The sequence below is a fragment of the Empidonax traillii genome, unplaced genomic scaffold (genome assembly GCF_003031625.1).
Source record: "Empidonax traillii isolate 1590-97213 ecotype Southwest subspecies unplaced genomic scaffold, ASM303162v1 scaffold207:size1520225, whole genome shotgun sequence".
In the NCBI taxonomy this organism is placed as follows: domain Eukaryota; kingdom Metazoa; phylum Chordata; class Aves; order Passeriformes; family Tyrannidae; genus Empidonax; species Empidonax traillii.
The window spans coordinates 15,241-78,495 of record NW_020955400.1 but is presented as its reverse complement, the minus strand read 5'-3'; the positions used below and the strand labels follow the sequence as shown (position 1 = coordinate 78,495).

Sequence of the window (63,255 nt, the reverse complement as noted above, 5' to 3'; positions counted from 1 at the left end):
TTCTGTGAAGTCACTTTTCCACACCTCGGACAGGATGCTGGCTGCCTTCATGCCCATAGATAAACCAGGTCAGTTGTCCTGATTAGCGAGATGATGAAATTCAGGGTGTCCTTCAGAAAAGGACTAGGGAGTATTGTGAACATCAGCTGTGCCAAAAGCCTAAGCAAAGCTGCCCAGCCTGGCTCAGGTCTCATAGGGTTGAGTGTGCCTTGCGAGGAAGATACCACTACTCAACATTTGTGTTACTCGAGAAATTTGACATTTTATATACGCAAAACAAAAATTAAAAAAGCAGATTTATATTTCAAGCACTTTACATTTTTATGATCCCTTCCACTCATAAAAATTGTTAGCAGTTGCAATTATAGTGTGCTTTTTGTATCTGTGACAGCAATACTATGTGAAGTCCCAAAAGAAAAATGAAAACTCTACGGAATTGTACTGGCTTACTATTGCTAAGTAGGCCCAGTCTGCCCATGCCAGTTTCTATGGTTAACATTTTTCAAATAAACATTTAAATTGTTTATTAAACTGTGTTCACTTGTGCATCTGTAGTTACAAAGAACAGCACTTTGCCAAACATGTTAGCTACAGGGTACTATTTGTTTTTTAGCTTTTCACTGTTCTTACTTACAAAAATTGTCCGAAGAATGACTAGGAACATAACTACCTGGCACTAGACTGAGCACAGTTACCATCTGAGTGATCAGAATTACCCATGTGCAGCTGATTTTCCTCCTCCTCCCACCTTAAGGAAACATTATCACAAGTTTAATGAGATCCAAGTTATTGAGATGTTGGTCCGTACAGCTGGTCTGTGACAGGAACAACTCCCATTGTCTCGCTCAGTTGACAGCACTGCATTGACAGAGGGAACATTTCTAACACTGACTTGCCTTGCAAAAATCCAAACCAAGACTCACCACCCAGCAGTGCAGTGTGGTACATGTCAGCCCAAGGTAACAGGGACACTGCTCAAACTTCCCCTTGCTTTTTAATTTTATTTTTTGTTCTAGCACCCTTAGGGTGGCAAGGGAGTTGAACAGGAAACTGCTAAAATTAACACAGGAATGGTACCTGCACAGACAAGAGCAGTTCTTCAAACAGTTGTAGACAGACTTCTCTGCATGTGGAAATTCACGTTCTTTACACTTCATGAACATAGCTCTGGTTCCTGCATTAGCATGGTTCAAGTAGAAGTGATGTACAAAGGCTGAAGTTAGCTTCTTCAGGGGAAAAAAAGTAGGATGGAAAGAAACACAATAGTTCTTCCTTAGTGCACAAGCACAGTATTAATTACACTGCAGATGTGCTCTTTGCGTCCCTCCTTATGAAACTGTAAACCAAGCACCTGCACAGCAACAAGGGGATTTAGCTCTTCTAAACAGCTGCAACAAATGAGTGGTTAAGCCTGAAAAAGTGTTGGTACTGCTTCACAGCTTGGCTGATTTCCATGAGCTCAGTAATCCTCTTCTGTATGGTGTTTACAAAGCATGAGGAAAGAAGTACTACCACCAGGTAATGAAATTCTAAAAATAGTGTAAATCTTAACACAGTAACTGCCAGATAACAATGCTGCTGTAAGGAGCTGGAGTTACTGAGTCTTAAATAAAGTTAAAGAACTTGTGTTTCTGCTTTAGCATGCACATGGATTTCCCCAGTCACGAGTCTTGCACCTTTCAGAGGAGTGCTACTTTTAGCTGGGACTAATCTGAACTATTTTGTGAATTGATTTAAAAACCACCTTGTGCAGGTAATGCCGTTGGGAAAGGGCAACTGTCCTGCATGCCAGTCAAGGTAAGTCTCATTTTCCCAGGACATGAACTGATAAGGATACATGTGTCCAGGAAAAGAAGGTGGGGGGGGCAGGATACTGAAAAAAACAAACAAAAAAAACCAAAACCAAAAAATTCCAACTGTCCAAAAAAAACCTTGGTAGGATGGCAGTAGGTTTTTAGGAACAACAACATCTCTTATCTCCTCACAACCTGTGTCTCTCACTGCAGCGATGTATCACCATATTGTGTGTTCCAAAACAAAATGAACTTCTGAGCTGCAAATTCAGCCTCTAGCATTTTTCTTCCCCTCTACCACATATTACAGAGGTGTTAATTTTGTTCATTCAGAGTGAACTGCGCTGGTTGAGAACTAAACTATTGCTTTTCAAGTGAGGTTTACAGTAGGAGTTCTCAAAATATATCACACTTTCAGTCTAAGCGGCCCCTTACTGGACTGCTTCCAAGGATCAAAGCTTGCCTCCTCTCCCTTCTTACCTGGGGGACAGATTGAGTATTTTGGTTTGCTTGCAATGAATTATGAGACGAAATCTCCTCCTGCAACACAGTTGACAGGTCCACTCTCATCCTAACATACAAACACATAAATATTAAGAGAATGCACTTCTTCAAAATACCACAGAGTTATAATTTTCTGAACTCCTGACACACAGGACTATCTGTTTGAAATGAAAGTAAATCAGTTTTCCACTTTGGAAATGGAAGTTTAAACGCACGCAGTTGTGTACTCACCTGAACTTCTTCATTTCTGCCAGGTTCCCTCAGAGATGCAGGAGCTCTCACAAGATCTCAGTGTTTTACTAGAGCATCCCATCACTGACACTGCTGGAAGTCCCTTTTCAGTGTGTCCAGATGTCACTCACAACGTAGTGATGAATTTTAAGTACATACAAGATGGTCATGATAATGGCATTTACACAACTCTCATCTTTGGATGCTCTTGCCTCCTACTCAGACTGCAGCTTTTCATTACCATTTGTCCTTCCTGTCTATCTTGCAGCATCTAAAGAGACACATAATCAGGAATTCCACAGCCAGTTTTGTATAGCATGTATCTACCAGCTGAAACAAGTCTGGACCTATTTGATTCATGAAAAAAGCATAAAGTTTATCTGTAAGCAGAACTACAGCTGCCTGCTCTGGAAGGAGCTAGCAGGAAGGAATGTTTCCAAAATAGTAGCAGATGGATATAAATTATAGGTGTTTTAGATACAATTACCACTGGAGAGAAAAATCTAAAATTATTACCTAGATGGTCACTGTAGGACCATTCTCAGAGAACTGCTTCTACATTCTACTTACCAAGTAATGAAAAAAGAGAATTCAGATTTTCTGTCAAGTCAGGGTTACCAATGGAGCCCAAATATAACACATGCTGCCTTATCAGAACAGCCTTACCAGGGTAAATGTGTAAGCCAGGACCCAACCTACCAGTCCAGAGTTCTGACCCTTATAGAACCATACAGTCAAGGAAGAAAAACATATTTCAGAATAATTGACAGAAAGATTTTGTTTTCTCTTAGACTTACAAGGAGACTCCACACGTGACTCAGCACCACTACTGGCCACACAGAGTTAGTTTACACTGGCGGGATGTATTTTAATATCATTTATCAGACACCATTAATCCACAGTGATCCTACCTCTTGCTTAAACTTCAGTTGATTCTATTAACTGTTACAGCACGAGGGTTGCTGTTCCACATCTCAACCTTTGCACAGGTTCCTTATTAATACCTTAGAAACAGTTTGAGGGTAGAATTCTCCAAGATCAGTTGGGAAAACTGTCTTTGTAACCATCTCGTTCTTCTTGTTTTCTAGTTCTAAGCATCCCTTACTCAGCAGGGCTAGTTTGGTGGTTGTTTTTTTTTTTTGGTGTTACAACAATTTTTCAAGAGTAAATACTCTGATATGAGAGTTCTAATAATAAATTCAAGTAATTTTAAAATCTTGAAAATCAAAGCAGGTACCATTGGCATTTGAGAAAAATGGGTGACTTTTGAGCTAGTTAAAAGAGAGCTAGACAGAGTTTGCATTTTAAAAAAATTTATTGAGACATCTGTTGCTCTTAAATTACAAAAGTTAAAAAGAGCACGCAGTGCACTGAAACACCACTGATTATATCTAAAGCTGCTTTAAGACATAAGGTGGCTTCTTCAAGAGAAGACAACTCAACATGATCCAAATTCAGCTATCCATTTCTCATATTTCTCAATGTCCGCAGCAGATACCGATTTAGAAACTTTCTTCAAAGCTATTTCAAAGTCTTCCATAGTTGTTGGCATGTGCATTTCATCTCGGGGAAGATTTCTTATTTCTTCGGGTGTCAAGCCTTCAATACGCCGCCTCATAGCCATCAGCGATGCATCTCTATTCAGGAGGGCAAGAAATAAAAAGAAATAAATGTTTACTCAAAGCAGGATGGCAAGTTCAGTTGTTTGAAAGGCTAAATGTACCATTCCAGTTAAGCTGTTGCATTCAAAATGATACAGTAAAGAACTGTAAATTTTTATATGAAGATCTCCAAATGCCATCCACATTTTTCAGACATGGATTTATCCTCACTGGATATTTGAATAGCTAGTACTCACTGGCTAGGCAAAACAGGTGAAGATTAACCCGTTTATCTAATGTCACTGCACGCCTGTGATGTAGCCGCCGTTTATTGTATTTTTAAACAGGAACAAGGTAAAAGTCTCAATTTCACTCCTCCTAGATATAGCAGGAGTAGCTGGAGCATTTCAAATGTTTCCTGGTTCGAACAGGAATCCCGCTTCAAAGACAGTGGACAGTATCTACCTCCATCCTGTACACTCACAGCAAATTGTTAAATGACAAAATCTCTTCCGTCTGTAGCTCCTCAAACTTCTGGCCTCAATGAGCATTAAGTGTCTTTACAAGCGTGTCATTTTCTTTCTGCATTAGGTTTGACTGCATTTAGACCTCCAGCAGTAAATCTAGGAGCAGCAGGTGGTGAGCTGGTGAGGTGACAGATAATGCCAGGAGACTAAAGTTCCTGCTAATTCATCATTTCATAGATTATAAGAAAACGCTGCTTATTTGTCTAGTAGTAAAAAGAAAGGAAGGGTAATCCCACTGATATCACAGCAGTGTCATATCACATTAGTAGGTGAGAATCCAAAGAGAAAAAACTTGAACATTGTGTTCTAGGAGGATTTAGAAAGACGGTTTCAGTGTATTCTGTTTCAGTACCAACCCCACTCCCTGAAGGAAATTATAACTGACAGACTTCATGAATATACTAAATAACTGTTAACTAATAAATTAAAATGCACAATACAGGAACTAGAATTTCAGAACAACCCCAAGAAGTTCCTTGTTGAACTCCACCTTAGCCAAATATCACCATGCTTTGCTGTTATAACATCATTTGTGAACTAAACGCCAGTATTACACAGTGGTGAGGGGGAGCATTCCATGCATCTAATTTGCTCCTATACAGCTGTTAAGAAACCAAAATCCAGCAAAAACAACCCAACCAACCAAACCAATAAGCCCACCACACCTCAACACACCCACACAACTGAAGTCCAGCTGCCAGCACTTCCTTTTGTAAAGTCATTTCATGGACAGTCATTCCAACATGAACTCTTGGTGGCTGGAGAAGCACCAAAGCTGTATTCAAGAAAACAAGCAGCCACCCACTGAAAGATGCAGCAGGGGCCAGTCTATTCAAAAGGCCTTTCAACATTCACAGCCTGCTCAAAACAAAGACTCAAAGTCAATTCATACTCAATCTAATATGCAATTTAGATGCATTCTGTATTCTCTGAATGTCATTATTTTAAAATAAAGTTCCTCCTTCATTTCCCATGGTTACATGCTGACTATTAGAAACTGTACTGTAACCTCTGACTGATTTTCACTCTGGCTCACCAAACTCTGAACTTCACCTCAATTTCTTTAAGATGGGAGAATAATTTCAGTAAACCTGGTCTTGGCCCACTTTTTCTTTGGTTTTGCTTGTGGCACTAGCAAGGACTGTCATAGTCTACAGGTTTGAACTTTACTATGCTTACATATTGTGAGTCTGAACTACACAAAATCACTTTTGAATCAGCCATGTCTTTCCGACTCAGTGTTAATGAAACAAGAGCTGTTTCTCCTGACACTATGAAAAAAGTGTAAATACAGAGGTTAATATGAGGACTTCCTAAGTAATTTCAAATCATGTGAATGCAAACCTTAGTTCATCTGGATTTCTGCTTGCTGCCATCTCAGTTATTACTTAGAAGACTGCCACAAACGAAAGACTCAGGTGTTTCTTTTTGCTTTTTTTTTTTCATCTGTTGGTTTGGTTTTGTTTTGTTTAATAGTATTTGTACAAAGGAACTTTAGGTAAAAAAGCCAGAAGTAACAGTGTGGGCATATATATACACATATGAAAAACATGAACAGTATTCTGACTTTTAAACAAGTGTATTGATGTTCAGTCTAAAATTAATCACAAACAACAAACACTAAACAGGCCGGAGGACACAAAGTACAGATAAAGTGCACAAAGCAGCAGACCAAATAAACTCTTTTATATGACGTGAACCTATTAGCACAAGCTCCTTTCAGAGCACAACCAACACCAAGACCGATCAAAATAATACCACAAATTCATCTCACAAACCTACGAATGAAACAAATCTGCACAACACAGATTCAGAGCAACTAACATACCATTCTTTTCCCAGACACCCCACAAGGTTTGTTCAGGAAGCCGTACTGAGGCTCCAAGTTCTTAGTTCAGCCTTAAGCGACCCTGCTGATAGAGCCTTTGGTGGCAGTTTTGCGTACAGGCTACTTGCATTCATCCCTGTGGCACAGCATATTGTCCTCTCAGCTCTGCTGACACAGGTTTGCAGAGCTTTATTAGGAATCTAGGCAAGAAACGGATCCGTGTTTGAGGAGGTAAAGAGAAGGTGTTTTTAATCCAGAACATCTCTCACCCTGTTCAAAGTACAGCCCCACAAGAGTTGGCTGGCACAACCAGGAGCTCAAGCCTTGCCCTGCCACACCGCAGTGCTACCTCTGAAGCCTGAAAGCATCATTACATAAGCGCTTATCAGATGACAACATCTTTAAAAGCATCTGTCCTTTCCTGGCAATTCTGTAATTTGCCACCGCTGCAACTGTGCCAGTGAAATACTTTTAACGTAAACCACATGACTGAAGATCAGTCCCCTCCTTTTCAATTTTTGAAAGAAAATATAGAGGAAGGGGGGTTAGAAGGTATTTTTAGTCAATTATTTCAGGAATCTAGGTTAGAGAACAGGTTCACAAATGATTGTATATCAACAGCATAGAGAAGGAGGAGAAATGGAGAAGGTAGAAGAAAAATTAAGTCGGCCTCATCACAATAGCCACTGTGCTGAGTACACAGCTCTTGTACCACCATATGACACCTTTCCTGTGTCGTGAAGGAAGAACGCTCCGTGTTGTTACTTAGGTACTCCGGCCACTGCCACTATCACCTCTCTACATATGCATTTCTGCAGAAGTGTAACCCCAGTGGAATGACTGCAACTCTACAAGTTAAAGTTTACCATCCTGTGGGTATTCCTCACGCAAGGAATTTAGTCTACATGAAAGAACGTGGAATTTTACCTAATTCATAGCTTATTTAAATTACTACGTTGCAACTGACTGCTCTTCAAATGAAAACTTAGGTAAATATTAACGCAGAATTTCACCTTTTAGCCATACGTAAAAGACAAGTTACGGTCCATTTTTATCCAGCAACTTCAATCACGTGACTTGGTGACCTTACAAACAGTTTTCTTGCAGTGTGTAGCGACAGTAACGCAAATGGTGCAATGTTAACTTACCTGCATACGTTGGTGATGTCTGCACCCGAATAACCTTCCATTTTCTCAGCTATGTTTGCAAGGTCAACATCGTCAGCCAGTTCCAGCTCTCGCAGATTTATTTTTAGGAGTTCCTCTCTACCTTTTGCTAATGAAAGAAAATTAACACTATACAATTTGCTTTCTGAAGATTTTTAATAAATTGAAGAGGGATAAGAGGGAAGAATGAGAAAAAGGGTAGTGTATTTGCTATGAAGGTAAATTTCATGTTTAGATTTCACCTGATCCTGAATCCATAGGTGAATTTGCTTACATGTATCAAATAGATTTTTAAACCAGGCAATCAAAAGTAAAGGAATATTGATAAAGTTTAGATTTTAGTCCTTTTAAGCACTCCTCTCTCCAACTCTTTATACCTGATGGTAAAGGAATGTAAATCCTCTTTTCTAGTCTCCGTCTTAGGGCTTCATCAATATCCCAAGGAAAATTAGTAGCAGCAAGTACCATGACCATCTTAGAAGGATCATCATTTTCAGTAGCCCCTCCGACACCTGCAGTGGAGAAAAGAGAAAGTAAAACATACATATGTTTTCTGAAATTTCATGTATAGAGAGAACGGTATTCACAGTTCTATAATATTAAAGCAGCTACTTTATTGCACAAGCATAATAGAATCACCAAGTGCAACAGAATTCACTTTTTCATCTCTATGACAGCCTGAGAACATAAATGGAAACTAGGAGCAGTGGAATAAGGCCACTGCTGAGATCATGAAGTTCCTCTCTCTCATGGCTAGAATGGTTTTACAGCAGAGTTGTGTGCATTTCTCCCATTAGGGCGCTTCAATTTTCACATCAACATCTTCTATCAGCATGTAAAGAAAAATGAAACAACTCTCCAAAACCATCACTACACCCCAAAACAGACACTCCCCCACAGTATTCACTAACAGCCACACAAGAGCAGCATTACTTCCTCACAAGGTTTCTTCAGTTCTGAATTCAGGCCAAAGGTTGCATATATACAGGTGGATTCTTACAAACTGCTGGAGTTAATGTTTAAATTGGGTGGACTGAATCACAGCTTCTCAGAGACAGGGAGAACATCCCACTTTCTAAACACTATGAATCTGCTGGAAGTTAATTTCATTAAACTTGCTACTCTCTGCATTTACTGTTTCTGTTTATAATTATAGGATTGGGACAGGGGATAGGCATTGTACCTAGTCTGCCAGAGAATCTGCAGATAAAACCCCATTTACGAATGCTCAACTAAAAGGATTCAAATAGTTGCTACTAATAAATTCAGATTATGTACATACTTGACACGAGAACAGCGTTACAGCTCTGCTGCTATTTAAAGTCCAACATAAAAGGGTATCTACATCAGAGACTGAGAAATAAATAGATGTTGTGATTCATGGAATTCTATCACAAACCATCCCACAGAGTAGCACTTTTCAGTTACTCCTTTCCTTCTCTCTGCTCACCAGAGTATAAAAAGGATACCTCTACAGAAACTTTGCACTGTATTACCAACTTTTAAAGTTCGTTGATTTGTGAAATATTAACCAAATAGCTGTAATAAACTTAGAGTTTTAAAATGAAAACTCTCTCAACCACTTCTATACAAAAGTCTTCATTTTTTAATTATATCTTTAAGAGAAAAGGAGATCCCAAAGAAGTTAAGTGTACTTGATTGCCTTTGAAGTTTAAACTGGAACAGGTGACAGTTCTTTTGAAACACTTTATACTTGGTTTTGGAGAAGTGAGTGATAAGCTAGGTAAAGACTGAGAGAAGCAGTTAATCCTTTTTTTTCTGCTGCTGTTTTGAAATCTTGTGTTTTTCACTGAGCCTTCATTATTCTGGGTCACTAATATAAGGTCATAGCTCAGAAGCTAAAAGACTGTTAAATAATGTTTCCTTCCACACCAACAGTTGGAGTAGCGCATTTGTAGAACTCTACCCCAAATCTATGTAAGGCTTTGACAAAACTGCTTCTGAAGAATGAAGTTTTGAATGTGGGGTTGGGTTTTTTTTTGGAAGCGGGGGGAAAAAGTCCCTCAAGTTTCCTCCAGTCCAGCATCTCCCAGTATTCAGGTTATTTACCATCCATTTGAACCAGCAGCTCTGCCTTCACACGTCTGCTGGCTTCATGCTCCTCTGAAGTTCCCCTTCGACTACAGATAGAGTCTATTTCATCAATAAATATAGTGGTGGGGGCATAAAATCGAGCCTAAAGAAAGCAAAGACAAAGCAGAAGCTGAAGCAGCAGTCTACTCTCATTTAACAGATGCATATTCAGAGCTGAGTAAAGTCATATTTACCCCATTCAATGAGTTCATAAGTATCAAACAATTCCTAATCTTCCCCCTCTTGGACCACTGCACACAGGTATAGAGCAGCTGTGCATTTGAGCAGAACAGCTTTTGGCAAAGTCCTGTAATTGTTAGGGCTACAAACAAACATTTAATGAGCTAAACACAGTTTTCTACATTACGAATAACATTTATAACTGTGAAATTCGTCTCAGAACGCTTGAATAAGATTTCAGTTTGAGCAAGAATGAATGTTATGCTGGGACACCACGACATGGAACCTGTCCAAGAACCAGGTCAACTGCAAAGTAACTCTGATCCTTTTGAAAACAAGGGAGGTCAAAGACAAGGATCCACAATAATAAAGGCTATTGTCCTAACAGCAGTTGAGATACTGTTCATTGTGTGTATGCATTTTTGATCAGTCATATTAAATGAGTTGATATCATGCCTGTCAAACTACTATGTAAAAAATCTTTTATTTCCTGACTTTTCTAACTACTATAATTGCAACTCTGCCATCCCCCTCAGTAGTGGGCACCCTAGCAAACACTGCATACAAACCTGGTAACACATAACAACAATAAAATTATTTTTGGAGCCAATTTCAATTCTTATGTGCTCTGAGGCCAACTACAGTTTGGAAGTCCACATATTCTAAGCACAAAAAAACCCAACCCCCCACCCATAACAACACACACAGCCTAAATAGGGTTCTGATGCAGAAAGCAATTAATTTCATCTTAGTTTTATATTCAAGCATGTTCTGTATCACTCATCAGCTTATAGCAAGCTCTCTCTAATGTAGCAAACAAACCCTGAAACTAAAAGACGATCTAACTGTTCAGTTTTTATAAAGATATTCAGGAATAATCTTGAAATGTAAATGGGCAAATCAGAAAGGCCTAAAGCATTTGAAAGCTTGGAGAGTTGTTTGTGCATGCTGAGTTTGAAACCCTGGCAAGGTTTCACTATTCTAGAAGAGATTCTACTTCATTATCTCACTGTTCATATTCAGAAACTTCAATCACCATTTCAAACAGCAGACGAACAAGCTTTTCAGATTCTCCTCTGTATTTTGAGGTAAGCGTGGAAGAAGAAACATTGAAAAAAGTAGTCTTGCATTCAGTGGCTACAGCTTTTGCTAGGAGGGTCTTTCCAGTACCAGGAGGACCAACCATCAGAACTCCCTATTAAAATAAAAAGAATCACTTTTAAGACAAGAATCAAAACACAGAAATTCACAGTTTATTTAGTAGTGCAATAATAAAATAATGGATGTAAACTTTCCCCTGAAAAGTTATTCAAAGGTAAATATTAATTACTCTTGCTTACCCACAACAATATAGCTGGAGACAGTACATGTATACATCTTTATTTTGTTGGTACTATTTACTATTAATTTTGTTGCTAAAGAGTGGAAAGAATTCATATAAACTGTAAAACACTTGAAATGTCTTGTTCTGTCAAGATCCAATCTCAGAATCCTAATTATGATCACAGAATCAGACTTTTTCATACCTTCCATGGTCTTCTAATTCCCTTAAAAAACTCTGGCATCCACATGGGTAAAACTACAGCTTCCTTAAGCAGCTTTTTGGCTTCTACTAAATCAGCAATGTCATCCCTGACAAGAAAGAGAAAGGTGTTCGACAGACTCAGACAGGATGCAAAGGAATCAGTCCACAGCTCAAAAAATTACGCCATCAAACTTATCGTTACGCGTTGGCTCTCCTATCAATCCAACTAATTTTCCTGAATTACATTCTAATGGCAAAAGCCTACAACAACTACAATGGCATCTGGCTAGTAGGTTCCAGCTAGATGCAAAAGAAAAAAAAAAAGGACATTAACTATTTCACTAGAGCACAGAATGATAAGATTAGAGCAAGTTTGTTAAACTTATGCTAGTTACAGACTATGTTTTCTTCTTTTGCTGAGAGGTTGGATGCCCCTGAAACTTAAATACCATCTTTCATTGTTACAAGAACAACTTGCTGAAGACCAGTAAATGGAGTAGAATTAAACAGAATTTTCAGAATTCTTTTTCAGAGTTACAAATGTACTAATTCTTAGGTACCTTATAGGATGGTCTTATTTTCTTGAGGGTAACTCTCAGGGCATTCCTCTTATCAGCATGTGCCCAAGTAATATTTTGGTTTCAAAGCTTATCTATATGGAGAATTAGTTTCAAATCTAAAGTAATAATTAAGGATTCCATATAAAAACTGAAACAGATATTTACATATTAAACTGAAATACCTGCCAGTTCCATGCACACCAAGTTTTTTGTGGGAGTGCTCAGTTTTTTTAAAGCCTACTTTATTTGACAGAAGATTTTTGCTCACTTAATCCTCACAAAACCACCTGAGCTTGAAAACATTTGGAACACAAAACAAACTTTGTATAAGGTTTAATATTTAACACATTTATGTAAAGGTACTGGCACAGGGTTATATTTTATACTGGCAGCCACATCACATCCAGCAACATTTCAAAGGGTTCCTATATTGACATAACTTCTTTGTTAATCAGTTTTCTGTCTTGATATGCCCCTGGGAAACAAAACAGTTTTTCAAATGAAGAGACACTGACAGACACTAGAAACTTTTACACTGCAAAAGAGTATCTCAAAAATTGATTTTAGGTCTCAGAAAAGTCTGACAAGCTTCGTATGGTCAGATTGGACAGGGCTTTACACAACCTGATCTAGGGAAAGATGTCCCTGCCCACGGCAGGGGATTGGGCTAGCTGATCTTGACAGGTCCTGTCCAACCCAAACTATTCTACAAATCTAGGCATGGAAAAAAGATGCTCTAAAATATTCAACTTCTTATGAAGTTTAGATTCTTGTTTAAAGCAGTAAGGAAAACCTGTAGGTACTTTTTATATGTAAGTATATGTTAAAATACTTAATTCTTGTCATACTGTATAAGAGGAAATAGAAACAACAATTCAGAAAGACTGGCAGCAGTACTCACACTTACCATCGGATGTTTGGGTTCTGAGAAATTATATCTCTTTCCAGAGCTTCTACTAAATCTTTGTCATATCCAGTACTATCAAATTTCTTTGGTTCAGATTCTGAAATCTCAGATGTGGATTTGTTCTACGTATAAAGGATACAACAACACAAATAACACAACAACGGTTACACTACTAATGGATTTTATAACAAGTCCACAACAGCATCATATTTCTTGAAGGTGGCAACATAAACCAGGATGAAAAATTATGAAAGCATTCGTATTACAGCTGCACTGCAAGATCGGTTTCACCCAGATTACTGTACTGCCCCAGTTCCATATCCTTCTCCCCAAAGCCAGCATATTGTACCCCTTTAGTACTTAATAAAACTGCATACAGCTAGCCCACTTAAGGAGTTTTTGCCTCTTTTCCCAGAAAAAACAAAAACTATCTGAGACAGTAGCTGGGTAGGGGGAAATTATGTGTAAGACTGGACCATAAAGTTACACTGACCTAGGTATCTCAAATCCTCAAGTGTCATATACGTGCCATATACATGGGACACAAAAAAATTAAGCATGATTTCCATGTAGAATGAGCAGAGGTGATCTGCAGGAAGACCACAGAAGTAATAAAATAACTAATTAACTGATACAGAAGCATGGACATGAACAGCAGAGAAGCAGCTCTGCAGTAGAGCCGAAGCAAAGAAGCTACACAGTTGAAAGGGCTCAAACAGCAGAGACCATGCAACTGAGAGGAAATAAAATGCACTAGACATACCCCATTTTTTTATACACTTAACAGCAAGCACTGGTGATGACACAACAACTGTAAAAAAGAAAAAAAGACCTATCCTGTCTCTCTGTGTGCATATCGTGAGTGAGAGAGGGTTACCACTCAAAGACAATCTAATTTAGCTCCTAATAAAAGTAGTAGCTTAATTAGCTAAACAGTTCCACCCTTGTAGATTATACTACCTCCACAGGCCATGACACCTTGCCACAACATAAGGTTGCTGAAGCTAATAAACTATTACATGGAGATTTCATTTCTTTTAACCCTGGAAAACTACAAATATAGTGTCTTCTGTATGATCTCTTACTCTGGTGACCAGCTAAATTTACGGAGACACAAAGCAAAAATTACAGCAGGAATAGATCATATTTTGCTTGTTTTAAATTGAAAAGAGTATGGAACTAACATCAGATCTCAACAACAACAAACAAAAACCCCCCACCAAAACAAAACAAAAAAAAAAGTAAAGTTCTCCTTTTAAGATTATATAAATCTTGAAGTGCTTTGGAAGAGGTGAGTAAATCTCAGTCTAAAATATACTAAAGTAATTAACCCCCAAGGACATCCCATTTAAGTGAGCTCCATCAGGCTCAGTTTCAGAAATTCAGCAGTATCATTTTAAACAACTATCTCCAAGTTGCAGTAAACAAGTCACAGAATGGGTAAGGATGGAAGGGACCACAGCGGGTCATCTGGTCCAACCTCCCTGCTCAAACAGGGTCATCCTAGAGCACGTGGCACAGGATTACATACAGACAGTTCTGGAATATCTCCTGTAAGGGAGACTCCACAACCTCTCTGGGCAACCTATTCCAGTGCTCAGTCACCTGCACAGCAAAGAATATCTTCCTCATATTCAGGTGGAACTTCCTGTGCATCCGTTTCTGCCTCTTGCCTCTTGTCCTAGCACTTGGCACCACCAAGAAGAGCCTGGCTCCACCCTCTTGACACCCTTCCTTCTGACACATTTACCAGATCACTTCTTCCAGAAGAGCATGTTTGTTTCTAATTCACCCATAACCAACATTATCCACAAAGCAGACACCTTACAAGGTGAGAGATTCAAATCAGCACACTGACTTGAACAAAAGAAATATTTTATAGGCATCTAATTCTATAATACACTCAATTCTAAGGAAGAAAGACTTTCTCAACTCTGTGAAATTATTTGCAAGCTTACCTTTTCCTCTTTTCCTTTATTTCGTTGATCCTTTTTTTCCCGGCTGCGGACTGCCTTCCCTTTATCACTGGGATTTCGAGAGGATGGACGGTGAGGGCCTCTGACAGCTGCACTGACACGATTATTGTGACCTCTGCAATCACTGCATGGAACAGACTGACGCTTTCTGGGTCCTGGCGAAGGTCTAATTAGTTGTAACATATGCAAAAAGCCTCAGTGTAAAGTCACTGGTGAGCACTACCATAACCAAATCAAGTAGTTACAAACTTAAAAGGCTTTTGCTCAAGGTCATGTCAGAAACAAGACAAACATTTCTAGATAGTCACTAAAAATCCATTTTCCCTTGGCGGCAGACTCAGCAGGGCTCATTTGCTTAAAACAAGCTCCTCACTTTGTATATTCTATCAGTAAAAGTAATTCTAGTATTATGGAGCTTCCTTTGAAAGAAAAAGCGTCTGTGTGAGGCCTCCAGCTGTTGGAAATGAAACTAATTTTAGAAGCACATGAACAAACCAATACTGAGACCATTATTACGGATTTCTTTTTTACAATTCAGTTTCTTTTCTATTCGTGTCGGTTACTCTCAGATACATTTTCCACATGCTTTCCTAAAATTCCAGCATTAATGAGCCATGAGTCAAGGTAAAAATATCAGAGATATTTCCAGAGAACAGTAGATGTAAGACTGTATTTGGAAAGCATTAACTGAAAGTAGATGATGTGATTTGACACATCATTTAAGATGCATCAAGGATCCAGCACCTTCCCAGGACTTGTCTTTAACTGTTTCACAGCAGTGAGTTTGTCAGAACAGCACATCTCTCTTCAGGATAAAATGCATATTGAACTACACGAATATGCTGATGCCGTATTAAGAGTATTTTCATTCTCCAAATGGAGTATCTGCCAACTACAGTTATATTTATATACACCTAGCCACCTCTGAATTTCATTCCAAAGCTCAAAATAAAGGAACAGTGCAATTCCACATCTAATTTCCACTTAAATTTGTGAGTTCTGATATCTCAGTATGGGAATTTACTGCAGTTATTCCAACACAATATGCCCCAAGTTTTCACTGTGGCTTTTTCATATTGCCACAATTCAGTACTTCAGCAGCTGGCAAGATAAATGGAATAGAAACAGTTCTGTCAAGACTTTCCCATTTTAGTTACATGAGTTTGTGAAGTTTCAAAACACTAGGAAAGTTCTACCTCCTAGACTCTATCCTTCCAGAATGTTTGAATGAAATTGGCTAGGAGTGTTCCAAAGTTATTAAATGAGATACACAGAAATAGTGAGATCACACAAGACCCATTTCTTTCAGAAGGTGTAAATTATTAAAAAAAATAAAAATTTAAGATGTACCCACAAAGACCAAAGCTATCAGTCTGTGAGAATAGGATTTTAAGTCCAAAGCCTCAAAGAACAATTTGACCATACAGCTACAATAAACTAATAGTCACTTTCTGTCAAAATGCACAGTCCTGTGTCTGCTTTGCATGTACACCTGGTCCCTCCTTCATGCTACCACTGGCATGTGTTAGAACCTTCAGTTAAACAGTTCAGAAAGCTAATCTCATAGAAAAAGAAAAAAGCTAAACAAAAAAAACTAGACACAAAACAATGTCTGTAGCATCCTTAACCAGCTAATCAAAGACAACAAAGACAACAAAGTGAAAAAAACCTTCAACTCAGGCAACTGTGTATTGGGGTGTGAGGGAAGAAGCTTGACGTTAGTCATGACATGGAAAACAAAACCCTCAGACCATTCTGGATTAGGCTGCCTCAAAATGGCATCTCCTTCACTACAAACAGTGGCAAGCTGCAAGCGTCACACATCTAAGTTCTAGGACAAAAATTACACTGCAACAGGCTGAAGTCAAAGCACACTTTGTCCTGATAAATATTAATTTAGGCCTTCAGGTTTCCTCTTACCTACGTTCAGCAGGTACTGGCAAAGACCAGACTTCTGCATCATGAGCTGGTAATTCTTGTTGTGAGGCTTTCAATGGAGTATTGTCTAGTTTAAAGCTCTCTAGTGTTTTCATTATATCTTTCACATGCTTAGCTTCCACACTTATTTCCTGCCAAACCTGATTAAGAAAAAAAAAAAAAAAAAAAAAGAAGTAGATTAGGCACATTGGAAATAAGTTTGTAACTGTTCTCTTTTCAAGCTCATGTAACGCCTGGATAGATTCTACAGGGTTTAATGAGCTACCTAATTCTACTTCAATAAACAAGAATTATGCACATTACATACTGAGGAGGTTTTTCTGCCTTCTTCAGCACATTTAAAGAATAAACAAATAGATCTTGGATTTAACATCAAAAGAGACTTTTTACAAATTTTTAATATTAAACAAGTGTGACAGAACCTAATACATTAAATAGCAATCAAAAGTATCAACTCATTAGACTGAATATCAATGAAAAAAAATGATCGTTTGTGTTAAGGACAAATTACCATGACAGCCACAACTCATTTTCTATTAAGGACCTTAGTCATACTAAAATATTGAGGGAAACAAGACCTAAATGATACCAGACTACAAAACTTCAGCATAACAGGGGCACTCATCAGAAAGAAGCTGACAAGTCAGAGTGGACTGGTTCCCCAGGGCTGTGTTCCATCGACTTTTTTGTCACTGACAGAGAAAGAAGTCATAAAGATGACTTAACTAAGTCCATATATTAAAAAAGAAGCCTACATTTAACAGCACTAATTTATCAGACAATGGTTTTAAGTATTTTTATACTTTTGTTTACAATAAGAGTGGCTATTTTTGCTACTTTAATACTTATCCCACAAAATGTCCCAGAAAAGTAATATTTACCTGTTGCCATTTCTGCTGCAGATAGGTGTCTCTCACAGAGTACAGGTACTTATTCATTTGGTCAAGAACTCCCTGGTAGTAGACCATTGCAGAGTCATAATTTCCCAGTAAGGCATATTCACGGGCCAACTTTACATTCTCAATGATCATAACAAGGCTCATGTTCAACATGAAGCTGAAAAAAAATTAGAGGTATTAAGGAAACAAAAAAAATCCCAGTAGCAGAACAAGTTTTTGCAACTATTTTCGTACGCCCATTACCTCATCTAGCGTATCAAAATATGGAAGCTAGAAAAGTATTCGTTAGGGGGGAAAAAGCCCTAAAATTAATGTCATCCATATAAAACAGTAATTGTTGCTCTGTTACTAGAAATTAAACTCTTCACATCACAGCATTGTTTCTTGACATGGGGATTCTGTTGAAAAGCCCATAGAAGATATGCAGATTTAAATGCAACTGTTGCAAGCCACAACTGCATACTTCCCTTTTCATTCTACTGTAAGATAAACTAGTATTTTACTGTGTTCTTGTGTGGTTTAAAAAAAAGCCCCAACAAACAATAAATAAATCAAAGCCCTTTTTCCAGACGCATTAAATTTTGTTAGCTTTTTTTGCCTTAACATTCCATGCATGTAAGTTTTAACAGTCTTATTTTGCCTTTTGGCAAACACTATTCTTCCATTAGTATGATTTTACAAATCTTGAATTTTATTTATTGTTTGTTGGAAACAAATATACACCTTCTATGCCCAGCTTGCACATTGCTATCACCCACATTTTCACACTTAAAAAGGAACACTTGAAACACATTGAGGCTGCTGAATTAGCACTGAAAGGTAAGGAAATCTATGAATAAACGTGTAGTGTGTGACCACCCACTTTATTTAACATATTGTTCAAACCATACCACGTTTCCCCACCAGCAGTGGTAGTTCGTGGGCTTTTGGAGCAAACATCAATGACTGTGACCACTTCCACTTTGCAGCACCAGCAGAATCTGTACTTTTAGATTAGAATAGCGCAGAAGTATTATTTATACAAAGACAGTAGTAAGTAGAAGCAGTAGACTTACTCTTTGCAGTTGCCACTGTCCATAGAGCAGTTGTCCCACGTTCCTACCAGTTTCTTATACATCCCATCCCCTTCTTCTCTACGATACTTTCACTGTCTATGCTTTTCTTGTCTCCTGCACACCAAGATTTTCCCCACTCGCCTTCTACTTCCTTATCCAAGCAGAGAAAACATTAAAATAAGCAATTAAACACGCCTGCAAGAGAGTCACCTTGCTCTCATTTTGGTACCTGTACCCAGTGCCAGTAAGAAGCAATTGCAGACAAGCAATTACAGCTAAGCCCTGGGATGAAGCATACTTGATACAGATCAACTATTTAAAGAATGTAAGAGGTACTCATGCGCAATAAACAGACTTAAGACTGAACACATTGCAAAGACGAGGTCAGGGTCGAATTTGGCCACATCAGAGGTTTCAGAAGCCACACTTTGCACACACCTGCCAACCTACTGCTAAAATGTTAGCTCTCCATTGTAAAGTGGGGCTGCAAAGTACAAATCAAACATTTTAAGATTTGCACTCCTTTTTCTGTTCCCTTCCCAAGCAGCTTCACACACAGACACACAGCTGAAGCATTCCTCAGCCAACATCCTTTTCTTTTTTGCTTCCTTCCTCACCTTCCCTTGGAGCAGATAGCTGCTATGAACATTTTCAGTCCAAAACAGCAAAACTCTGGCAGCAAGGGATCTGAAGACAGGCCTCCAACAGCCCACACCCATCCACAAGGAAGGGACCCGAGGGGCTGAGCTTGGAAACCTCCTATCATAGAACCTACACTATGTAATCTCACTCTGTCCAGAGACTTGCTGAGCTGGCCATGTCTACAAGCTGATACAGTTAATGTGACCAGCAACTACAAAGGCTAACATATCCCAGGCTAATTAGGCCTTAGAGATACAGTTTGACTTGAGAGCTCTGTTGGTTTTAACCTTAGGAGAAGGAGCCTGAAGATGTGTGTCAACTGCTGTATGGATCATCACACACATATTACCACAGTTTTCCCTGCTGTATTTAGGAGCAAGCTTTTCCACTCCTGCTCATCCTACCAGATACACCTGTTTGCCTGTCCTAAGAATTCAAACCCATGACTAACACTACTGAAATCACAAGTTGAGCAAGATGCTAATAAACATTTTAAAAATCAAGTAATAGCAAGTTACTATAACCAAACTAGACTTTTAAAAGCCAAGAGAGGTCATAGATAACTTTTGTCCTACACTGAATGCTGTAGAGCAATCCAAGCAGAACAGCAATTCTGTTTACGTATCAAGAAAAAAAACTCCAAAACAAAAACAGCTTGTAATATCAGTTTTCATCTGAAAATGTGAATATAGCTAGAAGGAAAAAAAACAACAATACCTAAAGAGGCCAAGTCAGAAAGATATGAAAGCTCGGGACCAAAATGATAGTACTGCACATAATAGAAGAGTTAATGAAATTTTCAGGTTAGAAAAGGCACAGAAAGTAAGGACAGAAAGCAGAAACAAAAGCATAAGCAGAATGAGCTAGCAACTCACATACAGGAAAAAAAAAGGAAGGTGCTCACTCAAGTTTATAATGCTACTGGAATCTGTTTCATCTGTGGTATTGAAAATGCAAAAGAATTTAGCTGAAATTAGAAAACCAATTTAATTTGTTGCTTCATTTTGACTCATAAGAGCAGAAGAGCTTGAAGTGGCTTCTAAATACAAGGCTCTTGTGTACAAGTGAGGCAAAAAAAGCTGCTGGCTCTGCTTATGTCTGGACATGCCACTGATGCTGCCACTTGAACACAGGCAGTGTTAGAGCTGATACACTAATCCATGGGCTTGCTGCACCTGTAACTGAAGATGCTGAAGCATTTCTAAGAGGAAAAAAGAACGCCACAAATGAGTTAGAGTACTAATCTGAAACTAGGTTAAAGTTTGTAGCAGAAATTTGCAATATGCTGTGGCAGCTCACAGTAGGGTACAAGACACATGTGGGAGAGGCGTGAGTACAAACAAATCTCGAGTTAAACCAGAACTGAAGGGATTAAAACACCCACGAGACTAATCCTGACCACTTCATAATTTTTAAAGTAATAACACATGTGTTCAATACTCAGTAACACCACATGTGTTTACAAATATTTGGTGCTATCACGTAACAGGATGTCAAAGCTGCAAGGCTGCACTTATCAGCCACGACCTTTCCATGAATCATGCCCAGTGAAGTTATCTGTGTTCCAACAGCAACTGAAATAGTAAAGAGCTCATAAAGTTTACAGGGAACAGGATATAAGGAAAATAACCTAAGCACTTTGTCTTGCAAGTTTAATTCCGCCTTGTGTACAAACACACACACTTCCCAATAATCGCTCTTTACACTAGCTATAGCTATATGAGGTTCCCCAAAATTAACCAATTTCTAGTAACAGAGTACATTTTTATCATTTGCTCACAGGACCTAAAATACTTCTAAAGTACAGAACAGCCAAGAGTGGCGAGGGTTGAACTTAACCAACGTTCAAGATACCTACAACTTTTGAGAATGAGGTTTTGGAACTTATTTTTGTATTTCATTTGAAATGTAACAGACAACCATCGAGAAAACACTAGGGGCACTTCATGTTTTCCACAAGGACTTTAAGAAATTATCATAAGGAATGACTGTAGGTAATTGCTGCTCACAGTCATACATCAGAATCTGGGAACTATAACCAAACACTGCATCAATCATGTTTCACAAAGAAATCCCCCAAACTTTAAAAATCAAGAGATGGATAATGCAGATGTTGGAAGTGAAGATTTAAGTTGGAGTTCATCAGTTACTGCAGTGGACTCGCTGACTCGGCAAACAGCACAAGACATACATGGAAAATATTTCCAAGAGTCTTTCAGTCCAACCTTAATATCTGGACTAAGCCAGAGCCTGAATTTTGGCAGAGCACACATGTTTCCATTATTTCAGCCTGCTATACAGGCTCTGACATCAAAGCAACCATGTAAAATTTGCAAAGTTCTCTCAGCAAGCCAGATGAGAAAAAAAACACCCCAAAGTAACATCTTTCAGGAATCAATTTTTACTGATGACATGATGGTATCACCTTGGAGCTCCCTTCCAGCTTAATACCCATCTTCATAACATCCATGGCCAGCAAACATTTGGCATCAAGAAGTGATTGTGTTAGTTACTTCGGAAAGAGAAGGGTTGCCAGACTTATTGGATACTAAATAAAATGCTTCTCATCCGCTTACTGCATTTAACAATAATGGTAGCAAAAGAAGAACTACCAGCAACCATGAACACAAGCATGCCTAGATGTGTAAAAGAAAAAGAACATAAATCAAACATTAGGCAGAGATACACTTGTGGCAGATGATTTTACGTTTTCCAGGCTAAGCCTTTCAAAAGACTTGATTAAGCACGTTACTTACTCCCCATTTCATGGGGGGTTGGCATTCTTTATGATGGTATACATTAAATTAGCAAATTTCTCAGAAGGTTTTGAAGTGTCTGCAGCTAAATGGATAGGTGGGATTGCTTCTGTCTGGAGAGAAAATTTACATCACCGTAGATTACCGCAAACTACTTCACTAAGGAAAAAAAAAACCCAAACCACCCAACACCAAAACAGGCGGAGGATGAAGGAAAAAGTGGGAACCGGAGTTCCGTGCCTGAAGCGGCTCCCAGCAGCCCACCCAGGAGGATTCCCGGGGCGGGGAGGGCCCTGCCGCACACCTGCGGGGCGCAGCCTCCCCTCCCGGCGGCTTCCAGGGACACCACGGCGATGCCCGCCGAGCACGTGCGAGAGACAGCCCCGGCACAACAACACCGACCGACCAGCACCCTGTAATGGTGGCGGCTGTCGCGACAGCAGCGGCCGCGGCCGCTCGTTCTCCAGCCGCGGGACGGAGGAGCCGGAGCCTCCCCGGTGCCCGGGAGCCGTCGGGGCGGCCCCCACCGCGCCGGACCGGGCATCGCCCCCCGCCCGGGCCGAGCGGGAGCACCGCCCGGCCGGGTGGGCGCGGGGCAGGAACCGCGGGGCTCCCTCGCTCACTTACTCCTCCCCGAAGCTCGGACCGGCGGCGACAGCAGCAGCAGCTGCGGCTCCTCCACTTCTTCCGCCCCCTTCCTCCTCCAGCGACGGCCGACCCCACCCCCGGCCCTGCCCGCCACCTCCCCCTCCCGCCGCCGGCAATTTTTGAAGGCAAATCCGGCTGCGTCACTTCCAGCCCGGCGAGGCTGGGGATGAAGGTCCGCCCGGCCAGCCGGGTAAGAAGTCGGTGTCTGTTTGAGCGTTATTATTGACAGCGATGATCCCGTTTGGTTTTAAATTTTAAGGGAGGGGGGGAAAAGGGGAAAAAAAAAAAACAAACAGACAGGCAGAGAGAAACAAAGCAGGAAGAAAAGAGCTGCTGCATTGGCCGGGAATCGAACCCGGGCCTCCCGCGTGGCAGGCGAGAATTCTACCACTGAACCACCAATGCTGTGCATGGCGACTCTCCCCTTCGTCATCCCAAAGTGATCCCAGCGGAGTTGCCCGCCCTGTTCACCTACCTAATATCCCGTGGTGGAGGAGAGGCTTCATTCACCCATTCCCTTTCTACAACTCACAAATGTAGTTTTTGCCGAGTGAATAGCACGCACCAACTTTAATTCGCATGTTCCTTGTTTATGGCTCGCCTCCACCTTTTCAAACTCTTAGTAGAGGGTGTTGTTTTGGGGAAGAAAACGCATCTGAGGGTGCTGAGGAGAGCCAGCTGCCGAGCTGAGTAAGACCAGGAAACTGCCCTTGAGTGTCCCTGATGGAGCAGTACCTCTTCACCTGTCTAAATAGACTCAGCTGCTTAGCAACAAATAGGATCTAAAGGTTGGGCACAGTGCAGCAGGTTTGTGATAGCTCTTCAGAGTGAACTCAAAAGACCCTCAACATTATGTAATTCCTTAACTTATATGACATCCATTCTTATTTTTCTTGCTTTTGTATTTTTACCCGTTCTTGAACTGGCAGTTTTAGTCTATCCCTTTAATGAACGTCTGAGTTTAAAAAAATCATTTCTGCATTACTTTAGCTATAAAGGCAAAGAAAGATGTTGATGAGCTTCTAAAATTGGAAGTGCTACTGTATCACATCACTTGGTTGATGAGAGCCGGAGGGATTTCCCTCCTCCCCTTTGTATGTGGCTAATAAATTAAAAATGTGCTGTACTGCCACATCCTCCCCCCCACAACAAAATGTGCTGTACTGCCACATCCCCCCCTCCCTAAGAAGAATTAGAATATAATGTAGTCTCTGCAATAACACACTGGTTTCTCCATTAGCACTTTGAGATGTGCAGTTAAAGAATGGGATTTTCTCAAAGACAATTTTCCCTCCTAACACAAATGAAAGCTGTGATGTGTTGTCGATTTCTCAAGGAATAGCTTTATGATACATAATGTATGCATAGTAGTAATAATAATAAATAATAATTATTAAAGAATATTTACTTTTTTTTTATGAAAGAGGCAGCAGACAATATGGAAAAAGCACCAACTCCTGAACATCAAAATGTATACTTTTGAGAACAGGTTACAAACACGAGGTAGCTGCCAAGTACAAGAGTGTCTCTGCTGATACGCTTGCACCATTTTACTGTTAGACAGTAAAGCTGCTGCAGCATAAAAGGGACTTGTGGAAGAGGGGTGTGAAGGAGAAGGAAAGAAATGCATTTGGGCAACTAGTATTTACGTTTCATATTTGCTTAGCCAAAACAAGAACTTGATTTTCACTCCTTATCAAGGTTCATTGTGGTTTTTATTACTCCAGCAAGTGTTCCGCTCCAGAAACGAATTCTTGAGAAAACAGTTTCTAAAACCCAAGAAAGTCACTGACTACCAGCAGCTGATAATTCAGTTAGGCTTTTCACAAGTGTTGGAATTCTTTCTCGAGTAACTTTTAAGAAGGTGTCAATGCAACCATCCGCTCACATCCTGTCCCCCAGGTCAAATATGCACGCTGTATGTTCAGCCAACAGGGACAAGAAGTCTCAGCTTCTTAACTACCGGGCATAGACTGACCAAGTGGAAACCTGTCACTCCTGGACAAAGGGTACAGATGCTCCAGTGTACCTACTCGAAAAGTGAGCAGAAAAGATGCCCATTCTTTCCACATAAACATCAGGGGACTTGGAGATTATGTTCCAAGCCAGCACCCTGTAACCCTCTAAGGCCCAAACATCCCAAATACGCCTTCAGAGATCACATGTAGCTGGACTACAAGTATTTAGAGACCTGGCAAAAGGGTATGCCCGTGTCATGACCAAGACAGGTAAAGAATACTCAAAAGATCATTGAATAACTTACTATGGCCATAAGATAATGCAAGTTTGTTAAGTTCACCAGCCAGGCACAGAAAAAAAGAACGATTTGCGTAAACAAAATTGTGCGGTGGTCTATGTATTTAATTGGAGAATCCAAAAGAACTGACAGTCTTATAATACAAAAAAGACATTATATATATATACATATACACACATGGAATATGCCTATATATATCTATATAGATACATATAAATCAGTAAACTTGAATAGTGCCTTTATCATGAGTATCTTAAGGCATTCAAACATTTTACTATGACATTGACCCAATTTATTATCTTTTTGCTTTGGTTGAAATAAAGCAAACCGATTAAAGGTCTGATCTGATACACCGATGACGTATGAAACAAAAGCCTAACACTATCTTCAGTGACAGTAGCATCATCTAAGAACGCACCCACTGCACTGCCTATTAGCTGAATAATATTAAAAGGAGTCTAAATAAATCATTCCCACTCACAGCTTTGCAACAGCAGAAGATAAGTCAGTCTCAAAGAGACTTTCTAGCCATATATTCTATAGACTTCTATTACAAATCAAGGATAGAAAAGATACAGCAAGAGGGCCTGCCCGAGGATAGAATGCCACTGAATATCAAATAGTATTTACAGTACAGTTATAGGATTATAGAACATTTTATAAATACAATTAATATGTATACAAGGGCACATAAAAGAGAAACTTGTTTTCATGCTTTACGAAGTGAAAGCAACCTGAACTGAAACTTACTGCAGAATTCCACAGCTGCTGGTTAGGAGCCTCTCTTCTTCACTGCCTGCACAAACCAATCCCCATCGTAGGTCACCAGTGAAACACCCATGTTTTAAGCAGCAGCTATGAAGAATCTCTATAATAGACTCTGAATCTAGGGATGAAACGTGAAGTTTCAAAACATGGGTAAGGCAGAGAATGCTAGAGAGTTGTGACAACATTTACGTGTAACTCGGATTGTAACAAATTGTATTTTTTGCAAGGAAATATATAATACTGCAGCATCTAGGTGGCAAAATTCAAGCAACATATATTACAACTTCTAAAACATGATGTTAGGAAATGCTGGAAGCATCTCCTGAATTCTAAAGATGTGAGCTTTTCCTGTATTTGTTTAAAAAGGCAAAATAGTATTTAGTATTTCAGCACTTGCACATGTCCTTGAAAGAATCAATGATGTCCTTTAAAAAAAGCACTTTGGTTTGCTTGTATAGAACAATGGTGCCTTTACAGGACTCTTTTTTATATTTTTTTAATTTATTTTTAAATTGGTTAAAAAACAGTAATAGTATTAAACAGGAATATACCACAATACAGTGCAGGCAGAGGAGAAATATACTCACATGAAAAGGCAACTTTAGGAGTCAATTTAATGAAGAATTGACATTATTTTCTCTGCACACTTCAAAAACCGTGAGGCAAGGTTGATTAAATTACCTTTAACCAGTAATATATTATACTTTACTCTAAGACAAGTAGACCAGTTTTACTGGGATATTTACTATGAGGAGGATAATCTTTAAAGTTTATTTACAAGAAAAGCAATCTTTTTTACATAATATATAAAATGGAATAGTTATGCACTGCAGCCATTTTATAATATTTAAGCTAAATGAAATGAATCTTAAAAGCTATTCTATTTCAACAGCTGTGGAAAAGGCAGACAGAACAGGAACTGTTTTATTAAACTGCAAACTCATTTTCATTATAGAAAGTAACTAACTACTTGTTTGACAAAACATCTTCTCATAACCATCTTCTAACAGTTATAAGCACTTCACAGTAGAGGAAAACAAACATTTTCTCCTGTGACCAAGTATGTTTAAGAAGTTTCCTCACTGCCAACCACTGCAGGTCAGACCTTCCTCAGTTATGCCAATCTGAATCATTTATGGACAACACTAGAAATTGGATGGTTCAAATGAACATGCAAGAAAGAAAACTCCAAATGCTAAACACCAGGCAGTTTTTTCACTGATCCAGTATTTAGGACAGTATTACAGACAGTTGCACTGGCACAAAGAGGGACACTGCACTGAAGGACAGAAAGAGAACAAATGGCCAGAAATAAACCAGCTTGGTGAGCAAACTAGTAACTGGTGTTTGCTGCAAGAACAGCTGTGAACGCCAATTTCATGATGTTTAGACAGTTGCAATGCCAGTGCAATGGCACAAGTAATAGTTTAAAAAAGCAGTAATGGTTACAGGCATGTTATTAGATTATCCATTGGAATTCAACTCCAAGGAGGAGGAAATGTTTTAAAAGACATGAAGTTTACTAAAATAGTGCATTTTCTTCACCACTGTGTTAACTTTAGGAGAAAGGAGAGAGATAAAAACATAATTCTTTCTGCCTCTCACCTCTAACTCCTGGTCTAGTCTCAGAGAAGCTGCTTAGAGGGATGCTCCTGTCCGTACCCCCAGTAACCTCAACAGGCTCAATACCCTCCCACCATGAGACCCAAGGGGATACCTGATCACCTGCTGCCAGAAATTATGGAAGAGTAATGCAGAAGGCAGCAGACACAGCTCTAAGTTTCTAGTTCTGAACTGTGCTGCAAAAGACAGACCATTGACACTGTACTGACGGCTCAGATGGGCTGGTGCACGGTGCTTCTCCTTACTGTCTGTGTGACCAGGAGGAAAACTATTCCAGCCAAGTGAAACGCGTCTCCACAACAACAGCCTCAAAAGCCATAATCTTTTCCCATTACTATCTCAAACTTATAATAAAGACACTACTCTAAAATTTATTTTTCAAACGAAAAGTTCCAACTCAAGCAACAATGTACACACTTTACAGTTTGGCTGTAGTCAGAAAATTAAACTAGATTTCAGAAAGTGTTTTCTCTAAAGCTTCTTTTCCACTTCTGTCTACAGGAAAACTGATGACAGGAGACAATGAAATTGTTTCTGAGTGAGCAGTTCTGCTTTGAGAGTACCAGTCAAATGCTACATTGTTATTAATGTCAAATCCAATTACTATTTAATAAAATACTAGTTTTAATGCTTTATCATCTTACAATCATACTATAGCCAAGACTGATACTTTCTTGTTTCAAAGCTGAGAACCAGGCCACTTAAACAGTAGCTAGAAACATTTCACCAGATAGATGGCTCAGTTTTTCCAACACTGCATAATTAGGTCAAATACAGTGAGAAGTGAGGGTACAGCAGCTTTTTTTTTTTCCTCTTCAGAAATGTATCAGAGAGCTTTATTAGCGTAAAGTAGGTTTTATATTTGGTCAATGCATGGAAAAACTGTCATAAAAAATTCTGAAGCAGAGAACTGTTTTCTAAAATTATTCAATTTATGTACAAATAGATACCAGGCATCATCTTAGGGAGGGGAAAAAAAAAATCACTGTTTCCTATTTTGAGTACTTAGAGTACAGAGAATCAATAACAAAACTCAAGTGATATTTTTTTCACCTAACATCAGATCTCTTCTAAATTAAACAATTAACATCACTGGAATAAATTAATGTTGGGGAAGGATTTCCCTGTATTCTGGGGAAACAAAATGTACAGAGAGGGAAGCAGAATACATAACTGTTTTAGTGTTTCAAAAGAAGTGTGCATGTATTTACTGTAGCAATCTTCTTTCAAGTCTCTTACAAGAGACTTTTCAAAAACTATAGGTGCAAAATCGATTATTTACTTTTTGATCTTTATTCCTCTACTAAACATAAACCAGATCACGACTCTGAACTCCTCTACCTGCCTGTTCATCATCATCCTCCTCCTCATCTGACTGCTGTTCTGAGTTTTGGGAACTACCATACTCGTACTCAATGGGCTTTGGATTGTTGTATGGGTAGCCATTGTCATCAAAAAACCTTCGGAAGGTGAACTCATAAAAAGCATGTTCAGGATGTTTTCCATTTTTGTACCACCCGTTAAGGGTATCATTTCTGTTCCCCTCCTTATCATCATCACTCCACAATTTATCTGGATCAACTGGATCAAAGTTTGATGTGTCCGTAGGATGAGCAATTTTGGGAATGTAGAAAGCAGACTGTCGCCGTAGATCACTTGAAAAATCAATTGTTTTAAAAAATGGATGAGCTTTTATTTCATCTGCACCGTTTTTGCCTAAACGATCTTCGGGCCCTCGGCAGAGTTTAATAATAAGGTCGGAGGCCTCTGGAGTCAGTTTAGCCTGAGGTGGAATATGAAGTGCAGTTTGCCAGTTGATAACCTTAAAAGCAAAAAGGGATGTTAGTTATTTATAATTTCATAAAAAGGAAAAACCAGATTAAAACAACAAAACAAACAGCCACAAAGAAATCATTCAACATGTCTAAGGGTTTTCACACTAGAGAGGAAAACATGAAGCTGCTTTTTCAGAAATACAAAGAATATTTTGTCTGGAAACCTGGCAAAATCCAGGTAAAGTTTACTCACATTCCAAATCTAAATTAGAGTCTGTCATGGGATATCCCTAGTATAAAACAAGGAAGATCCCATAAAATCCAGCGCCTGGAACCTGAGATTAGGCACATGGCTTACAATCTTAAAAAGAAGGTGAGGCGGATGAATTTTGAGTTAGATGATGCAATGTAAAGATTAACAGATTCAAAGTTAAAAAAAAAAATCAGTACTACATTTAAGCCAACTAATATCTTGCAAGCTGAATGCAATCTTGCAAAATGACCCCTGCAGAAGATTGCCCTCATGCTTTCTCTGGAACAGCTGGGGCTCAGGAAGGAAAGGTCCAATGGCTCCAAGCTGCCAGTAACCCTGAGCAGGCACAGCCATCTGCTATTCCTCCACCTTTCCATGCCAAAAACCTGCAGATGCATCACCAAAGGAAATCCTCTGCAGGTAAGCAGGCATGGAAGCCTAGTATGGGAGAAGAATACCAAGACGAGGAAGAAGAAGAGGAAGAAGAAGAGGAAGAGGAAGAGGAAGAAGAAGAGGAAGAAGAAGAGGAAGAAGAAGAGGAAGAAGAAGAGGAAGAAGAAGAGGAAGAAGAAGAGGAGTGGAAATAATAACTGGAATAGATACAAGAAGTGAAATGTGGTTTTTAGCTGGCATGTTTACTATACCAAGATAAAAGATGCAAACATGGTCCCTTTACAAACTAAGTGCACCTCGACAGTAACATAAAGTTCATAATCTTCTTAGTTTATAATATGCTTGGATAGGCAGCACTCTCAAACATCACCTTTTTTTCCATTATAAATTAGAAAGACCATATAAATTTCAAGCCTTTTTCAGACTGTTAATATCAGACTTTTAAAGTTACCTTCATTTGTGTTTCCAGTGGTGTTTGTGCCAGGAATGGAGGCTGCCCCACTAGCATCTCAAAGAGAATTACTCCAACACTCCACCAGTCACACAACTGTGTGTAACCTGAAATAAAGTTCATATAAAGTAGTCAAAGTTTCAGTATCATTTCAATCTTGAATTTCTAGGAGTACAAAAGTTCACAGGAGAACTTTATTCAATACTTCTTCAAGATTTCCACATTAACAACTATTTTAATTTTTTGTTAAAATATTATATACCTGGGAAAAGAGGCAGTGTAAGAAAGGTGAAGCAAGATACCTGAATATCAGTTACTCTGCAGCAGGATTACAGTACAGAAGTGCATTACCTGTTCGTAACAACACTTCTGGAGCGATGTAGTTGGGTGTGCCAACAAGGGAATGGGCCAGGCAGCGCTGGTGCTGACGTGCAGCCCTGCGCTCCAGCGGCTTCAGCCTGTCTCCACACCTGCAGTTCGCTGGGTCACCCCATTCATTGCTGAAATCCATACTGTCCTGACGTGCATGATCACCTGCAATTGAGGGAGAAGGATGGCAAAATTAAACGAGTACTCTACTTTTTATCCAATATGAAGTTTTCTTTATCTGTTAACATTCCTCGTTATATGACAGAATCTATTTCAGTTTCAACACTCAAGAGTTACAGCAGTCATCAACATCAGGATGTTGACTTTCTGTTTACGATATCAACCACCAAGTTTTGAGAATGCTTTTTTTGAACTCCCTTTAGACATAACTATGAGAAAGTATCAAGTTTGATATTGTCTCAGTTTTTTCTTAAGATAACCACATAATATACATACAGGATGTATATTGTTCTTGTTCCTATGCAAACATAAAACACCCAATATTTAAATCACCGAAAAATAAAATCAGATTAAATCCTTTTCTTCTCACCAGAGACTGTGTAACAGTCTGGCCTAGGATACATGGTATTTTGATAGAAAATAGTCAAAAGTAATTTAAAAATTGTTTCTGAAGTTATGTTTTGCTTTTTGAAAATTAAAAACAGGTTATCAAAAAATCTGTATTTTACCACTCTCAGAACTGACTTTTTTTCCTCTTTCTTTTAGCTTTTAAGTAATCAAGTGGGATTCTTAAAAGCCCACTTTAACCTCCTCAGAAATCAACAGGTTACGCTAAAAGGAGCACATGAGACACTCAGAAATTGGAGCAAGGTTTTCAAGAACCATTACATTTAAAATATCAGTTCATCCTCAAAACAGAGTTAGGGCTGTTGCCTATCTAATTACCTCACCACCTCTGTGATTTTCTTTCCAAATTTTAGAAGCCACTAATAGGACAAACAGCAGCATAGCTCATTCCTTCTCCCTTAAGGAATCAATGCTCACACTGGAACCCTCCCACACTAAATGTTGCTTTCTGTAATTTGTGTGGTGTGCAGACATATTGTTAGATGCGTTATTCTTCAGAAAGGAAACAGCACAGTCATCTTCTGTGACGGTTTGGACTTGGCTCCCTGCCAAATGCCCGAAAGCTAGGATAGCAGTCCTTTTCTCCCTTTCTTTTTTTCCCTTAGGTTAAAGGAGAAAGAAACTATAAAAATTAAAGAACCCACAGTCAAGCTGCTTATATAAAAATATATTTATATTTACGCAAATTACAGTTATATACAGTTAAGATGCTATATACACAGAAAAAGGGGGTCCACCCCCCCGCAGGGATAGGGAAAGGGAAAAAGGGGACAAAAGGGAACAAAAGGGACACCGAACAGGTATACTAGATTAAACTATACTAATAACTAACAAAACAGATCTCACTACGTCCCTTAGAACAGCAGGATCGGCAGTCACAGCCAGCACTCTCCAAACTCCCACGTGGTAGGATGGTGGACTCTGCAGGCCTCAGCCTTAGATAAGCGAGACCAACGCAGGGACCCACTGTTCCCAAACCTCGCCGGAAGAGAAGAGAGCGAGGTCTCTAATCTCTAACTTATTTATACTCTGGTTTACGTAAAAATTGTGTGGAATACTGGGTACTTGGCTCCTTCCTTGGTTACAAACTGGTCACCAAGGAAGGCCTAGACTAAAACCATCACATCTTCCTATTCACTTATTATTTAATTCCTTACAAAGAAGATTAATATTTCTCTTACCACTCTGGTAGTACTTTGAATCATGGGTCCATCGAAAACCTGTACAGAGCCCGAAGTCAGTCAATTTGATGTGACCATCACGGTCTATCAAGATATTATCAGGTTTAATATCTCTGTGGATGAAGCCCATTTTATGAACACTCTCAACTGCACAGGTCAGTTCTGCTGTGTAGAACCGTGCCAGATTTTCTGGAAAGACACCCATTCTAATCAGGAGACTCATCATATCACCTCCTGGAATGTAGTCCATTACAAAGTACAAATTGTCTTTATCTTGGAATGAATAGTACAGGCGAACCACCCACTCGTTATCAGCTTCTGCGAGGATATCCCGCTCAGCTTTAACGTGAGCAACTTGATTTCTAAGCAAGACATCTTTTTTCCTCAGAGTTTTTGTCGCATATAAAGCATTAGTATCCACTTTTCTTGCTAGGCAAACTTCTCCAAATGCACCAACTCCCAGGGTTTTAATTTTTACGAACATTGACTTGTCCATTTTAGCTCTTCTTAGCCGAATGTAATTGGATTCTTTCTGGCACAACATTTTCCTCATTTGATCTCGGGCTTCTGGTGACAATCCAACCTGTGCAGCAAACAGAATTAAATCTGAAGAGTGAACAGTACTTTTAATTCTTGATGGTCTTCTCATAACTACAAGGCTTAGGCAAAGCAAACCAAATACTTAATACACAGCACAGGAAATATACTTAAAGGGGTTTGGTTTTGTTTTAAACATTAGGATTCCATAAAAACATAGAGGAGTGATAAAAGCCAAAATGTGATTGTTTTCAGCAGCAAAATGCATAAGGTGCCATGCACCAGAAGGTTCTTGAGAAGGGACTACATTCTTGGGGAGCAAAAGGGTAATTTACAAACCAACAATAAAAACTACTGTGAATAATATTATCAGAGTAACAGTGTGCATCAGCTGCCTCCCTGATTCTCTTTGTACAGCTAAAGGAAGCCAAAAAGTGCCTAGGAGCTGTAAGCTGCCGAGGGCTCAAGCTGCCAAGGGAAAGGCAACCCCTCTACAGACTAGCTTGAGAAGAAGTCACTAAGCTTCCCGACCATGCTGTGGAACTTCAGTTGCAGGAGAGAACAGGCAACTCTCTCACTCTCATGCTTCCTTGTGTAGCTACACAAACCAGATCCACACAGCACTGTTTCCCACTATCCGCCCACACCAAGCCTGTGCCTCTGCCGCAAGCCTAGACCTGATCTTCCCTCTTATCACATAACCCACCCCTTTCTAACAGGACTTCACTCACACTCTCACTCCTGCTCTCCACTTTACACCAACTAGTTCAGCACAGCACTTTCTTTGAAGTGGCTCACTCCTCCCCACAGTAGCTTTTCTTGGCTCCCATCTGTGTACATACCCCTATCTTAACTGAACATCCCTGGTGTTCTGGCCAACACCACCACCATTCTGACAGCTGAAACACTCCCAGGCCACATGCAACTCATCACCTACAGCGTGGAAACCCTTATCTGCAAGAACCACATTGAGCATTCTCAGTGTACTCCAACCTGTGTGCCTCCCGGTGTATTTCTTCTGCTTTCAATTCCTTTAAAGTGCCATTCAATTTCACTGCCATTTTTCTTGGTAAATGTCAGGGGCTGGAGTCTGACTCTCTCTTCTTTTTGGTTTTTAATGTGAGTAGAATCTGTCTTCAATTTTTTATATTCTTTTCTCCATGACACTTCCCCCCAAAGCTTCATGTTCATTCCTTCTTTTGTTTTCTGACAGCATTTTCGAAGTACTATCTGCTCCCTTTCTCATAGCATCTCAATTATTTTATCTGGCTTGAAATCCCTATCCCACAGCAATGATTTCCAAGTCCAATCTACAGTATATTCCCTCATTTTTTCATGGACATTCTGATCCTAAAATTGAACATGGCCAAATTGAATCCCTGCAAACAACACAACTGTACTCAAGCACTATTCTAAAAGTTTTCAATATCTTATTGTCACATCTTATCGATTCTTGATACCAAATCTTGTTGCTTCCATCTTCTTAATGTTTCAAATGTTTGAGACACTGTCTGCAGAACACTACTCATGACCTCCATTAGGATTATGTAACTAGTCTAGGCGTGGATAAACACTGTTAAATAGATGACTTCTGCTTTGCCTAACTTACAATGTAACTTGAAACAAAGTATAATAGATTTGATGGAGAGAAAAGGTAAGAGAAAAGATCAATTACATATCTCTTAGTATTTAAAAATGCTTTCAAAAGTTACTATGTGTCACCAATTAAAGAAAACACTGTTAAAACACCTAAAATTTCTTGCAGGCATCCTATCAAGAATGGATCCAAAGGAGATGCAACTAGGAAAATGCATACAAAATTCTTGTCTACCCCAACAAACTGCCCAAGGAATATGAATTCAGTAAAATGTAAAGGAGGAAAGCTGTTTTCATTTTGAGACAAAATTTTTTGTCAACATCAGATAGGCAGTAGTTAGGACTGGGCAGCAGTAGTTTAAAAACTGGATGTGCAAAATAGACAATTTTTTAATTCAAAATAGGGAGTTGAACATTTCTCAACACATTACTGTACTGTCTTCCAGGACAGAAACATCTCAAGTTTTCTGTGAATGAACATGCTTAAAGATCATTTCAACACAGAAGGAAGACTTACAAAAATGCCAAGAAGACACCCTGTTAAAAGTTCAGATGACAATGAGTCACCTCCTCAAGGCCCATCTGAAACCTGAAGTCTGCTTCAGTACAGACCCACCTGCACACAAAGTGAACCTCAACGATCAGTTACAAAATTAGCAAAGATGGCATAACCTAGATGGCAACAAAACCCCAGGAGACTCAATACAGTAATTAATGACAAGATATACAATTAAGAGTCTCCAAAACCCTTGTAGCTTTACTTTCTACTGCCTACTCTCTAGCTGTTGCATCCTAACAGTTTTATTGTGGAGACCAGCCCAAGTACTGCAATTTGTTGTCTTCTCTCAACCCATCTTCACTTTTTCCTATGCCATCCACTAAACCAAATGTTAATTACAAACTGATTGCTGTCTGCATTGCTGTATTTTCCCTAGAACACTCTTCAGCTTCAGCATTCACCAAAAATTAGCCAACTTTGTCAGCTGCACAAACTCTTTTGCACATACATCTCCAGTTATTTCCAGACAGTGACAGAGAGAAGAGCTTCCTGAATTGCTCTGTATCATCACACAATTTGCTCTCATTTTGGTCCCTTTCCATCTTGCTGTGCTTTAAAGGATGACTTAAGTTGCTCTTTGCAGCAAAGACATCTAGCATAATTCTTGTCCAGATTCACAGATTTAAATTAAATATTTCTGAGACCACTCCACTCAATTTCCTAGGAAACCTGAAAGCACATAAATATGTCACTTATGCTAGAAATACAGCATTCTGTGAAGGCAGGTATTTCCATAGGGATGCATTTTGGTTTTTTTTTCTTGCAAAAGTTCCTACCAAAGGGGAAAAAAGAAGGGATTCAATACTTGCTTAATCTTAAACTTTCTAAAAATAGATAACAAGCTAGTTTCCCTTTCTCCTTCTCATGAAGATCCAAAATATACTTCACTATTTTGCGATTCCTCTCCTGAAAAAGTACAGGTCTGCTGCAGCACAACAGCCCATTTACCACCCTTCAGCCTGTAATTAAACACCCCACCTTTAAATCTAGCTTAAATACTATAAATTGCATTTCATATAAGAAAATACATTTACTAGGGTGCTTTAAATGAACATGAAAAGTTATATCAGTGCTTTCATATAAGTAACATTTACTCTTGAGATACTACAGAACACAACACAGTAAGAAGGGAAAGTGAAGTTTGCAAATCAACATTATTATAATCTTACATTTAAGTACTCAAAAATAGCCAAAGTAAATTCATGCTTAATTTTGATGCAGGATTGCATGCAAAGCCCTCTAAAAAAGGGATCATGCTATTCTTAATAAACACTGTTGCTTCAGAATCTTACTTGTCTACACAGGGATGGAGGCTACAGAGTTCAGGAAAGCTTCCCACACCTTAACAGTTTAAATCAGCTGTTAGTGGAAGTGAAAAAGGAAAGAGAGAAGACTAAGAATAAAGATCTAGTAAGAGTTTCAGGATGAAATCTTGCTAATATTTACATATTCGCGATTAAGCAAACACAAAAGACTGAAACTTACAGTAAGAAATTTCAAAATAGTAAGAAAACACATTTAAAAAACAGCATGTCAAGAAAGTGATGTAAGCTGAATACATACTCTGATAGAATAAATTAAAAAGTACATCATACTTATATCAAACTTCCAACTACAATTGTTAAGAAATATTTATGTGACATCTCAGTTTTAGCTTTCTGCAAATCTTAGTTTCACTGCTTCCCACTATTTCCTCTTTTGAAACGACATCAGCTCCAGTTTTTATCCTTTTGATTTGTTTTAATAGAACACTGAAATACTAGAACCAGATAACTGACTCCATTCAGGTACAACATTTTATATGCTTTTGTTGATGTCTGTTTTTTTATTACCCCATTCAATTGCCTCTTGTTTAAACAGATAGACTTACAGTCTGGATTATAAAATAATCAGGCAAAAGATATCATGTCTCTTTCAGTAAAAAAAAAATTAACTTTTAAAAAGTGGGTTTTTTTTAATTTGAACTTAAAGAAATTATCACTACTGGAAACAAACTGCAGAATGTAAAAAATATCACTGTTTGGGTGACTATATAAATGCACTAACCAGCCTACCACTTGTCCCTGCTTTGCTTGCACCTGCAGTGCTTATTTAAAAAGAAAGAGAAATATTTTTGAAAATCATTCAAATATTGCATATAACTAAGAAATGAGGATTAAATAGAATCCATAACAAAAAGCTATGAGCCATGTATCTCATGAATCTCAGTTCATGCAACAATTATTTTGCTTCTGCTGCCTTACTGTACATAGGCCAGATGAATTACATTTAGACATGCAAGAAACTTACTTAAGCACTGAAGAACTTGCCACATCTCAAATAAAAAATTAAAACCAGACTTCAATACTACAATGTATCACAATATTCTATTTATCTATACTATTTAAACATTCTACAATTAAGATATCTATCTCTTAAAATCAATACAGGACCAGTTCTAGTCACAGGTTTAGAAAGAAGGAAGAGTTTACCCGCATCATTTCATTCTCTAGTTGTTTTTTCCGGTGCAAACGCTGCTGGTGTGACTTGAGTATATTCTCCACATGCTGCTCCATGAAGAATTTAAAGGCTTGAGGGGAGTAACTTTGGATGCGAGACTCTCTTCTTTCTTCATCTTTCTTGTTTTTTCTAACAGGAACGGGTGATGTTGTAATTTGTTTCTTTTCTTTATCCGTTGAATCAACACATTCATAATTCTTTTCATTCTCATCCTCCCTGGATAAAAGAGGTGGCTCCTCTTTGTTGAGCTTGGGTCCTGCCTCATACAGGTTGACAGAAGGACTCTGATGCAGCAAGTGTTTTGGGTAAGGTGGTGGTGGGCCCTGGTAATTTGGAGCCTCAACAACAGGAGCCATAACTGCCATATTCGTAGACGGGCTCTCAGAGAAGGGGATGGACTGCACAGTTTGCACGGGCTGTGGCATCCAGGAAGGGTGAGTGGGCGCCAGGGCAGTCTGCAGCTCTGGTTTTAACACACGCATGCTTTTCACTGGTTGCTGGATGGGAGCTGGTGTTATGGCTGTTACTGTTGTGGCCGAAGGCTGAGAGCTGCCAGAGTGGCTTTGCCTATTGCCATGATGGTTGTTGAAAGAATTTGACCGTACGGGAACATTGGGTTGCCACGTAGGCATGTCGTGCCCGCTGCCAGGTGACGACTGCGACTGCACAGGGGAAGGCTGTGACCAGGACGTGGGTATTCCAGCTACATTCGTGTTGTAAAGTTCCATGTTGTGACTATTTCTGTTGGGCACCATCATTGCCTGAGGAAGATTCCCATTGGTGTATGCTGAAGGAGGAGCAGATCCTCCTGCCTGCATCTGTAATGCTGTGGGACTCTGCCTGTTAGTTGGATTCATGGGGTATGGGGGTGGCTGGCGACTCACCGAATTCCCAGACACCACATTCTGATGAACTATGAATTCTGCCTGACAATTGCCATTTTGCATTCCAGCTCTTCCTGATGGAAAACTAAATTTGCTGTTGGCAGAACTCTGCATGATTATTGGTTGCCTGCCAATGGGGACAGCACTCATGCCTCTCTGACCCTGCGTGGATGCATTCATAGGTGGAGGGTTCATAGGTGGAGGCGGATAACCATCCTGCCATGCTCCTGGTGGCACTGGAGAAATACGGGAGATCACATATTCCATGTTTCCAGAGTATCGCTTTGTCTGAGAATTTGGTTCCCAGGAAGGAGGTGGAGGAGTAGTTCCCCTTGGAGGTGGTGTCTGCCCTCGAGGAGGCGGAGGAGGAGGAGTGACACTCCTTATCTGTGGTAGAGGTGGGGGATTCACCCTTTGTCCGTTGCCAGGATGAGCCTGAGCAAATGCCGCAATGCCAGATCCAGATAACGGCCTTCCTATGTCAGGCTGAGAGCTGGGACTTTCTGAGCGATAAACTACACTCTCTCCCAGGGAGGGGCCATGCCGCTGGGGAACCAGGGACTCCTTAGAACCCTTCCAGCTCTGCTTGCGGTTAACTGACTGCTGAACAGTCCCTGCTTTCACAACAAGAAAACACAGCATTTATATTATTAGAAATTATTTACATTCACTGCTTTGAAAATTTTGTTCTTCTGCATTAGTTGCTACAGAAAAAGGATGTGAAGTCTCTGACATAATATAATCCACTGCACTTCACATGAAAAATTTTCTCTATCTAGTAATACACATCACAGTACGGTAATATGCTCACTACACATGTAAGAGCAAAAATGCATTGAAACTATAGTATCAGAGTTTCCAGAAATATTTTTTCTGAAAATGCATTTTGCTTAAGTAAAAACGCAAATTTTAATTGAAAAAACGGTAATGCGCAAAACTATTAGGCACACAATATATTTTTAATCACATGTACAAGAAAGCCTCATAAAAATGTTCAGCACAAGCGCAAAAACAAGTAACAGCACGGAAAAATATGTTTAGTTATGTTGCTATCCCTTCCACTTTAATGCTTACAAGACATTTAGCGTTCTTAAACTAAAATGCTGTAAAATCAAGCAGCCTGCACCCTTGTGCGCATATGGTTCATCCAGACTTGTTATATTCCTTGCATGCAAAATTTAATTAAGCACTTTAATTTCAAAGGTTATGTCTTTATGAGTAAAAGTGTTGTAGACAGGCAAGAATTAAAATTGTAGGAAAGCAAAACTTAGAGAATAAACTCTACTAGCTATTTACTTTATAGATATTATATTGCATCATATAAACAAAACAGCATGCAAGGAACTGATAGTGCAGGCAGTCTTACTGTGCTTTTTACAATGTTAATACTGAGGTAAGTGTAAGCACATGCAGGACTGTAACTTCTTCCATCTTTAAAGAAAGCAGTAATAGCAAGTGGTAAAATTCTGACTCTGCTACTAAAGCTATAGCCTGTCCTCTAACATCTATAAAAACATGAAGTCTGCCTTCAAAACCATACAAACAAAATCTGAAACCAGGCAGAAAATTAAGCAAATAGAATACTGTGGTCGTATGATATATAAACACACACACACATATACACGAAACTACAAACACATAGTGCTGTTGTGGGGGTGAGTGTGTGAAGAGAGGCAAAAAATTAAAGTAAGAATTCGACGCTCACCACTGATTTCTAAATGGCACCTGACACTCAGAAAAAAACACAGGCACTACATAAATGAGGGACAAAAATAACTAAAATGAGATCTGAATGCCATTCCTGGTTTACATACAATAATAAAACCATGCAGTTATAAAAACAAATGTTTAAGAAATTCCTGTCAAATGGACCTACCTTTCAGAAGAATTACATTATAAGCTTAAAATGCAGATTTTAAAAGCAAAAAACCCTGTATCTCAACATCTCTATTCCACTGTGAGCACATGAAGGCAAAATTCACTATGTTGTATTTTTCACCTATAAGAATACACTCAGTGAGTTATTGAGTTACCACAGATACACCTACCTGGGGGTTTCATACCTGCGTTTACAGGTCTTGCTGCTGCTGCAACCATCTGCTCCCGACGAGAATCCTGGTAGCTCATTTTACTTATAAATTCGATGGCAGCTTCTATACTACGGTTGTTAGTTTGTCTAAGGGCTTGTACGACCATATCCTAAAGACAAGATTATATACAAAAAATAATTTACAAGAAAATCACAAAAAATACCAAAATTCATGGTTATTTAGCCAAACATCCTCCAGTAATTTTACCAAAGTACATAAACGATTACTCTCAATCATTTTCAAACTAATTTTAAAATGTTTCCCCCACAATAGATCCTTCAAAATAATCTGGATGTTCAGAAAAAAGTTAACTTGTTAAAAGCACTGAAGTTTGATGTAAATCTTGTCATCTTGCTATTAGTACAACAGCTTGCTTATACAACAGCATTTATTACTGCTGAGCACTGCCCAGGTAACAGTTGGTTACAGATGAGCAGAGGTCCCTTCCAGCCCAAGTTCCCGATGAAGACAACATTACTGGCAGAAACTATTCTCTCTGTGGTAGATTTAGCCTCTGTGATCTTAGACACCTAAACACAAGTTTTGATCTTCTGGACAATCCCAGCTCAGTCAAAGTAAAATGTATTACGGACCAGTGGCTTTTCCACAGACTTGAATGAGATAAGGTCAAGCAACAGAGGCAGAATTCCAGAGATAGTATTCTCCCACTTATATTGAAGGGGATTTGTACACCTGATCCAACAATTTTGAGACAAAGCCACAGCATAACTGCCTATAGCTAAACACATTGTCTTTAAAGATTTGTTATGGCCATATTTTGTCATATCAAAGCAATTGTTTCGGTTCACATGATGTTTGAACCCCTTACCTACAAACTTATGAGAGCATCCACCTCCTACTCAAACTAATGGGACACCACAGAGGGCTCAGAAGGGAAGCATTTGGTACCAATCCCAAATTCAAACCCACATTTATACTTTCATCACACCTATGTACACTTTTAACACTCAAACGTACTAAATTACATACAACCTTCAGAAATAGTAATTACATTCAGGAAACAAAACAGAACCTTAGAAAAGGATTTTAAAATAGAAAAGCCTATACAATAAGGTTGTCCCAATCTTTACAGGCCAGCTGATATTGCTGAAAAAATCAAATACAACTTTTGATCTCTTACCTCCTTCACAAGACAATTACGTCTGCAACACTTTTACTATTATAGGCAAGACTATCTGTGGCAAGAAGTACATTTTTAGCACCGGTATGCTATTTGATCATTGTGCAAATGGAAAGTTAAGTTGTCCAGCATATTTAATTTCTAAATTGAATATATTTTTATAGGAGACATCATTAATTTCTACCTATCAACTTTAATTATTTTCTTAATCAGGTTCAAAACCAAATTTATTGTCTTTTTAGCCAAGTAATTCTACAATACAGAGACCTAAATCAAGTTCATATCACCAGGCCATAAAGACTCACAGAATCTCAAAGTACAAAACCAGCAACATTTTAAGAGATAAAATTTAGTTCCCTCTCCACTAACCAGAGGATCTCAGTTAAGAGTCAAAGGATCTCCTTTAGCTGAAGAACAAAAAACTTGGTCACCTATGTGACAAGAAGTATTCAATGTCTTAAAGAGTATCACCTTACACAGAAATTCTGAGGACTGAACTTGAATCATAAGTAAAAGAGATTTTCCTTAAGCTATTTAGGATGTTATTTAAAAAAACTCAAACAAACAGCAAACAAAAGACAATGAACAGCATTCTACCTGAATTGTTATACATATACATATATAAATATCTATATACAGACACACCTGATACTGATTGATATCTATCTGTTCCACTTTAACCCTGAATACTACCTACTACCCAAGGAGTGGGGAGAAAGGAATGTTTGTGACATTTAATATATTTTAAAAAGTAAAAGGTAAAAAATAAATTCAGTGCATTTTGAAACCTCTCCACCAAGAAAAATGCTTTCTGACTTCAGCTGTATCTGTTCCTAATGCACACATGGATGAGTGCCATATGGGCTATTGTGGCAATGCAACTGTAGGTTAACACATGGCAGAAACGGCTCACGCTGGCACTCTGCCTAAAAATAAGCTCCATACAATCACAAGTGTCATGGGAATTCTCAGTTGCACCCAAGAACAAAGGGCAGGAGCAAAAGGCTTCAAGATACAAAGGATCCAACAAAAATACAAAGTTAAGATACCTTTCTAGTTTATTATCCAGCCACATACCACAAACTTCAGTTTGCAAAAATGACTGCAGGTTCAATCTGTAAAAATGGATCTACTGATCTACTTTGAAAAAACAAATGCACCCTCACCACACCACCGTCACAAAATCCCACAACAACAACAAAACCCCAATCTCAGCAACAAACCAGAGAGCAGGCACAAATTACTGCAAAAATAATTGATCACTATGAAATCCTTCCATTCTTCAAGACACACAGACTGGACTGTGCATTTGATCAAGCAAAAGGAACATGAGAAATCACTATCAACACTTGACACTGGGACATTGTTAAGGAAAAGCCAGTTCTTGAAGCAGCTCACTCTTGGTAGAGGTAGATACCAAAGGTATCTCGAGGTAAATACTGAAGCATCCCAGACAGCAGAACTCATGAGCTGGTCACTACTGCAAGCAGTACACTCCTGTAAAGTTAATCCCTGCTCTGGTACTGTGCCTTTTTCCTTTAGAAGGACGAGTGGTTTGGTATCTTTTTTTAACCTGCTTTTGTACCCAGGTTTACAAAGAAGGCATGAAAACAAGTGTGATTTACTTTGATATGCAATCTCAATAAAAACAAGGGAACGATAAACGCATTCATTTTTCCTTTCTGGAAACTACATTTCAGATTAATTTCCAAAATTTCTGGTATTGCCTTTCAATTTAGAATAGCCATATTTTATCAGCCTGTTTTAATGGAACACAATCCAAAATTCCATTGAGTATCAGAAGCAAATTAAAACAACCTATCACATAAGAACAATCTGCACAAGATGCTTTAAAAAAAAAAAACAAAAAAAAGAAAGCCAAGCCTCTCTAAATCCTTCTATTCCTCTTCTACATCCCTCACTATTACCAGTTTCATTCCCTAATCAGAAACCTACCAGATTTTGAAGAATCTCTTTTGTTTATCAAGCTGTTCAAACATTCCCTGACCACCACCCCTCCAACATGCAATAAATAGTTTATAGCTAACAGAACACCAAATCTTCAAAATAAAACACTTCACCTCATCAAAGCCAGCAGCTTGTAAGTCTTGCAGCATTTGTCGATTAACTTCCGATGTTCCTTTGACAGCTGAGGTCGCTTCATTTGCAAAAGGCAAAAGTGAGTTTCTTATCTCCTGCAAAACTTTATGATATGTTACAAATTTGGGAGGATTTCGACCTTGTCTAGGATCTTCAGATAACATTTTGCCCATGCTGTGATCAGCTTTAGCAGCATCGGAGGGTTTAGGTAAATTCCTGAGGCTCTCTCGTATTTCCTGTAGCATCTGCTGGCTGCTGCCAGTATAGTTACTGGCAGGAAAAGTTTTAGGCCTCATTTGTCTATAACCTTCTGGTTTCTCACTTCTCTTCATGAAAACATGTATATATGCAACCTCCACCAAGGACTTGCACACACCAGAATTCAAGGAAGACTGGCTGGTGTCAGAACTTGTGAAAGCAGCGGCTCTTCACTGTGAAACCTTGGTTCCTGTAGTGCTGGAGCTCGACACAACCCGAAACTGTAATTCTGTTAGCAAAATAAAACAAGAAAAATCACATTATACATACAGCAGCAAAAAACCCTCACAATGTAGCTTTGGTGGCAGTGAAAAGTTCACGTATAGCACTTCCTTCACAGATACTAAAAGCCTGCTAAGTAAATTCTTCAGGTACTCTTTACTCAACCTACTTTACAAACTGTGTCGGAGTTTTAGCACAAACGTTTTAGGTGCCTTAAGTCTGTGCAGTTCTGAATTGCAAAGGGCGCGGACAAAGGAACTCCTCTGCATCGTGGACAAAGCTTTCAAGAGCAGATATGAACTGCTGCTGTGTTTGCTACCCAGCACTGCTGCTTTGCCTCCCCTTTCCACTGTGTCTTGTCCCCATTTGTCACCTACCTTGTTCTCTTCACCAACACCTTTATAGCCAAAAGTGCCAACTCTACTACCCATTTAGCCAGCATATGGACCAATTACCCTTGCTGTTCAATCAAGCTCCACAAATAGATGAAGTACACCGGTAAAAGCATATAATTACAACGATTTTATCCATTCTTCAGCAGTCACATATGTAAAAAGTAAACAGCTGCCTAGCTCACCACATGCAACTTTATGATTTCTTGTACCATCTGCCATTTGAATCTGTTTAAGGGTTCAGTTTTCTAGGGCTGTCACAGCTCGAGTCTCCTTGAATCAGGCTTTGTCAATAGTTAAGTAATTTTAAAATTTATTTTACATGAGGGAAGATGAGAGCAGGGGAAGAAACAGAAAATTGAATAAAATTTTTTTACTGTAACAATTTAAGCATCAAATTCACTGAGAGCATAGCTATGACATTTGGTAAGGGAAACAGAATTTTCTGCCAAAAGCCAAATAAAAAACGTTTGCATTTTGAAGTCACTGACTCATCAGGGAAAGAGCCCCATGTCTGCAGAGAACTCAAATCTCTGCATTCAGGCTGGGCACTAGTTAGCACTGCAACTGCTATGGCAAAGGATATAGAAGCCACAGTGGAACATTGAATAAGTTACGGAGTATTTGCCTCTTTAAAGTATCATGAAATAAAACTTTTTCAGTCTCTACTGCTTCACAGAGGAAGATCAGTTACTAAGGTACTGCAAGATAAAAAAATTAAATATTTTAGCACTGTCTTTTCTTCAAAGGTGACTAAAACGGTAAAGATCAACTTACACTTTAGTTTACTATCATGCAATGTCTAACTAGCAATACTGAAACGTTCTTATTTTGTTGTTTCTGTTTCTCAAAGTCTTAAAAATTTACATTCCTAGTTTTCTGATGGACTATTTTTGAGAATTCAGACATCTCCAAGCATCTTTTGTCTCTTGAAGAAGTACTGTGTTGATAAGTGTTTCTCATATTAGACATAAACAGTCTAAAATTAATTATATTAGACATAAATTAGACATAAATTTACACAGTCTACAAAATATTCACTCTTCATCCAGGTTTCACTTCTACAATACCTTGCACTGTCATAAAACAATCAATGATTCAGTGATTAAGGAAGAAAACAAGTTAATAGGAAGAAGAACCCACAAATTACATAAATACATGTGCAAATTGTATGAATTAAAGATATATGCTACTGATATACAGATAAAACCTGAAAGCTGGAAAGTAACACATAAATGAGGACTGCAAAAAGAAACACAAGGGACACTCAATCCCATTTTCTTTTGAGAACTATTCAAGAAATACAGAATTTCTCTTATAAAACTATCTAAATTTTAAGAGGTGCACTCATAAGCTTTCTTTGCCCTGTGATAGGTTTGAAACCTTAAATGAGTGTAATTGAGTAATTATACTATTTTTTCATATGGTCCAATAGCATGTAATTCCTCAGTGCTCACTGAGTAAGGACAAGATCATCAGACATGTGAGTGAATCTTAAAAATTAACAGTGAAATTTTGATCCAAGTATTAAGAAATCCAGAAATCAGCAGAAAGTACAGCATGGGTGCAATTAAAACATAATTTAATTTTGTCCACTTTCAAAATCATTTTCAAAACATGCCATATACTTAAGACCACAGTGAAAACACTTTGCCAAATACACTTTTTCCAAAGAAAATGAAGCAAGTATATTTAGACCATTGTACTAGTTTTGTTATGGATGTTCCTTTTCCTTCTAAGTGACCTTCTTCAAAAGAACACACGTCAGATACACAAGTGCAAGGATATATGCCAGTAACACTTGAAAGAATCACCACCTCCAGGAAAGTGAAACCTTCAGCACAAACTCATTCCAGAACATAGGATAACAAGGCAAAATATCTTAAAGACTTAGTAATCTAGAATATTGTTCAAATTCAGTCAGGAGTAATGACTACTCACACCACTGGCAGCATAATCTAGGCAAAACCACTTGGTATTGTGTCACAAATATACCAATGAGCAATGGAAAAAAAAAGTCCATACATGAGTTATTGCTTTTAACAAGTTCCAAAGGAATTTAAGAGAAAATAGCTGGTTTGCACCTACATATTTTACATATTTTATCTGAGATAGACAAATCTAATACTCCTAAGAGAAATCAAGGTTAAATTAATAGAACACTTAAACCATAAATCAGGAGCAGTCTTGGAAAATAAAGCTGCACTTTCACTTACATTTTTAGCAGCAGCACAGCTTTAGCAGTGTAAACCAGCCAGGCCACTTATCTCCCACCACTTACCACTGACAGCATAATTGTTTTTAAGTTGTAAGTAAATTGTGAACTAAGCTAAGGAACAACCCAAATAAGCAGTAACTTCTTTTGGTGGGTTGTTTCCTTTGGCAGCACTGATGGGTACTAGGAGTTGAGTTGCATGTGAAACTAAGTCTTGAGTCTCAGAAATCCAACTAAACTGGTCCTCCAGAAAGCAAGATTTACTACACTTCACCTTGCTCTATATACGAACCTCAAAATTCACAAGTCACCTCCTCTTGCAGACATCTGCACACATTTTAAAGCAAGAAAATGTTGACTGCTCAGTAAGAAATGAATTCCAATTTTGTACTTCTAAACTCACAAACACCAGCTGCATCCGAGAGAACTCATGTCTATTCTCCCTTGCAGTTTTGTGTCATTAAATTATTTGTTTGTTAATGCAGACATCTTTGCTGATGAAATTCTCCACTTCCCTAAAGGAGTTTAAAAAATAATATTTATTTTCAAAATGTGGGGACAAAGCATTTTCTTCTACAGGTCAAAGTGTAGGGGAAAAAAAAAAACCTTGTTTTTTTCACACTATAATCATTAAAGATTGGACTTGAAAATAGGTGTTTGAATGAAAACTCAGAAGCATTCAAGGACAGGTTGGATGAGGCTTGGAGCAACCTGGTCTAGTGGGAGGTGCCCCTGCCCACGGCAGGGGGGGTTGGAACTGGATGATCTCCCAAGTTCACTTTCAACCCAAACCATTTTATGATTCTGTGAATGGTTACACACAATTGCCAGTGACCTTTAAGATTTTCCAGCAGAAAAATATACAGCTTTATAATGTAACTCTAGCATTTCTTATCTCCAAAAGTTTTGAATATAATTTAATTACTCATATTTACATTTACCTATTGAATGTTACATATCAGTCTATTTTGGTACCCTCTCTCATGTACCTATTCTAATATCTTATTTTATACATAATCAAAACACTTTACTGCTAGGGGAAACGAGAGCAATCAAGACTTTGGAAGTCATAAAATTAAGTTTGTAGGGGGCTTGGTTCAAACCTAAAAAAAACATTAAAAAAAAAGGAAGTTGTTCTTCAGGTAACGAGTCGTCAAGCTATAACAGCAATTTGCCAAAGGATGCATTTCCAATACTAAAAGTTTCCACAGAATGAGGAGAAAACTGGACCCTGAAATAGGACACAAACAGAACTACATATGGTCAGGGAAGCCTGAGCTGGAAGTGACCAGATGAACACAAGGAACATTGTGCATTCGCTCGGCTTGCTTCATCTCTCACGCTCTGCTGTCTCCTTCAACAGGATACAGCTCTTCTACGGACACGTATTCCTGGCAGCAGCAGCAAGAGTTACCGCAGGCGTACCTAAGAGCGATCTTTGCGGCTAACACCACCAGGACAGCGTCCGAGGACCAAGCTGGCTCAGGCTAGCACAGAGGCAATTCCCGCAGCACTGCAGGACCCAGCCTCCCAAGGACCACGCAGGCCAGGAGGCTTTCATCGTCGGGATGAGTATCCCGAACGTCCCCCTGGGACACCTGCGCTTCTCTCGCCCCTCCGGCCCCAGGCCGTGACCCGAGGTCGCTCCTGCCACGGCCGCGCCCCGACAAGGGCCAAGGACCGCCCGGCCGGGCCGTGCCGGGGCGCGCTCGATGCCACCCCCGCCCCGCCGCCGCCCCCCCCTCCTCGACACCGCGGCATCGCGGACCGTACCTGCGGTGAGAAGGCGGCGGCGGCAGCGGCAGCGCCCCGGGCGCCCGGAGCTCGGCCCCGCCCGCGCGGCCACGACCGGCCGCGGCCCTCCCCTCCCTCCGCCCGCCCCTCGGCGATGCCGCAGCGCCCGCTCGGTCCCTCCGCCAGCGCCCGCCGCCGCCCCGGGCCGCTCAGTTCGGCGCCGCCATTTTGTCGGTGTCCCCGCCGCGGAGCCGCCCGGATATGGGCAGATCCCGGCCTGCCTCGCGCGGCTCCTGCCGCTCCCGGATGGAGCCGCGGCGGCTCCCGCCCGCCCCGGCGGGGAGCGGCGGCGCCTGTAACCCCTGCGAGCCCGCTCGGGACAGCCACACACAGTGCACACGGAACGCGCGCCCCCCGCCGCTGCCGGGCTTCAGGCAAGGCTTGGTGCTCCCCTGGCAGTGCCGAGCTCCGTGGACAAATCCCGATCACCTCATGAGGAGGGGGGAAAAAAGCTCTGACGAGCCTCCCGATCCAGCTACCGTCCGAACGATGGACTCGTTACGGACCAACAGGAAGGAAAACCCACCGGTTATCACTCAGAGCGGCATCGCGACCGTTTCTCTCCATTTTATCCATTTCATTTCCATCTTTTGCATTCCAAACAAACCGAGAACCAAAATTTAAGGTGCTCTAACGAGCCTGTTGGCAAGTCCGTACATTGCCCGATGAAGGAAGGACAGCCCTGTCACCCAGCTCCTGCAGCCAGACACAAGGAATTCGGATCAGGTAAGGTGTTCTTGCACAGCAGACCAAGTCCATTCTTGCAGATGTGAAATACAATACAGTCTAAAGTGGTTATGGTGGAAAAATACCACATAAAACCTTGTAACTAACCTGCTGCTGCCCAAATCGTGAGGATTCTCTCCACCCTTCAGATTGCATACCCAGGATCAGTTCAAGTAAGCTACAATTATTTACCTTTCTCCAAAGACGAGTGCAAGCACATCTGTTTGAATTCGTTTAATAACTCAGACCACTACTCTTGTGCAAAACTCTTTATTAAAAAGAGAACGGGTTCTTTGTAACAAAAAGTAGGTACAATGCTAATCATAAAATTGAAATTTTCAAAGATTTCAATAGACTAGACATGAAGTTTTGACAAAGACTATGTCTCAAGTTTAGAAAGCCTTATTCTTACACCTGAAAACACAGCCAACACATCTGTCAAATATGACCTCTTAATTATAAAAACCGCTTTTCAATTGGTAAATTTACTGGTGCATTATCAGGTTTTAACATGCAGCATCCATGATAAAGCTGTATATAATTCAAAATAATGTTGCTAGAATGCTTAGATTCTTACAGAACCTTTCACATTTCATAGCTTTAACAGTTTTCCTTCCAGTTCTCATGAACTAACATTAAAAGTTATGTTCCCCTAAATATATAAAAAAATCCATCTGCTTCAAAAAACCCCAATGTCTCTCAGGTGACGTAAAAAGAATTTCAAAGAACCCCATAGTTTTGCTTTAGAAATAATACTTGAAAAATATCTTTACAGGGAAAAATAAAAATTCAGGGTTTACCTTTTCTTCAGTTTTTATGCGCGTGTGTATTATAGACATAACTTTACAGCACAGATCTTGCCCTAGTGACTACTCTCCTTCTTATCCAAACAGGCAGCAGGGAAGAAATGGCATGTAAGCTTGCTCAGTTACCCATCCCAGAGCATGAATAGCAAGTGACAGCTGGCAGAATCTGAGGTACCTCACATTTCCTCTGCAGTACCAGGACCAAGCTGTAGGTCCCTCTCCCACTCGCCAGTAACAGACTAACGAGTAGCATTAAGAACGAACCTGACACTTCCCAGCAGTTCAAGCTGATCAATACTTCAATGGGATACTGCAGTCATTTCACGCAAAAAGTTGCCTGTTCACATAAATAGCCTCCGCGTCAGTACCATATACTAGGCATGGTCCTAAAACATCTAAGCTATTCACAGACAAAGTCTGATTTGGAATTAAGTTGGTGATTTCCATGCGGTCTTTGGTAGGATCGTTGCTTAGCCAGGCACTTACTACAGACTGGTTAATGGTATTGTGGGAAAGATAGGTAGTACTTCTTCCTCCTGAAAGAAGGAAAGAGGGAAGAATGGGAAAAAAAGTTTTAATTCAGTTTATATATTCTCAGAATTTGAAGTAACATAGTAGTTATGCGGCAGACATAATAGGAATATAATTTTGCATTTAAGTCAGTTTTCAGTTAGTTATCAGATGTCCTTTCTTCGGTAAATGAAGGAAAAAATAGCTTAAAAAAATATCAAGTACCTAATTACAGAAACCTGCTACCAGCTCTGACCTCAGTTAAGACAAATACATCAAAACAGCTATGACCTCATCTCACTGAACAGACAATGTAAGTACCTGCAAGTTTTTCTAGCTAGATACTAAAGCAAGGACAGAAGAACAGAAGTCTGTTTATACAGTGTCTTCCAATATTTGGAGTTTCAGCTTTGCTTCAGTAACACTTATTCCCTGATGTCCCTCCTCCCTACTTACTCTGCAGCAAGTGACACACCTGTATTTGACTTTGAATTTTTTCCACATAATATTTTACATTTAAACTACGTATCACAGTTTGAGAACTGTCATTCGGCAAGCACTTAGCAGTCTTTGTGAAATGTTTGTACTAAGTCAGTATCATAACTTTAAAATCCTGCCACAATGCAAAAAGGACCCCGTTTCATTCATTGGAATTTCCAATTTTGACCTTGAATTATAAATTCTACTATCTCTTTAACATATCAATTTTGTGGTATTCTAACTTTGTGTATCTCCCTCTGAGACTCAGTAATGTCATTGAGGCTGCCTCTGTGTCTTTTCTACATACAAATGATTTTTAAGTGAACGCAATCTCTCTTTGAAATCACAGATGTGCTCCTTCACGCATTGGTAAGAGTGCAGCACATTAAGAAAACCAAAACCGGACCACAAAAAACCCTCACACAACTGTTAGCCTTGTAAGTAGTTTTCCTCAAGTGCCTATCAGTGCTTGCTTTCTAAGAAAAGAAACCAGCTTTTAATACTCTGTATTAGGATTGTGTCGTTAATTGGGTCATGTGAGAACACTGACTGGCATGATGTTGCCAACTGACAAATTCAATGCAGATGGACTTCAAACATCGTTACCTTGATGAAGAAAAGATGGTTTTTCAGATACATTTGTGGAAGCATCCCAGTGCCAAAGTGATCCATCTTCAGAACATGTAAATAAGTGATCAGGGTTGGAGGGATGGAAGTGAACTTCCCACACTGTTGGAAGTATCAAACACAACAATGTCAGAACCACTTCAGAACAAGTATCAAGTACTCCAATCACGGCACTTTGGATAGTATGATGTGGACATGCACATACAAGAAGCCATGCCCCTGTCAAAACCTTCCATTCTTAAGTGTGTGTGGATAGGACACCCAAAGCCCCATGCTTAATCCTATACTGCAGTTTTCCCTCCCTTGGGAGAGGGGTGGTAGGAGGGGTAGGGAGAAAAAAAGGCTATTTTGTTGCATTTTCAGTATTGGAAAAATTGCTAAAGGTTAAAGTCATATCTGAATTCAAGCAGTCTGTATACCATCTGATGCCATCTTCCCTACTATTAAGTTTAAATCTGCACACAGCATGCATTCCTTCCCAACATTTTATTTTGTTTCGACATATGATAACTGTGGAAAAGGCATTTAAATCAGTAAAACATAACAGCAAGAAATATTTCCTCATTTAATACCATCGTTAGCATCTGCATTCTTGCTTTACCTATCTGCATAACACAGCACCAATTTCTGTGACTCTTTATACACCTATCCTGCTATAAACACAATCGTTCTGATCAAATGCACTTAAGGGCTCATTAAAGAATTGCTCACCAAGCCTAGTTTTAATTTAGGTAGAGTTGGCTTTTAGATAAGAACAGTCTCACATATAGAGAAGGAAGCCAACTGGGTGAAAACACATTGAGTAGTAGTAGGTATCCTGGGAAGAGTATAGAGGTGAAGGTTATGTAGGGATAGGGTGAGGAAGGCCACGGGGAAGCTGGCACTGAACCTGGAAAGGGATGGAAAGAACCAAAGCAAGGGCTTCTAAAGGTTATGTCAGCCAGAAAAGGAGGGTCAAAGATGTTCCCCCCAATAAACAATGCTGGCAAACTGGTAACAACAGATGAAGAGAAGGCTGACATACTCGGTAACATTTTTTGCCTCAGTTTTCAGTGGCAACCTCTCTTCCCACACCTCTTGAGTGAGTGGACTGCAAGTCAGAGTCTGAGGGAACAAAGTCCCTCCCACTGTAAGAAAGTTTGTGACCACCTAAGGTATCTGAACATAAATAAATCTATGAGACCTGATGAGATGCATCCCAGAGTCCCAAGGGAATTGGCTGATGTAGTTGCCAAGCCACTCTTCATATTTGAAAAGTCATGACAGTCAGGTGAAGTCCCAGGTGACTGGAAAAAGGGAAAGATGGGTACATACCCATGTTTAAAAATGGTAGCTAGGAGGACCCTGAGAACAACTGACTTGTCAGCCTCAGCTCTGTGCCTGGGAAAAACATTCTTGGTTCTCCTAGGAGCTATGCTAAATCACATGGAGGACAGAGGGGTGATTCAAGACAGCCAGCAAAGCTTCAACAAGGGCAAGTCCCCTGCCTGACCAACCTAATGCCCTTGTATAATGGATTGAGCGTATCAGTGGACAAGGGAAAGGCTACAGATGTCATTTATCTGGACTTCTGTGTAGGGCCTTTCACACAATCTCCCACATCCTTCTAAATTGGAGAGATTGGGCTGACTGTTTAGTGGATGAGGAATTGGTTGGACAGTCACATCCTGAGGCTAGTGGTTAACAGCTCTGGGTCCAGATGGACATCAGTGCATCCCACGGAGGTCCATATTGTGACCAGTGTTATTTAATATCCTTATCAGTGACAGTCAGAAGCAGTGTGGCCAGCAGGTCAAAGGAAGTGATTCTCCCCCTCTACTCTACCATCATGAGACCCCACCTGGAGAGCTGCATCCAGCTCTGAGGTCCCCAGCATAAGAAGGACATGGATCTATTGGAGCAGGTCCAGAGGAGGGCCATGAAGATGGTCAGGGGGGTGGAGCACCTCTCCTATGAAGACAGGCTGAGAAAGTTGGGGTTGTTGAGCCTGGAGAAGAGAAGGCTCTGGGAAGACCTTACAGCAGCCTTCCAGTACCTAAAGGTAGTTTACAAGAGAGTTGGAGAGGGACTTTTAACAAAGGCATGTAGTGATGGGACAAGGGGGAAAGACTTTTAACTGCCAGAGGGCAGGTTTAGATTAGGTATTGGGAAGAAATTCTTTACTGTGAGGGTGGTGAGAAAAAGTGAGCTGGAACGGATTGCCCAGAGAAGTTGTGGATGCCCGCAAGTGTTCAAGGCCAGGCTGGATGGGGCTTGGAGCAACCTGGTCTAGTGGGAGGTGTCCCTGCCCATGGCAGGTGGGTTGAAAGTAGATGATCCAAAAGTCTCTTCCAACCCAAACCATTCTATGGTTCTATGAAGAGGCAACTATGTGATTGTTTTCTACCATAGTTACAACAGCTTATCTTTTACAGAAAATATAAATTTCTCTAAAATAACACCTTCTTCTCCCCCCTCAATTTCAGGTACTTACTTTCTGCTTCATGAGCATTTAGCAGGGACACTGGCATAGTACCCTGCCTAATGTCCCATATGCTCAGCATCCCATCCTGGCCCCCTGTGGCCACAATATGCTGCTGATTGGGATGCCTGTCCACACAGTGCAGTGGAACTCTGTCACCTGCCCTGCAAAGAGAAAAAACCAAAACAACCAAATAACCCAAACGTGAATTCTTTATTTAGTTTCTGTTTTCTCCTTCTTAATCCCTAGGAGTGTTGACAATTGAGGTACTGGTATCCACTGCAGCTTCAATTCCTGTAGCATCTGATCACCACAGGCTGAAGCCACATGACATCTACTGGAAACCAGAGGTATGGCCATAACATGAAGCTACAGTTGGATGAGCATCAGATTCCGTGCCCTACGGTACACAGGCATCTGCACGGCATCTGACAGCTTTACAGGAGTGTGAGAGCCTTGCATACACATAATGCTTTATGTATACCTACAGTAATATTCCTGTGAAATGCACATTATAATTACAGTTTCAACATACACTAAGAGTTACGAAGGGAGACTGGGCACTAACAAAATCAGTCACCTAAACTACAGCCTATTAACAGCAATGGGAATTATTACACAGACAACAACGGTATTTAAATCTAGCTCACTTTTTTCTCACAGTACCTTATAAGGCACAAAGGTGCCATTTAAATACATTCCAAATGCCAGAAACCTTATATTAGGCCTGTGGAGAAAAGCAGATGTAAAGTGTATATATATAAATAGGGAAAGAGTTTTGGGTTGAGGGTTGGAATTTGTTTTCTTAGAAATGAGCAAGTGTACAGGTGCAGTAGTCCTTCAAGAGTTAAATCACGAAACAGACCACCTAAACACAATGCTTAGTCACAACAGTGGTTCAGCCATTAAGCATTCTGCTTTTGATTATTTAATTACCAAAGAAGTTAAAATCCTTTAAATAATCAGTGATATATCATCCTATTTTTAGGACACTATCAGGAAAGATCTAAATCAGATTATATAAAGTAGCACATGCTTCTCAGTAAATATGTAAAAAAATGGAGGTCTTACAGAGAAAATATTTGAGATGGCTCATTTCTTTGCTGTCTGAGGTCCCATATTTTTAACTGTCCAATTGAATTTACTGTCAGGATTTCAGTTGTGCGAAGGAAAGTCACTGCATGGAGTGTACTGCTGTCTGCATTGTCTGCAAGAGATGAGAAAACCATTCAGGTAAACCTATGGAATGCTAATCTACATTTAATTACAACAAAATAACTCTTTATAGAAAACAGAAACATGCTTACAACCTCTGCATTTTCAGCATCAAGGACAGATCGGTATCTGCAAATACTCTGTGAAAAAGGAGCCCTTGCTTCCTATATCAAACACTACTGAGACAAATCTGTAAGAAGCTGTGTTTAATTAGCGTTGGTGCTTAGAGAACTACTTGTTCATCCATAAAATTTCTTTTTGCAGTTCCTTCAGGAGGAATCAATTCAGCCAAGTTTATGGTTTTCAAAAGTTTTCTTTATATGTCCAGCACCTACTGACAGGAGGCAACTATGGAGCTTTTTTATAATGGAGTTCTTCTGAACACAAGGAACAGTACTCTGACTGGGAACATTAAGCAGTTGTGTACAGAAACACTTAATTCACCAACTTTTAGACCTTTTCCAAGAACTGTCATTGTGATATCAAGTTAAACAAGAGTTATGCTGTGCTTGTTAATAACTAAATGGCAAAGCTCTGTTTTTTCCAGGTCCTTTCCTCCAGTGCTTCTTCTGGTCAACATAATTTAAAATGTTAAACAATTCAGAGCATTGAGGTGAAACTTTTGAGGCCTTAGGAGGAAATGTAGACACCGTTTTCTTTTAATCCTGTTACTATATAGAAACTTTTCATCTTGATTATGATGGGGTAACATTGTTAAGTCTACTTTCACCTCAAATATTTTAAAATTCTTCGTGTAAGTCCATACAAAAAGAAACTATAGGTGAATTATTATCATTCTGAATAAGACAGATGCCCGATTACAGATTTAGCAGTGATACATTTTTATGGCTCCAAAAGATTTTTACTGAATCTTTAACTTTGGAGATTTTTTCCTACCATAATTGACTACAAACTTATCAGCTTTGTATTATATTCTTAAATCCATTAAACAATAACAAAAATACCAAGGTATTCCCTTCCGTATATTGAATGAGGTACAAGAGTTCTATCAGCTCAGTGCCTGTGAAATGTCAAGGTGTCCTTGAACTGGGAACCAGTATGAAAGATTGCTTACACCAAAGAACTCCATCCTGAAGAACCTGAGAGCATCTTCCCAGATGTTCTCTCTCCTCTCTCCAACTTTTACTGTAAAACCATCCCTAGTATGTAAGTTTACGCATGTCCTTTCCACCTAACTCCACGTAAGCTTCACTTACGCGTCATCGGTATGATAGACTTATTTAGGTACCATTCCTATTTTAATGTTTCCCTTACCGTTTTCAAAAGGACATTTCTGAGTTAACTCACATGTGATTTCTTGAATGTTTACGTGCCAGCAAATCTAAATGCAGTCTTTCCTGAAGCGTAACACTGGATGAAGCTATCACTACAAAGTAAGCATTTGCAAGTAGTACTATGAAGTGAGCACCAAGAAAACTAACAACTTGCATCCTACACATTATTAAATCTGTATGTAAGCATCCGAGAAATTGCCCAGAGAAAAATAATTTTGAGTTTTTCGATATTTGCTTCATGAGAATTCACAAAACATTCTACTCTAATAAACTTGTACCAGAATGTTCTGCGTTGGTATCTGTGTAAGTAAAAATTTTACAATAAAAGAATCTTTTAAAATTAGTTAATGTTTTGCCCCTCAGAAAATCATAGAATCACAGAATCATAAAGGTTGGAAAAGACCTCTAAGATTGAGTCCAACCTTTGACCAAACACCACCATGTCAATGAGACCGTGGCACGAAGTGCCATGTCTAGACATTTCTTGAATGTTTCCAAGGATGGTGACTCCATCACCTCCCTGGCCAGCCTGTTCTAGTATTTCCTGTGAAGAAATTCTTCCTGATGTCCAACCTGAACCTCCCCTGGCGCAGTTTTAAACTAAGTCCTCTTGTCCTGTCACCAACTACCTGAGAGAAGAGGCTGACTCCCACCTGGCTACAACCTCCTTTCAGGTGGTTGTAGAGTGATATGGTCTCCCCTGAGATTGTTACTGTGTTTTGTGTGTACGTGATAAAAAAATATGACTCATGCCTTGCTACTTTTTTTTTAATATAGAAAGGTTTTCTATAGAAATTCTCAAGGAACTTCAGGGAAGGGCTGTATGCAATTAATAGGATTTATCTTGTGTGTATATACAGCCATGGACACTCAAGTACACCTCCTCCCCCCCTGAAATCCCAATGTACTTCCTTCCTTAGTTGGCTTTATCACTGTGTAAATTCTTTGATCTGCTGGAGGAAAGGTTTTGCTTAAGAAGAAACAAAGTGCTGTATGAAACTGAAGCTTCAGGAAGAAAGTTTTGGGTTAACAATGCCACTATCAAACATAGTGTTACTATCCTTTAAATTACTTCTGCTTTTGAGTTCAATTTCCAGCAGATGCTCCGAACTCGTATTTTGTTTTCATGATTCTAGCATGATAGAAGAGTTGGGAATAACCAGGTTTTGACACCTTCCTTCATCCCATAATCTATTACTCTAGGGAATACAGAGCTTTTTCACCAAGAGAGAAATGATCCCTTGGTATTATTACCATATTTGGCAGAAAAACAGGGTACAAACTGTGGTTTCGGGTTCTTGCTGTTTGTTTAGACACAAATGGATATTTTAGTATATGGACACCACAAGGGTTAATCTTAATACAAAGAGTGAATTGAAGTGACCATTTCACTGACCTCCAGCTATGAAGAACTTGGGAGACAATACCTCTTGAAATCTCTCTGTGTTTCATATATACCGGTATAGTATTTAACAATTCTAGATGAAACAGAAACCTACTGAGAACGTTGGGCTTGAAGCTTCTCTATCAGCTAAAACATTAAATTACATATACCTGAGTAAATATAGAAATACATCTGAAGTATGTTCAAGTATTTAAAGTCTGCAGGGATACAGGATTAGTCTGGAGCAAACGCATTCAGCTTGGAATACTGAAATCAATTATCAAATGACTTTTTTTTTTTGTTATCATTTGCGAAGCTGAAAACCAAACAAACCTCGCCAAACTATAGTAATTTGAACAGTTATTTCACATACCTATAGTTCTTACTGCATCTTTTTGGTCAGCTCTGAAGAGATTTATTCTACCATCTTCTCCAACAGTGACAATTTCTGGGTTGCTGCAGACGACTCCAGTACATGCTGCTCCACCACAAGATGTGTCTTGATCCACATGATAATGGGCCCTCTCCCACCGATGGTTGGCAGATAATGTCTAAGTAGTAACCAGACATGAAATTATGCTGTTAAATAATGAACCTTGTAGAACAAAGCTTCCAGAACACTCATGAAACCAGAAACAAGCTCCCGAAAAGCCACACCACCTCACAGGAATAAGAACCTCCTATACAAAAAGGAATCAAGAGATCTAAATTTTCCTTAACTCTTAAGCACACAACCCTTCCATGAAACATTAATTATCTCTTTTCTGAAACACTGTTTTCACATGACCTAGAAATCAGACAGAACACTATTTATGAACTGTAAAATGTCTTTGACTAGGCTGATGCCTTCAATCTTTCCCCAGGACAAGGGAAAAGACCTGAAACCTTTACAAAATATAACATCACATTTAGATTTTGATGGCAAAGTACTCAGTTTATTTTAGGTACCACAGCAAACCATTAGCAGACATTTGTCTTTACTGTATCATTGAGAATACATAAGAAAAGTAATTACACATTTATTTTCAGTGATTTATAATCAAAGCAAAGGACTATAGAGTTTGCGCATCTTCCCTCACATGACACTTGTGAGAAGAAATTCAACGTAATTCATTTAGTTCAAGAATGCAAAAACTCTAATAAGGCAGGTACAAGTCCATTAATACCCACTCCCCCAAAACAATCTAATCTCTTAAAGTAGGTTTTCAGTGAATGGACTGTTTGGTTACAGGATGTATGCTACAAGACACCCCCGTCTTGCCCTGGAATCCCCTTCATGTAGCATGTGTGTAAAATGCATTTTTCTTTCCTTGTATGTATAAAGTCAAAGCTTATTCTAACACAGTTATTAAAATAATTGGTTTCAGTAGGCAAATGTTTCTTATGCTGAGATCAAAGTGAGCTGTACTACACAGAACAGCAACTTAAAGCCAGTGCATGTTACATACCTGATTATTTTGATGATGACGGAATATAGTTACGGTTCCTGTTGATGAGCCAACCACAATTCTCTCTTGATCCAAAAACTAAAGAAAGATAGTATGTTATTAGTCGATGTTATTACTAAGATTATAATTTTGATTTTTGAGTAACCTAAATGATTGGTAGATAGAGGGAAAACCAAACCAAAACAAAACCAAACCCCAAAAAATCAACCCCACAAAGCCAGTGGTTGGCTTCTGCCCTTTTACTTTGTAGGAGTTTTTTGGCCAATCCCAGCATTTTGACAGCTCATCTTCACTTAACTTCTCCTAAGTGACAAGTCCTTAAAAGATCTGTTCAACACAGCTATTTTACCTGCATGTCCATAACATCACCGTTGTGCTGGATATCACACAGCAGGTGAGGTTCTCCATGATATTCACCATTGAGGCCCGCATTTCCAAGGTCGTCCGCAGACCAAAGGGATATCCTGTTATCCTGTAGGAAACGACACCACCACTTTTACTTGAAAATGCTTTCGAAAGTATCCAACACTACGCCTCAGCCAGGGAAAGCGCCAGGCTGGCGGCTGGGCACCGCTCGACGAAGCCGCCGCCGGCCGGAGGAAAGCGCTCTCCCGGCGGGATAACCCTGCCGGGCGGCGGGGCGGCCCCTCCACTTCCTCATGGACACGAGCACGGCACAGCCCGAAGAAGGGCGGGGGCGTCGGGCCGGGAAGCGCTCCCGGCGGCCCCGGCTCTGCTCCCCGCGCCCAGCGGCGGAGGCGCAGGGCACAGGGGCGGCGTGAGGTGCCCCCGCCGCCAGCCCCGCGCCCCGGCGGGAAGGTCGCGGCGCGCCTGCGGGCCCGCGCGGGCGGTACCTCGTTGTCCCAGGAGCCGGTGGCGAAGACGTCGGGGGGCTGCAGGGCGGCGGCGGGCGGGGGCCGCCAGCGCGCCCGGCTGATCTTCTGCGACACGAACTTGGCGCTCACGTCCTCCATGGCCGCGCGCGCCGCTCCCGCCCGCCCCGCGCCGCGCGCGCTCATTGGCTGCGGCGCGACGGCGAGCGCGGAGGGACAGGCGGGGGCGCGGCGGGGCGCGGGGGCGCGCGCGGCGGGGCCGGGGCCCGGGCTGGCCGTGCAGAGGGAGCCGCCACAGCGGAGCGTCCCGACTCGGCACCGTCTGCATGACGTGCACCAGCTTCTGTTTTCTCAAAATGAGTGACTGGGACAACAATTAAGCATCTCCGATCTGCTTTTAAATATGTCCTGGTTTCGACTGGGATAGAGTTAATTTTCTTCCTAGTCGCTGATACAGCGGTGTGTTTCAGATTTAGTATAAGAATGATGTGGGTAACAGACTGATGTTTCAGTAGTGCTTATCCCAAGTCAGGGACTTCTCAGCCCATGCTCTGCCAATGAGCAGGTGCACGAGAAGCTGGTGGGAGCATGGCCAGGACAATTGACCTGAACTGGCCAAAGGGATATTCCATACCATGGAGCATCAGTCTCAGTATAGAAACTGGGGAGAGTTGACCGTGAGGGACCAACTGCTGTCCAGGGATGGGCTATTTAATCTTGTTTTATTTCAACTGTAAATGTTACTAAGAGAGAAATTATTATTAACTCAACCTATGGGTTGGGGTTTACCTTTGTTTTATTCCAATTCTCCTCGTCCCACCTTGGGGACCGGGGTGGGGTATATATGTGACCAAGTGGGTGCCTGGTACTTGGTTGCTGGCTGGGGTTAACCATGATAACATACCTTGAAGTGACACTCTTCTCCCTCTGGCAGATTCCTACCTGTACAGAAATAAGTACAGTATTTCTTTTTTACCAAAGAGCATATTAAATCAAATGGGAGCACACAGGTACGCCCTTTCTAGTATTTCACTTGAGACCTAAACAACTATGCAATAAAAGGTTCAGAGGTTAGTTGTAAAATGAACTAAAGGCTGACATAGCTATGTTGTCAGTTGTCATTTCAGGGGATGAGATTATTTGTCCAGCCACTGCACTGCAGTAAGGGACTTTATCACATGCACTTTTACAATCTGATTTTCTGCTGCATTTTTTCTTGATGCTGCCGATGCTGCCAGCTCTCAGAAGTTCTGTCAGGTGGACTTAACTTTCACCTGTGTTATTGCAGTTTGCCTGCTAAGGCCATGTGTCAGATTTCTTCTATACAGCATTTTTGAGTTCTTCAGCAAGTCTGCTATGCTGTTTTGTAATCCCTCAGATGTGATACCAAATTAATGATATTTTTTTGTATGTTTCATGCATCATTTGAACTTTCAGTTGAGATTAACTTTTTTTCCCATATTTATGTACAGCAGAATCCAACACTGAACATATTCAAAAAGCTGGATGCTATTGTAGTCTACCATACTGCAAGCCTTAAAACAGCTTTGTTGCACACAGCAGTAGCATTATTATTCTACAGTAGCAAATACCTCTGGCATCCTGTATTAAGCTGATAGCAGCAATTCTGCAAGTCACTGTCAACTCCCAAGGTATTTTCAGCTAATTCTTGTAACACTTGTGAGAAACATCGACAGGCAGCCTCAGAATACAGCTACAGACCAGATAGCTAAAAGCTGAAGAGATAACACTGTGGATTATTAAAAAGTTTTATTAGGCAAATATTATTGTTGGTTTCTTTGTGGTTTCTGTGCATCTTTTTCATCTTGTGCTTTTGGACGCTTTCTTTCTTTGCTCAGGATTGCTTGTTCAAAAGCATTTGTGAAGTATTTAGGAGAATAGATTGGACACAGAGGCTTTTTTTCACTTAGAGGAAAAGAAGAGTCACAGTTTTTCTTTCTTGCCCTACATTTTTTTAAGAAAATGCTGGCACCATATATGATGGAAGTGAGAGCTGTGATGGATTTAGGGCTGCTCTGTAAACCTTTAAATATATTCTCTGTGTTTGATCACTATGAAAGATGTGTACTTTGTTAGTGCACTGTTTCAGTGTAATAGCAGATTTAAATAAACATAAAAAGGAGGAGATAAACATCAGGAGAAAATATGCCTCATCTAATATTTCTGAGGTTTTCCAAAAAGAATGTTAAGTGTAGATGAAGCTGACTCTGGGAGTTGGGTCCAAACATATTAGTTGGGACAACAAGGAGCATCTGTGGATTATCCTTAAATATGGCTAAAGCTAGGAGAGTAAGTGAAAGGGAAGAAAACTCTGAAAGTATGCCTACCTCTCTGGCAGAGGTTAGGAGGTCAAAGAGCAAAGGCACTCACTAGATCAGTGGTTGTACTAGGGCAGGATAAAGCTAATTCTGACCTCTATTTGCTGATAATCTGCTTTCCTCCAATTATAATTAAACAATATTTAAAGAAAGTTGTTTGGAGATGACAAAACAATATTTACAGTTGGTAAGAACTCCTGGAGTTTTGCCCAGTTCGGTCCCTTGACTGAATACGGTTGCTATGCAAGGTCCTGCAGAGCAGATGTAACAGCAGAGGGCCCTGAATGCACTGATAAGCCTCACTGGCCCTCAGCTGGGCTCCCACCGGTTCTGAGGCACCCTGCTCTTGGCCTGAG

General features: G+C 39.9%; 3 protein-coding genes and 1 non-coding gene across 9 annotated transcripts; all 4 read right to left on the bottom strand.

The window, feature by feature from the left end:
- Positions 1-3,824: 3,824 nt before the first annotated feature.
- Positions 3,825-22,853, bottom strand: KATNA1 (katanin catalytic subunit A1). 3 transcript variants are annotated; one of them, XM_027887379.1, is made up of 11 exons: positions 22,810-22,853; positions 17,712-17,886; positions 16,813-16,970; positions 14,875-15,058; positions 12,917-13,038; positions 11,451-11,556; positions 10,961-11,119; positions 9,721-9,847; positions 8,028-8,162; positions 7,633-7,759; positions 3,825-4,165 (listed from the first exon to the last, which is right to left on the bottom strand). In XM_027887379.1, the coding sequence occupies exons 2-11, from the start codon at positions 17,880-17,882 to the stop codon at positions 3,967-3,969; spliced, it is 1,488 nt and encodes a 495-aa protein (XP_027743180.1). In that variant the 5' UTR covers positions 17,883-17,886; positions 22,810-22,853; the 3' UTR covers positions 3,825-3,966. The 3 variants fall into 3 exon arrangements, 2 of the variants coding, with proteins under 2 accessions (XP_027743180.1, XP_027743181.1); XM_027887380.1 differs by lacking the exon at positions 22,810-22,853 and adding an exon at positions 20,331-21,361; XR_003571606.1 differs by lacking the exon at positions 22,810-22,853 and adding an exon at positions 6,485-6,684 and having other exon boundaries at positions 4,060-4,165.
- A 311-nt stretch (positions 22,854-23,164) lies between these two features.
- On the bottom strand, positions 23,165-23,235 carry TRNAG-GCC. Its single transcript has one exon. It is a non-coding gene; the product is annotated as a tRNA-Gly (tRNA).
- A 1,935-nt stretch (positions 23,236-25,170) lies between these two features.
- Positions 25,171-48,836, bottom strand: LATS1 (large tumor suppressor kinase 1). Of its 4 annotated transcripts, none has more exons than XM_027887374.1 (8): positions 48,755-48,836; positions 43,876-44,381; positions 40,612-40,762; positions 37,652-39,180; positions 32,489-33,071; positions 30,702-30,884; positions 30,351-30,457; positions 25,171-29,300 (listed from the first exon to the last, which is right to left on the bottom strand). In XM_027887374.1, exons 2-8 carry the CDS (start codon positions 44,224-44,226, stop codon positions 28,782-28,784), a joined length of 3,423 nt encoding a protein of 1,140 aa, XP_027743175.1. In that variant the 5' UTR covers positions 44,227-44,381; positions 48,755-48,836; the 3' UTR covers positions 25,171-28,781. The 4 variants fall into 4 exon arrangements, with proteins under 4 accessions (XP_027743175.1, XP_027743176.1, XP_027743177.1 ...); XM_027887375.1 differs by having other exon boundaries at positions 37,652-39,177; XM_027887376.1 differs by having other exon boundaries at positions 40,627-40,762.
- Positions 48,837-49,755: 919 nt separating this feature from the next.
- Positions 49,756-60,717, bottom strand: NUP43 (nucleoporin 43). Its single transcript, XM_027887381.1, has 8 exons — positions 60,582-60,717; positions 60,077-60,199; positions 59,728-59,805; positions 58,653-58,830; positions 55,457-55,592; positions 54,398-54,549; positions 51,904-52,026; positions 49,756-50,843 (listed from the first exon to the last, which is right to left on the bottom strand). The coding sequence occupies exons 1-8, from the start codon at positions 60,699-60,701 to the stop codon at positions 50,629-50,631; spliced, it is 1,125 nt and encodes a 374-aa protein (XP_027743182.1). The 5' UTR covers positions 60,702-60,717; the 3' UTR covers positions 49,756-50,628.
- Between the last annotated feature and the right edge of the window lie 2,538 nt (positions 60,718-63,255).

What these genes read in the sequence shown, in the direction of transcription:
- KATNA1 (XM_027887379.1), bottom strand. Translation starts at nt 17,882, where the DNA reads ATGTTGAACATGAGCCTTGTTATGATCATTGAGAATGTAAAGTTGGCC. An exon ending in CAGAACCCAAACATCCGATG is followed by an intron (nt 11,557 to 12,916) that starts GTAAGTGTGAGT and finishes CTTTCTTGTCAG; the next exon opens with GGATGACATTGCTGATTTAG. An exon ending in TTACATTCCTTTACCATCAG is followed by an intron (nt 7,760 to 8,027) that starts GTATAAAGAGTT and finishes TTCTTTCATTAG; the next exon opens with CAAAAGGTAGAGAGGAACTC.
- LATS1 (XM_027887374.1), bottom strand. Translation starts at nt 44,226, where the DNA reads ATGAAGAGAAGTGAGAAACCAGAAGGTTATAGACAAATGAGGCCTAAA. An exon ending in TAGAGAATGAAATGATGCGG is followed by an intron (nt 33,072 to 37,651) that starts GTAAACTCTTCC and finishes TTTGCTGCACAG; the next exon opens with GTTGGATTGTCACCAGAAGC. An exon ending in CACTGGAAACACAAATGAAG is followed by an intron (nt 29,301 to 30,350) that starts GTAACTTTAAAA and finishes TTTGCTTTTAAG; the next exon opens with GTTATCAACTGGCAAACTGC.
- NUP43 (XM_027887381.1), bottom strand. Translation starts at nt 60,701, where the DNA reads ATGGAGGACGTGAGCGCCAAGTTCGTGTCGCAGAAGATCAGCCGGGCG. An exon ending in GTGATGTTATGGACATGCAG is followed by an intron (nt 59,806 to 60,076) that starts GTAAAATAGCTG and finishes ATCTTTCTTTAG; the next exon opens with TTTTTGGATCAAGAGAGAAT. An exon ending in ACCATCTTTTCTTCATCAAG is followed by an intron (nt 50,844 to 51,903) that starts GTAACGATGTTT and finishes TCCTTCTTTCAG; the next exon opens with GAGGAAGAAGTACTACCTAT.